This window comes from Equus asinus, chromosome 17 (assembly GCF_041296235.1).
Source record: "Equus asinus isolate D_3611 breed Donkey chromosome 17, EquAss-T2T_v2, whole genome shotgun sequence".
NCBI lineage: Eukaryota > Metazoa > Chordata > Mammalia > Perissodactyla > Equidae > Equus > Equus asinus.
In genome coordinates this window covers 18,539,206-18,611,294 of record NC_091806.1, presented here as the reverse complement: position 1 = coordinate 18,611,294, position 72,089 = coordinate 18,539,206, and the positions used below count along the sequence as shown (strand labels likewise).

The 72,089-nt window shown below is 35.4% G+C and overlaps 3 protein-coding genes and 5 pseudogenes across 3 annotated transcripts; 1 reads left to right on the top strand and 7 right to left on the bottom strand.

Moving 5' to 3' along the window:
• Positions 1–4,720: 4,720 nt before the first annotated feature.
• On the bottom strand, positions 4,721–5,686 carry LOC106821875 (olfactory receptor 5AP2-like; annotated as a pseudogene).
• A 7,967-nt stretch (positions 5,687–13,653) lies between these two features.
• On the bottom strand, positions 13,654–14,589 carry LOC106821833 (olfactory receptor 5L1-like; annotated as a pseudogene).
• Positions 14,590–23,034: 8,445 nt separating this feature from the next.
• LOC106821834 (olfactory receptor 5D18-like) lies at positions 23,035–23,973 on the bottom strand. Its single transcript, XM_014826727.3, has one exon. It carries the CDS (start codon positions 23,971–23,973, stop codon positions 23,035–23,037), a length of 939 nt encoding a protein of 312 aa, XP_014682213.3.
• A 5,757-nt stretch (positions 23,974–29,730) lies between these two features.
• On the bottom strand, positions 29,731–30,726 carry LOC106821835 (olfactory receptor 5D14-like; annotated as a pseudogene).
• A 7,684-nt stretch (positions 30,727–38,410) lies between these two features.
• On the top strand, positions 38,411–39,282 carry LOC123278041 (serine/arginine-rich splicing factor 10 pseudogene; annotated as a pseudogene).
• A 2,432-nt stretch (positions 39,283–41,714) lies between these two features.
• On the bottom strand, positions 41,715–42,662 carry LOC106821836 (olfactory receptor 5D13-like). The gene has a single exon (XM_014826729.3). The coding sequence runs from the start codon at positions 42,660–42,662 to the stop codon at positions 41,715–41,717; it is 948 nt and encodes a 315-aa protein (XP_014682215.3).
• A 12,522-nt stretch (positions 42,663–55,184) lies between these two features.
• LOC106821838 (olfactory receptor 5D13-like) lies at positions 55,185–59,289 on the bottom strand. The gene is made up of 2 exons (XM_070487287.1): positions 59,284–59,289; positions 55,185–56,255 (listed from the first exon to the last, which is right to left on the bottom strand). The coding sequence occupies exons 1-2, from the start codon at positions 59,287–59,289 to the stop codon at positions 55,185–55,187; spliced, it is 1,077 nt and encodes a 358-aa protein (XP_070343388.1).
• Positions 59,290–65,685: 6,396 nt separating this feature from the next.
• On the bottom strand, positions 65,686–67,958 carry LOC106821839 (olfactory receptor 5D13-like; annotated as a pseudogene).
• Positions 67,959–72,089: the final 4,131 nt, after the last annotated feature.

The following is a 72,089-nucleotide window of genomic DNA, read 5'->3' as shown; positions in this document are numbered from 1 at the left end:
TCACTACACACACCTCCCGCTTAGCCACTGTGGCTATATTTTATGGCACACTTCTGTTGATGTATTTGAGACCTAGCTCAAGTTACTCCATGGGCACAGACAAAATGGCCTCCGTTTTCTACACAGTTTTTGTCTCTGTTAAACCCACTGATCTATAGCTTAAGGAATAAGGATGTGAATGGTGCTCTGAAAAAGTAATTAACACTAAATTATGTTCTGGGCGATTTCAGGTGTTCACATAAAAGTATTTATTTAAAGGTTTTGAGACCTAAAGTCCAAGGACTTTGACATGGATTTCTGTAGTCTCACCAGTACAATCTTCTGGATATTTCCTGTTACTTACCTTTGTGCTTAAATTGAATGTAGAAAGAAGTCATGACTTATCTTACTCTTCTCTCCAAACCAAGGATGAGTACTAATAGGTTCACTTTGATTTTGCAAAAAGCATAGTTTTATACCTCTCTTCTTTGTTCATGGGTATGCCTCTGTGATATAAAATGGGCGTAGAAACTATGTCCCCATTTCTAGTCAACTTACCCTCATCAACATTCCAATTTGTCTTTAAACAATGAGTTTAATAAACTTGTTGAGACAGAAGGGAACGTTAGTGGGTTAAATTAGGTTTGGGTGCCTCCTTCCGATGTACTAGTGTCGCTCTGTAAGTGTATCATCATAACACTCAGAAATCTATAATTAGTAAATGAATAAATAAGAATAAAAAAGAAATCTCCTTCCCTCGACTAAAAGTTCCATAACGGCATGGCCCTTGGCTGTCTTGTTAACCATTTTTCTGCTTTGCTATTTACGATGCTCAGCTCTAAGATGCCATTTAAAAATATTTATTGAATGAATGAATGGGAGTAGCCTGAAAAACTGATGGAAAAATGAACTTTTTAAAATTTACCAAGAAAAGAACTACTTTCTTTAATTTTATTCAAGTACGTTCATTTTAGATTATATCCGTCTGCACTTGTTATCTTTTGCCCTTGGCTGAAATAAGAATCTGGGACAGAGATTCTTCAATTTAAAAATCTTCTCAGAGTACTCTGCAACATTCTTCCTCAATTACATCAACAGACATCCCCAGGATCAGCAGCTCTGGATTTGTATTGCACCCCACAGTCTTCACTTCAGCCTGTGGATTTCCCTTCTTGTCCTCACTCAGGAGAACAGATTTGGTGCCATTGACAACTTTACAGAAACTGCTTGAATGGAAGTTAGTGGTAATGTATCTGGACCTTCTTTCTCAAAGGGAACTGGAGAAGAGGAGTCCATTTCTCCTATGTGTTCATAGCATTATACTAGTTAAAATAAAAAAAGAAAACTTAAAGTGCCCAATTGATTATATTTAAGTTGTTAAGGAAGAGTTATTGACATAAATATATGTTCCCAGGAAAAAGAATGAAAAGTATTTTTTTAGAGTTCCATTTGTAATCATTTATATTGGCTTTCTGTGTATCTGTGAAATAAACTGAAATCATATTGCAAACAAAATTTTAATAGTGGTCGTTGCTGAGTGGTTGGATGCTTGGTAATCCTGCAATCTATTCCAAAATCTTCATTAAGTTAATTGAATATGTTGTTCACGCTGTAATCAAGTGGTAATTAATCCAGTTGTGAAAAACATAACACAATTTTAGCTTCTCAAGAGTATTCACCTTATTTTAGGTTGTCGTCATGAAAGGAACATGGGAACACTCTTTCCGGTTCCTGGGAGGAAAGATCAATGGGTTATACAGGTTTTTCATTCAGGTCATCTTCCCTAATTTATATATCTCTTTAGAGTATAAAATGTGCTGAGTGTTATGCAGTCAAAACATAATAGGAATAAAAACACATGTTAGAACATGCAAGTTTTAGCAAGTAATTTGTCTTATATTACAAATTGAACAGTTTTAGACAAAAATATTTCGTTTTCTCATAAACATTTTCTTTTATAACCTTAAATGATTTATTTGTTTTTCATAGAATATGTCACACACCAGGACCTATCATTCACTGTCCAAACCTCTTTCCAACTCAATGTACTTTATTAAAAATACATTAAATATATTCATATCTATAAAAATTAAGCATATTTTATGTAAAATTAACCTCATTGGCCATCTTTCACATAAATGTGTAAGGAAAATATATTCTCCTTTTCCTTTACCTTTTCCCTTGAAAACTTTGACTTAATAGCCTTTACAGATGGTTAGGAAAGCAGAGTGTTTTGTTTTTGTTTTTTATTCATTTTAGGAAAATGATAAAGATGGGAAAGAGTCTACAGTAGGAGCCAGACTTTGAAGTGAGACAGTCCTGAGTTCAAATCTATATAATATCATTTACCTGTTAGCTCTGGGACCATAGCCAACTAATTCCCTATCAGGGACAAAATCTCTGATGCTAAAAGAAAAGAAGGAATCATTCATGGCATCATGTCATGAACTGAAGTCTCCAGGATCCATCTTTGTCCACTTTAGAGCCTGCTCACCTGATCTGTCAGAGTCCAGGTGCAGATCCTAGCCTCTAGTCATGTTTGGAGCTCTCAGCCAACTTACTTTAGGATTTCTTTTTCCTGACCATGCCTTCACTCTTGGTTACAATTGAGCATGTTTCTTCACAGTTACCCATGTTGGCCACACCATTCCAACTTTCAGACCAGATGCTGTTCTGATCTAAGGTTAGGACCCCACATTGCCATGAAATGAGCTTATAAAGTCAACCCCAGAGTTATTCATTTTATGTTATTCTGTATGGTCCTATCTCAAGGGCCATGGCTGAAATGGTACACTTAGCTGCAAAGGAACAAACGTCCTCCTATTGTGATGATCCCGTGCACTTCAGAGAATATTTTCTGCTCAGTACTTAGGAAGAAGTATTTGGTTCTCATCACCCTCAAGCTGCCATTCTGTTCTTCCCTATTGAAAACTCACACTCACCAGAGCCTTAGTTCACCACTGATCTGGATGGACAAAACTCTTCTGGTCAAGTTGGTTCCACTGTGGTAAATGGAACTGTGGCCTAGAGTTAGAACCCAGCATATCTTATTATTGCCAGAGGGTTTTAATCTCTAGTTCATTCTTTTTCTCACTACTCAAACTCACTTTTTTGTGTTAGGACTTTAACTTTAGACTTTCCAACCATACCTTCTCTATGGGTCATGTCCTAGAAGCTGACCAAAGTATCATTTCACCATTTGTTGGTTTCAGTTCCCATCTCTGCCTCTCAGAGGATAGCCTCCCTCTGAAATTTTAGTTGTTTGCCTAAATAAAGAGATTTCAGACTGCATATATTCTTGAGAAAATATCCTAAGAGCTATACTTTTATATAGTTGATATTTGCAAATTGTTTTTTGTTGTTGTTGTTGAGGAAGATTCACTCTGGGCTAACATCCATTGCCAATCTTCCTCTTTTTGTTTGAGGAAGGCCCTAGGCTAACATCTGTGCCAATCTTCCTCTATTTTGTGTGTGGGTCGCCAACACAGCTTGGCTGATGAGTGGTGTAGGTTTGTGCCCGGCATCCAAATCCATGAACTCAGGCCACGGAAGCACAGCATGCCAAACTTAACTACTATGCAATGAGGCTGGCCCCTGAAAATTGTTTTTGAAAAAGTCACTATACTTGAAGATATCTTGTAATACTCATGTATATATATAGTACCCCTTTGGAGATGATCCAAAAATACTAAAAGAGAAAAATATAGTTCCTGTCTATTACTGGCATATAATCTAAATTATACACAAACCATAGTAAACATACTCATGTTTATTTCATAAAAATTTACTCAGTATCTACACTGGGGAAGATAGTATGATAAAGAGGCAAGGAATCAAATCAAGAATAATAGTTAAATAGCAAGCATAGTAAAGGAATAGAACAGACACAACTAACTGCATAATTAGACAGAAAATGCTGAGAGTCTTAAAAGAAGCACAAGAGATTCTAGTGAGGTTTATAATTTGAGATGTTGTCTATAATTGAATCAGCTGTCAGGAAAAAATCACATAGGAGTTGATATTTAAGGAAGGGTTTTTAGAGTGAGTAGAGTTTGAACAGCTAAGGTACAGTGTGCATGTGTTCACATGGAAACAATTAATGGAAAATGAGTCTCAGTGAATTGTATTTATTTCCTTTCACAAAAAGGCAGTTGTGATATATCAATGGTCTAGTCAATATTGGGAGTAATTGTGGTAAAATTTAGGCTAGGGAGAGAGAAGGAGTAAGAATCTGAAATATAGAACATTATGTGCACGGTAAATCTACTTATGGAATAAATATTTAAAAAATCAACTTTATTTTTTAATCAGTTCCCTATTAATAAACATTTAGATTGTTTGAAATAATTTGCTGCTACAAACTGTGATGTAACAAATACTTTTGAAAGTAGTGAATTTTTATAGATTAAATTCCTAGAAGAGAATCTCTAGTTTAAATGGCGCACAGATATTTAATTTTCATGTGTTAGAAAAATTATCCTCATAGAAAATGTTAGAAGTTAATCTCTATAGACAACAATAATTTACACTTCTACCAACAATGAAGGTGTGTTATAAAAATTTCAACTTTAAAATGATGAAGAATTAAACATAATACAGATGATGTGAGCAGGCCTGGTCCAAACATTAGATTCTGACCCTAATCTGTGGTTGAGACCTCATTACCCACAGAATTGGGGAGCATTCACATTAAACTTGTTTTTTTCATCAGTTAGAACCAAAGGCCAAGGAACAGAAAGGTTGTAAAGTTGTCAAGCTTCGTTTCATACTTTAAGAAAGCAACTGTTGGCTAATCAATTTCCTAAAGGCATTTTTGACATCTTTGTTCCTTAGACTGTAAATTAGGGGGTTCAGCATAGGTATAATCAATATATAGAACACAGAGGTCACTTTGTCCATTTCCAGTGAATGACCAGTGCTAGGCCGCAAATAAATGAATGAAGATCAGGGTACCATGGTAAATAGTGACCACAGTCAGGTGGGAAGCACAAGTGGAGAACCCCTTTCTTCTTCCCTCAGCAGAACCTGTTTTAAGAATAGCTGCTATGATGCAGACATAAGAGAGAAGAACCATTAGAAGGCAGATGGTCTCCACCAAACTAGCAAAGACCACCAGAACAATGTCATGTATGTAAGTGTCAGTGCAGGACAGAGATAAGAGTGGGGAGATATCACAAAAGAAATGGTTAATTTCTTTGGAGCAGAAAGACAGATGGAAGGTGTTAGTGGTGTGAATAATTGAGCTCATGGTGCCCCCTAAAAATGCTCCAATTGCAAGCTGGCAGCAAATCCTCTTGGACATAATAACAGTATAAAGCAGGGGGTTGCAGATTGTTATGTAGTGGTCATAAGCCATGGCAGCCAAGAGGAAAGACTCCATGTCAATGAAAGAGCAGCAAAAATAAAACTGTGCGGCACAGCCATTGTAAGAAATGGTCTTCTTATCAGAAAGCAAGTCCACAAGTAATTTGGGAGCAATGACGGAGGAGGAACATGCATCTATGAAGGACAATATGCAGAGGAAAAAGTACATAGGGACGTGCAAGTAGGAACTGATTGTGATTAATAAAATCATCCCAAGGTTCCACATGAGGGTAACAGAGTAGATGAAGAAAAACACAGCAAAAAGAACACTCTGAAGTTCTGGATGGTCACTAAATCCCAAGAGAAAGAACTCAGTCTTTGCCGTGCAGTTCTCCACCTCCATTCTCTGTGGCACTCCTAGACTTTGAAATTGTGGCAGAGTAATCATGGCAATGTTAATAATCATCTCAATATTAACAAAAAATAAAAATAAAATGATCGAAATAAATAGAACAGTAATTCTAAACCCACTTGGGCATCCTGATAGCACCTAGACATATCCAGAGTTAGAGTAATATAATGCGTAGGTTTCACTTTTATTTTGTTAATTTGATAATTTGCTATGTCTGTGCCTTAAAGCTATTGTTTTCACATCAAATGGTACCACCATCAAACCAGTTGCTGAATTCTAGGCCTGGGTTTCACTCTTACTTTCTTCAACTCTCTCATCTTCCACCAATGTCAAGTGATGGTGGTCAACCATACTACTACAGAGCAAAGTCTTAATAAATGGCCTTTTTTCCCATTTGTGTTGTTTTCGTCTATTTCCAAAACAAATAAAACCATTGCTCTTCCAAGTGAAGCCTTGTATAGACAGAGGAGCAGAAGTTCTGAATTTCTTATCTTGAAATGTGGCTTTGCCTCTGAGGAACAAAGGAAGTCCTTAGAGTTTTTTGAAATCCACTAATAAAATAGAAAGAAGAACGATTCTGATTTAGTTATGTAAGTGACTGAATCATAACTCTGTCACTCAGTAGTTGTGAAACCTTGGGCAGGCTAATTAATCACTGAGTTTCACTTTCACCATCTATGATAGGATAATGTAGTACCTTACTCATCAAATTATAATTGTTAAATGACTTTTTTCTTACAGCCTCAATATCATCGCCATCTTGTTATTTCACTGTTCTGATGTTGGAAATATAACAGTTGTGAGTCAATGCAGTCACCTATTTTATTCTATATGGAAATGTGGCTGATATCCAAGGTTTACTCTTTTTCATCACTGCCATTCCGTTACTTAATTTCATCCCTCTTTTTCCTCAGTTGAACCTCATAATTGGCCTCCTTCCCTCCAGTCAATCCTCACTCTACTTTCAAACATGCTAAAAAATCTATCCATAAACCACTGCAAGAGTTATATATATAAAATAGATTTTGTATTATGTTTCCTTCTTGCTTAAACTCTTAAATGATTCCATGTCCTGTACAAGCTCAGCTTTTAAATACCTTCAGATTTGACATGTATTTCCATTTTCTATCCATATCCTCCATCTCAGAACCTGATCTAACAACATTACAAGAGTCTTACCCTCCTGCTCTTTCCTCAATTTGTTCCAGGTTTTCAATAAAACGAAATGTCTTTACTAAAACTTTGCATACATTTAGAGACACAGAGAATGAAATATAAATACCATAGAAATTGGGGATTCTGCATTATTACTCAAAGTTTATTTTCTACCTTTCTTCTGTTTCTAGGTAAATTAATTGAATTCTGGGTAAATGTGAATATCTGGCATTAACATATTTTCATCTTGTAATTTTCAATGGACTTTCATATCTAATTTAATTCTCATAGCCTTTTCAAATATGTTAATAATTCACTATCTCTCAATTATATTGAAAAGAACTTGATTATTTCAGGCCATTTAGCCAGTCCAGGGTTGCATAGCTCGGCAATCAAAGAGCGAGGGCCAGAGATTGGAAATTCTGCATCACTGGGCTAGAGCACTCTTCAATAAACAATTCCTTCTAAGAGATGGAAATGTGTCAGAGATGGTGAAACTTAGGAAGAAGATTGGAGTAAATAATATCATTATTTTCCAAAATCTCAACGTGCCAGATTTGATATAAGGATATCAGTTTAAAACTAACTTCAATTTTCATTTAGTGCATGAGTTAGAACAGGCAGGTTTACTTCTTTCGACACAGTAATAGAGACAGTATGTTGTGATGATTAAAAGCATGGACCCTAGAGTCAGACTGCCTGAGTTTAAATTTGGATCTATCACTTAATATTTGTAGCACTGTAGCAAAATTTCAGTAGTTCTATGGTTTCATTTTCTGATATGTAAATTACATTTTATAGGAACATTGCCTGCAGGTAATTATGAGGATTAAATGAGCAATTACACATAAAATATTTTGAAGAGTGCTCTTCACATAGCAAACATTCAATAAATATTAAGTATTATTATTCAACCATTGAGAAAAGTTTGAGCTTCCTTAGACATTAGTATTTATTATTTTATTATCAACCAGGTTTTCCTTTTTGCTCTAAAAAAGGGTTAATTAAAAAAAGAAAGCATCATTGAGCTACTCCAACTCTTTTGGAGTTCTCTTTTGCTGAAATATATGTGGCTTCCTCCTTCGAAACTATCAATTGTCATTGAGTGACCATTCACCTATACATGTCTACAAATATGAGACATAAGATTGTCAGTTGATCTGGGAGTGGAGCAATGGCCACTGCTGCGAAGGTGAGGGAAAGATAAAATTATATCCAGTGATTACTGTGCCATCATCTCTTTTGATAATTATGAAGATAACTATTAAAAAGTAGGCATCAAAGAAAATCTTATCTTAGGGACTATGCTTAAATAAGCTTGGGATCTGAGTCCTAGGGAACAATCACTTCTTTGTGCAAGCTGTTTTCTGCTAAACCCCTTATTTCCAATCACAGAATTAAAGGTAATAAAGAAATCAAATTATATGAAGAATATTTACCTGTAAGAATCTTTCAAGGATGTTACACACTTCAAGACTGAAAGAAACCTTCAGGATTCAAAAATGAAATATGAAAGCCAAATGGAACAATGGAAGGGGAAAAGAATAGAAGAAACAAAAAATTAAGTGGAGTCCAAAGAGGAGCCAAAGAATCTGTTCTTCTATGTAATTTTCAGGTGAGAATGAAAATTTCTGAAAGAGTTCAGCAAATTTACATATTTCTGCAGTAAGTTCTCTATATTGAGCCCTAGTCACTGCTTTTGAAACTTGTTTTCTATTCCCTTAAAGCCAACCCCCTAGTCGCACCCTAGTCTTTCTATTTGTGTTGATAACTGTTCACTCCAATACATTACCATAAGATAAAATAAATATTATGATATACAAATTGGGTCAGCTTTAATTTATATTTAAACCTACCCAACTTTTAAAAAGAAATAGTAGATAATGAGAATTGTGTTTGTGTTTAGATTCCAAATCAGAATCCAATAATACTGAGGATTGTCTTAAGAAGATCATGTGTTAAATGTGCTTTTTTTTGTTGTTGCTCTTGTTTTTGTTTTTGTTTTTTGAGGAAGATTAGCCCTGAGCTAACATCTGCTGCCAATCCTCCTCTTTTTGCTGAGGAAGACTGGCCCTCAGCTAACATCCATGCCCATCTTCCTCTAGTTTATATGTGGGATGCCTACAACAGCATGGCTTGCCAAGCGGTGCCATGTCCGCACCCGGGATCCGAACTGGCTAACCCTGGGCTGCCAAAGTGGAACATGCACACTTAACCACTGTGCCACGGGCCCAGGCCCATCTTGTTGCTCTTGTTTTTGTTGAAAATACCTTGAGGACAAAAAGTGTCATTCTAGGCATGTTTATTCTCAAAACATCAGTTTCTTATGTGTAAAATAATTGACTATAAGACGATGAACACTTAAAATCCTATCCAGCTCTAATATACTAGGATTATGTTAAGAACACTTACCAGATCACTTTCTTTCATTCACCTTCTTACTACACTGTTCTCAGCATCGGTTCATTGTTCACTGCAAAAATCTATTTTGACAGTTAAAGATTAAAAAATTGACCCATTGCTACCTTTTCTATAATCCATTTGGGCAGCCCTTTTGTGTTCATAGAATAAATTTGTGCCTCCCTTAGAAAGGCCGTCATTCCTTAGAATAATGCAAGATCTTTTATATTTTGCTTTGAGTCTTTTGAGATTAGCTCTCCAATCTCACATCAGATCCCAGGAACACACACACTAACGTCCAAATCCCGGGGGAAAATGTATGTGAGCAATTAAACAGTTCTACTGAGGAGTTAGTTAAACAAAAAATGAAATGACATAATGTATTTTTCTACCTCCTCAGGATGTCTCAAAGAAAAATATGTTTGGGCTTTCAACATACTAGATTATTGCATATAAAATTGGATTATGATATTTGCTATCTAGTTAGATTTAACCAACTCAAAGCAATTTATCAAACTATCAGGATATTCTATGTGATAGAATGGTGGAATAAACTGGAAAGAAGAAAAAATGTATTTATCTAGGTATTGAGGATTAGAAGATCTTGAAAGTCAACATGTAAATGGAAAACCAATTATGAGTGAAGTTAATGACTCTGGTATGTGTTACATGTGCATTTATGTTCAAATGGAATTCTGTTCATAAATGGATCAGAGAATCTTCATTCACTAAATGCATTTACTCTGTAAATATGTTGTGCTAGGCAGTGTTCTAAGTACAAAACAGAGAAAAGGAAGATAAGTTGAACTCGACATTAGGAATTTTATCAAGTATAGAACAGTAAACGAAAGATGGTAGAGGAAAAAAAATAAGCAATTACATGGAGACTGGAAAGTCCCTGGTATGATTGGAGACTCAGAAATGAGATTTATAGAGAATGTGTTGACTAATGAAGAAAGGTAATACTGGAAATATAAACATATTATACAAAAATATGCATTTCCAGTTATATATATATATGAGTGTGTGTTTATATTTACATATATTTATCTTGGCAAAGAGAGATATGAGGAGTTTTGAGATTCCATCTGTCCATAGGATAAATCTCAGCAGAAAGAAACTTCTTTTCCAATAATTCCAGCAAAATCCCCTAGTTAAGTCACTAGCTCACTACTGTCCATCCAGAAACCAATCAGTGGGTCTTTTGATGACTGGCCATGAACACTTCCCCAAATCCCATTAAGTGCAAAGAAAGAGACCCATCAAGCATAGGAAAGGCATGGTCCTCACCCGAAAATTGAGATGCTAATAGTAAGAGAATGAGATAAACATATCAACCCCTATATTTTAAAAGTAAGGGAGTGACCAGATTATATGCGTAAAACAAAACCACTTAAAGAAACACAAAGAAACTTTTATGCGGCTGATTTCAGACCTGCTTTGAGGAGCACCCAGTGCACCTTGATTCCTCCCAGACAACTAGAGGTATTACCTATGAAGTGACATTTGGCGGGAAAGACAGATCTGCTATGTCAAGTTTTTTGTGAAGCTGAATGGAAAGCATCCATCCTTTGTGCTAATAAAACAAAACAATCAGTCTTTAGATATGAAAAGTGTGTCTATCTCTCAGCAGAACATGGGTACTCCTAGTTATCCATGCTAAAGTGGGGGGAATTTTGTGTCGCTGAAGCCCTCAGACCCAAGGTCTGTGAAAGGGACATTGTAGATTCTAGAGAGAGATCAAACTGATAACTGACTAAAATGTGAGCACCTGGATAGCTGAAAATGCTTCTTAAACACAGGAAAATTTAATACTGAAGGCTCCTCTGAGGAGACTAGAGCTCCAGTATATTGATGCTTTCTAGTCCAGTGACTCCACACTCAGGTGAGTTTGCTTTCTATAAGAATTTTGACAGTGTCTGGAGACGTTTTTGCTTCTCACAAATGTGGGGAGGGGTGGTCCTGATATCTAATGGGTAAAGGTCAGGAATGCTACTAAACATCCCATAGTACACAGGAAAGACATCCACAGCACTAAATTGTCTGGCTCAAAATGTCCACAGTGCTAAGGTTGAGAAATCCTGTTCTAGTTGAAGGACCAAAGGTGAAAGACGTTTCTCTTAACTTCACCCTAAAATACAAAGTATCATGGGTGGTCCTGTTCTAGTTGAAGGACCAAAGGTGAAAGATGTTTCTCTTAACTTCACCCTAAAATACAAAGTATCATGGGTGGTATGGTAAATCTCACTCCACTTAAACATTGGAAAACCAATATAGAGCCATAGTTTCATCATAAGCACAATATAATTCCATTCATTTAGTCATTGCTTATTTATCTATTTAAAGAAATAATGAGTAGCTGTCTTCACCAAGGGATACTGGAATATTTCCAAATTATCCTTACCCTCAAAGATTCCTTTTTAAAAAACATTAATAATGGTACTTTTTATGGGACTGGTCCTTGAAGTTTTGTCATTATGTTTAAGTCCAATGATAACTCTCTAAGGCTAGCAGCTTATCCCCAGTTTATATTTCAGAAACTTGAGATTAAGCAAGTTTGTGTCTTCCTCAAAATAACTCATCTGGATATGAACCTGGGGTGAGGTGTGTAATCTCGAGTCCAGAGTTCTTTCTACTTCATTAAAGCAACAAGGACCTAAGTTGCATTAGTGAATTCAGCAAAAATATAGAAAATAGGGGCCGGCCCCGTGGCCGAGTGGTTAAGTTCGCGCGCTCCACTGCAGGCGGCCCAGTGTTTCGTCGGTTCAAATTCTGGGCACGAACATGGCACTGTTCATAGAGCCACTCTGAGGCGGTGTCCCACATGCCACAACTGGAAGGACCCACAACTAAGAATATACAACTATGTACCGGGGGCTTTGGGGAGAAAAAATAAAAATAAAATCTTTAAACAAAAAAAATAGAAAATAACAAATATGAAATTAAATCTTAAGAAAGAAAGAAAAAAATGAAGTGTCAGCATTGTAAGAACATGGGAAAGCTAAATTATGATTTGGCTTTTAAAAGATGGGTGTGTTATGCTTGAAAATGGACCTTATGTGTATCAGGCTCTAATCCGTGGAACCTATAAATGTCATCTTATTTGGAAAAGTATCGCTTGAAGTTGTGATTAGGTTAATGATTTTCAGATGAGCAGATTATCCTGGATGATCAGGGTGTACTCTAAACCACATTAAGTGTCCTTATAAGAGAGAGACAGAAGATTATTTTAAACACACACACACACACACACACACACACACACGAAAATGTAGAAAAGATGGAGAGGAGAGAGGTTTGAAGATGCTAGCCTTGAAGACAGAAGTGATATAACCACAAGACAAGGAATACCTTCAGCCACCAGAAGCTGGAAGAGATAAGGAAAAGATTGTCCCCTACAACCTCTTGAGGGAGTATGGTCCTGTTGACACCTTGAATTTGGCCCAGTTACGTGGATTTCAAATTTATGATCTCCAGAATTGTAAGAGAATAAACGTCTATTGTTTTAAGCCACAGGATGTGTACTAATTATTTTTCAGAAGCTGTGGGAATCTAATTTATAATAGGTTTAGAATATAATAGATTTAGAAAATATAGTGAATGCTTAGAATAATACCAGGCAGAGGAAAAAAATGTTAACAAGAGCACGAAAGCTTAAAAAGGTACAGCATCAAATATATGATCCACTTATTTAACCAAGACAAGGCAAAACAGAGAACAAAAGGTAAAATTACAAACAATAGCAACAACAGCAGATAACTTATTGATCAGTTATAATATACCATATGTAGTGCAAAGAACTTAAGATATAGTATTTAATGTTCATGAAAATGTTAGAAAAGTAGAGTATTATCATCACTATTTTGAGGAATAGAAGATTTTAAAAGTTCTAAAATTATTACCTTGCAATCAAAAAATTAATAAGAAAGAGAAAAACAAAAAAACTAAAAAATGCTCAGAAATACAAATAGGAAATTTAGTTCAAATTTTCATGAAAAAAACAGAATATGAGAGAAAAGTATACTCATACCACGTAAAAAAAATGAAGTCAATTTAATAAGAATGGTTGCACACTTTAAGGATGATGAGAAGACATATCTTTTCATGTGCACTTTGTTAGAAATCTATTGATGTTATCTCAGACCAGGAAATTGAGTCTAACAATATCACTCTAAAAACCCATTCAAGGCAATTAAAGATTGGAGAAGAGCAGCAAAGGTAGCAGATGCCCTTGAACTCTCCAATAAAAGGGATAAGATTTGTCTAAATAAGATAGGCAACTGGAAAACAAAAAAGCATGCATTGTCCTTTAGCTCAAATAATACTTCCTTATTTTACTTTTCATTCACAGCCACCCAAAACAAGCCCCTCACTAAAGATCTCTAATGAAACCCTGAGTCTAGCTAAGAAAATAGCTTTTCAAAAGGCAATTTGGATCCCAACACTTTCTTGAGAGCTTCTTTCACATCCTTGTCCTTCAGGCCATAGATCAAGGGATTCAGCCTGGGAATCACTGCAGTGTAAAACACCATGGCTGCTTTGTCAGTATCCACACTGTTGCAAAAACTGGGCCTGCAATAAATGAAAAGTATGATTCCCTGCAAGACAGCAATCACTGTGTGGTGGGAGGCACAGGTAGAAAAGCCTTCGCACCTTCCCTCTGCAGAGCGTACACTCAGGATGGCGATGAGAATAAACCAGTAGGAAGTGAGGATGATCACGATGGTGACAATTTCACTGAAAGTGGCCCCAATTAATAATGGACATGACATAGCAAGCAAGAGTAAAGAGAGGGGGTAAATCACAAAAGAAGTGGTTGACTACATTTGACCTACAGGATGGGATTTCAAAGGCTAAACACAAGTAAACCAAAGAACACACAGTTCCACAGATGTAGAAGCTAGAGACCAGGACCATACAAAATTTCTGGGACATGGAGAACATGTACAGCAGGGAACTACAGATGGGCAAAAAGCAGTCACAAGCCATCACAGTCAGCAGGAAGACCTCAGTGACTGCACACATGCAAAGCAAGTAGCATTGCACCATGCATCCCAGGAAGGAAACTGATTTTTCCTTGTTTAAGATATTGGACAGCATCTTTGGCACGATGATCATGGAACTGCAAAAATCCACAAAGGACAAGTGGGTGAAGAAAAAGTACTTGTAAGTGTGAAGTCCAGAGCTGACCTGATTCAGTGCAATCATGCCCAGGTTGGCCCAAACTGTGACTCCATATACGAGAAGGAACAGAGGGAGAGAGAGACTCTCAGCTCAGGGGCATCTGATACTCCAGGAAGAACGAACTCTGTCACGGTGGTACCGTTCTCCTCACTCATTTCCACCATATGTCAGGATGGGAAACCAAACGATGTTTTGCGTTTCTTCTAAAACGAGAACAAGAGAGAAAACAACACATTTATATTAACTTTGGAAAAATATAACATTGACAGTGATTTAAGATACAATTGTCAAATAATTCAAAATTTTCAATGTCTCAGTGGATCTCACTGATCAAAATAACTTTAAGTATCAGCAGAACTTAATTCCCAACTGTTATCTGCTATGATAAATTGGGTTGATGAATTAAATTAGGTGTTTTGTTGGAATCTGAAACAGATTCAATGATTTTACAGCCTCATGGAGATAAACTACTGTTCTTTGAAAAATGTAGCAATTTCTGTCCATGTAGGGTGACAGCTATTGTGATCCTATATAGTGTACACTATTTTTTTAGATTAGTTTATCAGTAGCATAAATTTTGCAGGGGGTGAGGAGGTCCTGTACAATTTCCATGCAGGGACTGTGACCAATTTTTTTGAGCTTAGTGGCTCACAATGATTCTTTAACTCTAGAATTATGCAGAATGAAAAATAGAGAATTAAAATATATTCTAAAAGCCATCATCATTTTTACTTATCAAATTAGCAAAGTAATTTAGTTGATTATAATGATAATAATCTATGTCAATAATGACTCAGAAAGATGTAACTGTTGTATACACTTTTCTGGAAAGCCATTAGGCAACGTATGTCCAAAATCTTAACCCTGACGACAGTAAAAGCTATATGATATTTTTTATGAGAGGTTTTCTTCTTTTTTTTAAATCAGAATTTAAGCTTAAGTTTTTTTTATTATTTTTTATTTTTTTAAAGATTGGCACCTGAGATAACATCTGTTGCCAATATCTCTTTTCTCCCCCCCTTTTCCTCCTCCTCTTCTTCTTCTCTTTCTTCTTCTTCTTCTCCTCCTTCTTCTTCTTCTCCTCCTCCTTCTTCTTCTCCCCATAGCCCCTCAGCACATAGTTGTATATTCTAGTTGTAAGTCGCTCTGGCTGTGCTCTGTGGGACGCCACATCAGCATGGCTTGATGAGCTGTGCCACATCCATGCCCAGCATCAGAATCAGCGAAACCCTGGGCCACTGAAATGGAGTGAGTGAGCTTAAACACTGTGCCACGGGGCTGGCCCTGAGATTTTCTTCTTGGTAAGCGATTACAATAAATATTTAATTACATTGATAAAATTGTGAAAAACTGTATCCAGAGCTACATTTCAGCATTGTTTGTAATATTAACAATGGGAAAAATTGTTAAATTAGAGCAATTTTTAAAACATAGTGGATTATATCTAGAGTAGCAAATTATTATGCTATCTGAAATTACATTTTTGAGATGGCTAATTTTTTTAAAGGATATTGAATAGTACCCTTGGTATATACATGTGGATGTAAATGAAGATGCATATGGAGAGGTATGAATAAGTATGATGGATATATTATGTATTATCACTTTTATTTGGCTACAATCCTAGAAAGATAAATCCTGTATCCACATTAAAAAGGAAGGAAGTGAAAACTTTCCCAAGTTCTCTCACATTGCTGGTTGGGGAAGTAGTTATGCTGTACATTCCACATAGGTGGAAACTACCATTTACGTCTGTCTAAAGAAAAGGAAAGGGGCCAGCCCAGCTCTACTCATTAGGCCATGTCGAGGTGCTGTCCCACATAGCACAACCAGAAGGATCTACAACTAAAATATGCATCTATGTACTGGGGGACTTTGGGGAGAAGAAGAAGGAAAAAAAAACAGATTGGCAACAGTTCTTAGCTCACGTGCCGATCTTTAAAAGAAAAAGAAAAGAAAAGTCAAGTAGCTGGCTTACATTAACAAAAAAAGAAAGAAAACGCAAACGGAAGTTGAGGAATTTTATTCTCTTCCCTCCTTCATAGACAGCAGGAGGAATACACCCATGCCTTCAAATACACATATATGATGAAACTGAGAGAAGAGATTTCAGACTGAAAACATAATCTGATATTTTCTCCACATCTTGAGCTAATTTTAAAGTGGAAACATCACTTTCCCAAAGTCATGGTTTTTTCATTACCCCCCCCCAAAAAAAAAAAACTGAGTTATTTGTCATTTGCCTACTTCAAAGTTAAAACAGAAAAGTCAACTTGGAAAATTTTCTTCTTAATATTCCAGGCTGACAATAAGAAACTAATTGATGGTAAACCCAAAACAAATCCCAAAGAATTCACCTCCTCTACTGAGCAGAGATGGTCCACGTGGCCTGATTCCCCATAACCAGCTCAGAGGCATATTAATTCAACTCTCAGAATTAGGGTGACAATTAGGGAGCTCCTCTACAGTCATAAATTCTATATTCCTTGACAAAAATCAGTGTGGAAAATGGCAGAAAGAGAAGGAGAGAGAGACACATACAGTATCATTTTGTTTATTCTGTATTTCATGCATATCAATGTTTGTTACAGAGGAAATTGTTCTAATTTCACCAACAGTTTTAGGACATTGCTTTTGGGAAGTTTAGGAAAAGTCCAGACATTGTGGCCTACAAAGGCATAGAGCTCACACTCACAGATCACACAAAAGCATTCCCATCCATAAGAGTTTATATGATTCCTTAAAGTAGTCCTATACAATTTAGAGCTTGAAAGTGAATCGTTAGAAGGACAGCACATATTCTTTAATTAGCCATATTATTTTACGAAGTTCAAATTTCTTTTTCTCTTTAATCAATACTGGAGATACTGGGATCCCAAGAAATAATTTTTTATAATACATAGTACCCTTTTCTGTTTTCCACTGAAATGAGGAGAAATATGTTTATTTAAAATTGTTAACCCACAAGTGTTAATTTGTTCCAATGTGTTTTAAAAAGGGAAGGTTGTTATTTTTTAATGAGAGAAAGATACATTCAAGGCCTTTGACAAATAGAAAATACCAATAGAGGGTGAGACCACTCTCACTTATTCTCTGACCCTTGGTAGACATATACGTGACTGTAGTTGCACTAGTTGGTTATTCCTGGAGGAAAGAGAATCTGGACTAGAACTCAACAGAGCCAGGTATTTTCCTCATTCTTCAAATTATTTCAAAGAGGTGAAGGATATGTGCATAAAGAAATGCCAGTTTGGGGGCCAGCCCAGTGGTGTAGTAATTTAGTTCATGTGCTTTGCTTCAGCGACCTGGGATTCTCAGGTTCAGATCCTGGACAGGGGCCTAGGCACTGCTTATCAAGCCATGCTGCAGTTGTGTCCCACATACAAAATAGAGGAATATTGGCACAGATGTTAGCTCAAGGACAATCTTCCTCAAGCAAAAAGAGGAAGATTGGTAAAAGATGTTAGCTCAGGGCTAATTATCCTCACCAAAAGAAAAGAAATTAAGAAATCTCAGTTTGAAAACAAATAATTATTCTGATGATATGGTTTCTCTCTTCAACAGCCAGTAAAACTGAGTTGCCTTATTCTGAATTCAAACCTTTTCCTGTTTTCAAGTCTAAGGATGAAAAATCAGGCTGTTGATTACTTATAGAGCAGTGGTTCTTAACCAGGAGTTGTTTTGATCCTCATGAGACATTTGGCAATGCCTGGAGTCATTTTTCATTGTCGCAATACGGAGGAGTGCTACTGACATCTAGTGGGTAGAGACTAGGGATGCTGCTCAACACTATGATGCACATGACAGTCCACCCCCGCCCCCCTATCACCACTGTGAAATATATAAATAGGTCTTATAAACTTTGCCTGTCTTATACTCAAAAGCTCCTTCCTGGAGGGCATAAGGTCTGAAGCCACACCAGAGTTCTACCAAATATCTGAAAGAGGTGGGGATAATGAACTTTGTAACTGAAAATAATAATAATTCCTCACATTTATTGGCCACTTCTGATATGCTAGCTACTGTTATGAATACAACTATTAAACACATTTCATCTTTATAAAAATATGTGAGATTGATACAATTATATAACTTTATGAATGAGGTGACTGAAGCACAGTCAGGTCCAACTTCCTAAAAGTCACACACAGAATCACTGACAGAATCAGACTACATGCTGCTTCTTGGGTTCTGACACACATACGACCCTGTGAAGAAGAGCAGAGCTACTGAATGATGCTGGGATGGCATAGTCCTTACTCAATGCCAGAGACTATTAAAAGGGATTGCCTCAGGGATCTCTCCCAGGTCTGCCCCTTTTCTGACCATGTATTGTCTCCCTAAACCAACAGTGTTCAAATCACTGTCTGTGATTTGTGCTCTTTGATATACCAAACATTTCAAGAATTCCATGGATGTATTTAGTTACAGGTAATCAGTTTCCAAATTCTCAGCAACCTATATATGTTTTCCTAAAATTGATCCATCTGTTAATTTTCTGAATTTGAAGAATGTTTCTGGGTCTTCTTTCCACCTAGCACTCTCATGTTTCTATTTCTCTCATTTTTCAAAAGTGATGATTCCTCTTATTCGTTCTCATTTACTATGTGAATTACCCCAATGAGGAAAACAAAAGCAAACTTCTAAAACATAAGAACAATTTGAAATACTGTTTTTCATGAATCTTGAAGTTTTCTTTAATCAAGACACTTCAATCCCATGGTATGACTTCTTGTCATAATTCTGGCATATAGTACATATTTCTTTCCACAGAAAATGATGGCATTAGGCATGTGTTTTAGCCAACACAGTGATGTTTTGAAATCAGATATTTAGTAGATTGATGACAATATTTTTTAACATCTCTTCTTTTTGTTCTTAGTGCATCCTGAAACTACTGTCACAAAACCTATCTTCCTGAAGGAGAGAGTCTCATGACATAAAAACTAAAAAACTATCTATAAAGAGTACCATTGTCAGTGAAGTTTCATGTCATCTGGGCCACCCACTCACAGGAGAGCTGCTTTGCTTACCTATTTGTCTTAGATTTAAAAACATGGCAGGTTTTTTTAAAAACTAATTTAAAAATAAATATTTTATTGAATTTGATTTCATGGTCATTATCCCTAAATTGAATAACATCAATATGAAGCTCTGAGTTTTGATGAAATGTATTCAAAACACATACGATAGTGCTGTTTTAGTAAAATATTGTATTGGCAAGGTTCAATGCAATCAGCAGTATGTTAAATTTTCTAAACTTTTTAATTCCATCTTTTTTTTGGAAGATTAATCCTGAGCTAACTGCTGCCAATCCTCCTTTATTTGCTGAGGAAGACCGGCCCTGAACCAACATCCGCGCCCATCTTCCTTTACTTTATATGTGGGACGCCTACCACAGCGTGGCTTGCCAAGTGGTGCCATGTCCACACCCGGGATCCGAACTGTCGAACCCATGGCTGGCAAAGCAGAATGTGGGAACTTAACTGCTGCACCGCTGAGCTTGCCCCTAATTCCATTGTTTTAATCAGGGTGTCTCCAAGTGGAATAACAGATATACTTAATTGTTATATGATAAGATGTGGAAGGTCTTTTGGTAACCTTTTCAGAAATTAAGAAAGTGAGTGTTTCTAATGATTGCAGAACAAACCACTCCAAAACATATTAATTAAAATCAACAACTAAAGATTATTGTGAGAAATTGGCATGTAACTTGGATGGAGTTGAAAGAGTTGAGTGATATTCCTATTTTAGCACAATCTCTGACAGTTTCTAGTCCCATTTCCATTTAATATGACCAAGCAGTCTCCGTATTTTCATCTATTAAAAAGTGGAAATAGAAATGATGCTGAACCCTCTTGCTTTCTAACATTGTGATATCTTTCCAAGGATACATTAATTAATTGGAATAAATAATCCAAACATATATTCATAATATTTCTCACACAAAGAATATTTCCAGGGCTCAGCCCCATGGCTGAGTGGTTAAAGTCCTGTGCACTCCACTTCAGCGGCCCAGGTTCACAGCCCAAATCCTGGGCGCAAATGTACTCCAGTCCCCAACCACACAGTGGAGGTAACCCACATACAAAAAAAATAGAGGAAGATTGGCACAGATGTTAGCTCAGGCTTATTCTTCCTCAGCAAAATAAAATATTTCCAAAAATATTTTTTCAATTTTGATTGATTATATTTTATCCAAATTTGCAATGCAATTATATTTTAATTAGTGGTATAATTATTATTGAATCATTACAAGGTTAACTTAATACAGAAAGAAAAACTTTTGATTTTGCTAAAAGCATCATGAAATAAAAAGTATGAATCTGATTAATAACATTGTAGTGATCAATGGGAGGAGTAGGATTGAATGTAAGTTCAGGAGAAGGAAAGGCACAAATATGACTGTTTTGGATGTCATTTATTTATGTATTCTAAATGGATATGCAATGGAAATTACAGTTTTTGTTATTTAAGTTTATGATGAAATATTGTATATGTAAAATTAAATTCTTCAAATATATACCTTTTCAAAACTAATTGAGAAGCATATGACCAAAAGATGTGAAGACTACTGAGTCATGTTGTATATAGAAGCAACAGAATCTACTATAAAGAATCTGAACTGTCACAACCTGATAATGGAAAACATATTGTATGCCAGTGTTTAATGGAAAGTGTGCTTCTGATATGTCTGGAGTCTTGAATGATTTCATGAATTCTATCAACAATTGCTTTTACAATGTTGGCGAGGTCACTTAAGCATCATAGGCCTTGGTTTCTTCAAAGTAAAGGCAAACGGTTTGTGGTAATTCTATCAAAAAATGTGGTCATCCTTGGTGCATGCAGGACAGAAGTAAAATAAACTTCTCTAAAAAAAGGCATTAACCATTACGGATTCAGTTTAAGATTAATATAAATAATTTCTTAATTTCAAAGAAAATTAGAAATTGCATAATTGCTAAATGTATAACAAAGATAAATTAGTAAATAGCTAGAGAAACAGAAGTCAATAGAAGAGAAAAGCATTCCCTCATCAGACATCCAATATCTAAAACGCTATTTTATTTTTCCATATAGAATGGTTATTTAATTGATTCCTTATTATATAATGTATATGAATGGAACATTTCAATAATGAACATAAGGTTAAAATAACATGAACATTCCAAATAACTTTATTGAATCCATATAAAATTGTTACCCACGTTAGATTTTCTTCCTTACTAAAATACCTGGAAATTTATTTCTTCCATTATATTGATGATTAGTTTGGAATTTTATCTAGACATATTGATTAAAGAGAAGGAGAAGGACGTATAATTTATTCAAGCAAAAGTGAGTTATTAATGTTAAAGAAATCTAGAATTTTTAATTTACCAGATCAAATAGGTCTTAATAGTAATGAATGCCTGCTTTTCATTTTATTTTGAATAAAGTTATATAGGTGATTTGTTTCCAACACTTGAGGTGACTCCAGACACTTTTTTTTTTTTTTAAGATGGGAGTTCAGTTGAGAAGGATTCAGAAATTACCCTCATGTTCAGGAAAAAGAATCAAGGAATTGATCATGGTTTTGATGTGTTTATAGGCAGAATGAAAGTATGAAGTACAGATTGGGTTGATACCCTGCTTACTTTTTGCCTATAAGATTTCTTGAGAGCCAATCTACTATTTCTATGCCTCTGGTGGAGTCTATCACAGCTTATCATCCTACCATACTTGAGCTCCTTTGAAACACATTCAGAATAAAGGCCGTGTCTTATCAACTTTCCATTCATGTCAAGTAACCTGTATACACAATAATATACACACACACGTGCATGTCATAAAGTATTCACTCAATAAAAAATTCGGTTCATCATTGACTCAGTATTGCATTTTGACTTTGCCATGCTTCCATCTTCCAAAGAAAACTCCTTGTTGAAATGTGTCTCCTAAAATTCTGACCATTCTGTTATTCAAGGACAAATTCAAACAATACCTGTTTTATGAAGACATCTCTCTAATGTCCCTAAATGGATTTTAACTTTCCTTTCTCTCAAATTCTCAATGATAACTTATTATTTTCTACCTTATACAGTGACTACTTTTTTCACTGCCCTACTGTCAACACTAGATTTTACATTCCTTGAAGGATGAAGACTAGTCTTACTTTAACTGCTATTTGTACTTTTACAAGAGAAATTCACATGTTTATTGAGAGCCTAGTGCACTTCAGGTATGTTATAAGAAGGGGATAAAACTGCTTATTGAGATTACACAAGGTTTTACATATGATATTTATACAGTCTTTTTAAAATATAGTCTTTTTATTCTTCACAATCAGATTAAGAGCTAGTTTACATTATCTCAATTTTATAGATTAAAAATTAAAGATGAGAGAGATGGCTATTTTATTTTCCAGTAAGAGATAGAGCCAAGTTTAGTCTCTTTGAACTAAAATCCATGACTTTTCTATCGTACAACATTAACTCTTCATAATTTTAAATTAATTAATTTAAAATCAACATTTATGGACACACTTTATTTACATATCAGGGACAAACTCTGTTAAAATAATATGCTTAATAAGAATATGCTTAATAATAATAATATGGTTAATAAGAATGCTTAAGAAGAATTATTTTGCTGACAATATCCTTGACATCCTTATTTCTCAAACTGTAGATCAGAGGATTCAACATGGGGATCACCACTGTGTAAAACACAGAGGCCACTTTGACTGTGTGCCTGGAGTTTTTGGAGTTGGGCACACAGTAGAGGAAGAGGATGGTGCCATAGAAGATAGTAACGGTGGTCAGGTGTGAGGCACAGGTGGAGAAGGCTTTGCAGCGCCCACTGGCTGAATGCATCTTGAGGATAGTGACAATGATAAATCCATAAGACGTGAGAATGATGAGTAGTGTGCTAACCGCATTAAAGGTGGCAAAAATGAAAAGTAGCAACTGGTTGACATAAGTATCAGAGCAAGAGAGGGACAGCAACGAGGAGAATTCACAGAAGAAATGATTAATTGTGTTGAAACCTCGAAATGATAATTTGATAACAGAACATGTGAATATCAAGGAACAAGCTACTCCCCATGCATATGATCCGACCACTAGCACGGCACAGAGTTTCTGGGACATGGCAAATGTGTAGAGCAGAGGGTTACAAATGGCCACAAAACGGTCATAGGCCATCACAGCTAATAAAAAGAATTCAGTTACCGCAAAGGTACAAGAGAAAAAGAATTGTACTACACATCCTATAAATGAAATGGTTCTGTCTTCCACAACTAGGTTCACCAGGGTCTTGGGAGTAATGACGGAGGAATAGCAGAAATCCACAAATGAGAGGTGGCTGAGGAAAAAGTACATAGGGGTGTGTAGCTTGGGGTTAATTTTGATTATTACAATCATCCCAATATTCCCTACAACAGTGACAGTGTAAATAGCCAGAAAAATCAAGAAGAGAGGGATTTGCAGTTCTGGGAAATCTGAGAAGCCCAAGAGAGTGAACGTGGCCCCAGTTTTATTTCTCTCTGACAGTAACATGGTTTCTGTTTGTTAGAATCTGAATCAGTCCTGAAAATAAAAATATTAAGGAGAGTGAGGATATAAGAAGCTTGGTTAACTGCCCTTCCCAAGACTGCAAAATGAAGCAAAATATGCCTTTCAGGATTTCTTTTTGTATTTTCTATGCAAGATACACTAAATGTATAAAATTGTAAAACATAACGACCATTTAAAATGTTTCCTTATGTAAAAACAATACAGTTATTGCATTATGTTTGTACTCAATTATAATTTTTAATATTTACAAAAAAGTATGAAATCAAGAGATTTATGGTTATTTTAAAGCAAATCCTCCCATAACACTTTCAGCTCTCCTTGAAAATTATAAGTTCATAAAAGATAAACCTAGCATACTGCAATGACTGATTATGTCAGTACTATAATCAGTAACAAAAATGAGAAATTTCTAAACAAATTAATTTTTGCATCATATATTCATACTTTGACATTAAGAATGAAAACCTCTAATACTTTACATTTGTGCCTTTATTGTTAATTCCTTATAACACTTTAATCTTTGCTTTTCACTCTGACTCAGTAAATCTGTTATCAAAGTTAAGCTTAATTGATTTTTCTCAAAGAGTGTGCTCCTCAGCTTGGGGAATCCCAAATGTCAATCCTTCCTCATTGCTTGAGGAATAATAGAATTGGAACAGATGATAAAGGTAATCTAGTCTACCTCCTTGTTCTGGAGGTGACATAAGGGAAACTGGAGAATCTTGGCTTTCCCAACGAAATGCAAGTAAGTACCAATCTACATGTCTGTGACCAGATCCTACATCTCCAGACTCCCAGCCCCAGATCCATTTTATTACACCAGACCCTGATCTGTATTCTTGTCTAGCTACTAACATATTTCCTTTATGAATTATCATACCTTTTCTGTGTATGTGAGGAAGATTGGCTCTGGGCTAAGATCTGTTGCCAATCTTCCTCTTTTTGCTTGAGGAAGACTATCACTGAGCTAATGTCTGTGCCGGTCTTCCTCTATTTTTATGTGGGATGTTACCACAGCATAGCTTGATGAGCTGTGCTGGGTTTTCTCTGGGGATCCGAACCTGTGAACCCCAGGCTGCCGAAGTGGAGTGCATGAACTTAACCACTATGCAACCAGGCTGACCCCTAATCATCATACTTTTAATTGACAAACTAGAGACTCTAAACCTATGAGAAATAGCCCAATGACAGCATACATGCCACAGAGTTATACTAGAAAGGAACATCGAGATGAAATGAGAAGGGGATTTAGGGACATTTTCTCTCCCAGGAATAACTAAGTATAGTAAAGACTCTGACTTAGAAACTTCTCTTTCAAAGGTCTCTCTCTCTCTCTCTTTCTCTCTTTCTACTCTCCCTTCAAGACATATAGGATATTCCTTCTGTCCTATATTACCTGTGAGGGAGAGAGATTCTAAATTGGAGGTAGTACTGCATTATAAAGACTTTTCATGAGAAAATAGTAATACAAAAGAATTATATTTCTCTAAATGGTTGCCAACACTTTTAAGATCTTACCATTCTGGAAAACTCTTTCTCTATCATTTCTGGTAAGATTACCTCTGGTCCCACAACCCAAGAAATGGATTTCAGATGGCTCATCAATAAAAATGTCAGATCATATGCAAAACTGAGACACTCAAGAGCCCTCTGTCCCTATATTCATAAATTTGAGTATTAACGACAACCTCAAAAGACAATCCATCACAAAGTCAGATGTTCTAATTATCAAACTTTTTTCATAATACAATATTTAATTTAGCTAAAGCATTTAAAAATTCATTTTAAACTAATATTATATTTAATATAATGGCTCCTGTGTCCTGAAAACTATATAGGAAATATAACAGCTGAAATCTTCTTCCGTGTAATTCTTTTCCCAATTTTTTTTTTTTAAAGATTTTATTTTTCTCCTTTTTCTCCCCAAAGCCCCCCGGTACATAGTTGTATATTTCGTTGTGGGTCCTTCTAGTTGTGGCATGTGGGACGCTGCCTCAGCGTGGTCTGATGAGCAGTGCCATGTCCGCGCCCAGGATTCAAACCAACGAAACACTGGGCCGCCTGCAGCGGAGCGCACGAACTTAACCACTCGGCCACGGGGCCAGCCCCTCTTTTCCCAATTTTTTTGTAACTTTTTGCCCACAAGGGACATGTGTATCCTGCTTTATAATCTTAATTAAAGCTGATCACTTTTAATTGTTTTTCAATAGAGGGTCTATTCAATCTCTGCTTGTTTCAATTTATTTAAATATTTGTCTGTTCTACCTGGATCCCTTTCCAAAAATTTGTAGAATCAAGATAATGCACATTCCCTCAAATTCTCAGAGTTCTTCTCTCCCCACAACTCCTGTACCTCGGCTCCTCCCAGCCCCAGTACCAGTTCTTCATGGGCTGTTAGCGAGGAGTTCAGCCAAGCCAGGCCCTCTGACACAAAGCTCTTGAGAATAAATAAATAAATGTATCTTCTTCTTTGCATGTTCACATGTGTAACTTTTGCAGGGGCTAAATATTTTTCAAGAGCTGTCTAGATCTAAAGGATAAGTTCCCCCATCATGTTGTTTTCTACATACCCTACATTGAAATTAGCATCAATCTGTCTCTAGAATCTTAAAACAAACCTGCTGGAGGCAAAGGGAGGACCTCTGCAGATTGGGAGTGATGCATGTGTTCTTATAGCTACAGTCACTACCTTTGGGACATGAACCCTAGAGACCACCCATTGCCCCATTCTCTTGAGGTCATTAAATAAACAATTAAAATTAATCACCTTTCTCTAACATAATTCTTGTATGCTAGAAAACCTGGAGCAGCATAAGGGGTATTTCACATGAAAATTTATAAGGTCACTTCCCCCAGGCCCCTAATTAGTCCCATACCTCATACAACTACCAAAATTATGTAATTATAAAAGTCATCATTATCAAGTATTAACTGAGTGACTACTATATGGCAAGCATAACTGTCTGCTTCCATATCATCCACTCTCACCATATTGGAGATCTTCTAGGTCATCTTGATGCCTTCAGAGTTAAAACAGAAATATTTACAAATTTAATATTAAGTTGGGAAAATTATCCAGTCCCTTTTAAATCTTTGTTCTGTTCTATTACTCTTGCCCCAGCTAGTCTGACCTCTTTCCTTCTGTTCCTTGCCTTCTGTTTCTAGAAAATATTGTACATTCCTTACTTATGGTCTTTTCTGCCAGTTTTTTTCCCCCTTCCTTGGAATGCTTTCCCTTAAGTTTTTGTTCAAATGGACCTTTCAGTGGAAACTTCCGTGAACATACTATTGTACTGCAGGGGCTACTCCACTATCCAGTTTAATGTTTAAAGTACTTAACAAGCTTCAAATATATTTTTAATCTTTATTTATTGCAGTTATTATATATTGTTTGTTTCTCCCTGCTAGAATAAAAGTTCCAGAGAAAAAGAAAAGCAGAGAATGTGTTCACTCATATATTCTAAACTCCTACATCAATTGATTAACATAAAGTAAGTGTACCAAGAATCTTACTGAATAATAAACATGAACTTCCAAGGAACTTGGAATAGAGCCAAACTTTCCAGAACTATGAGGAATTTAAGATCAGACAGGAGATAGTTCACAAAGAACAATAAGGATGTTTTAGAAGTGATTATTGAAACTTGGCGGTCAAAATAAAACAAAATAAGACAAACCAAAACAAGTGTCCACTCTGCTGAATTTTCTATCTCTAGTCAGAAACCAGGGAAATAAGGTTGAGTACATAATGAGGATATGTAATTACTCATTCATTCATTCTTTCAATAAATGTTTATTAGAGGTTTACCCTAAGCTAGGTGCTATCTTAGGTATTGGAGAAGAAGAGCAAGAATGTCCATTTTTCAACAAATTTAATTTAATGGGGAATAAAAAATAAATATGCAATGATTTTCCAGTAATTATAAATGCAAAAAAATATATAATTGAAGGTTTCATTTTAAATAGGGAGGTCAGACAAGACTATAGTGAGGTGGTATTTGAGTGTGGACCATTTCCAAGTGAGAAAGCAAATTATGCAAATAACTGAGGGAAGAGCGTTGAATTTGAGACAAAGGGAATAGCAAATACAATTGATTTTCAAATCGACAGTCAGCTTTTTTCATGCATCTCAATAATTCTGCAGTTTGCAGTAGTGTCCTATGTTTTCTAAACCCCTTTTGCAACAAATGTAACTTGGATATTTCAGCATGATATTATTTATGGCAGAAAGAAAAAAGGAAGCTTATCTGGGTATATCAATTGGTGGTCCTTTAAAGCTGTATTTGTGCCACTGTGTTGGTACTTTTTAGAACAACAACAAAATATGAGATGGCACTAGTTGAGTACTTTTGTAGTACATTTTCTTTAAGAAATTGCCCTTAAATAATTTCAGCTCTACTGAAATAATCTGGGATGATAAAACCAAAAGAGGTTTATCAATGTAGTTTTAAAACTTTAAGTCTTTTAAAGACATTCAAGGAAATAAAAAGTACTTCCACCAATGGTACAAGCGTCAAAACAATCAACTATAAGAACTACATTGCTACACTGCTTCTCTTTCCTGTTCCAAATGCATTTTTGGCCAAAAGTCCTGTGTGCAGCCTGGAAAGCAAGACTATGTGTAGTGTTCTTTGTCCTGAAAAGTAAAGACATTTTAGGGACAGTGAGTCCCTGACTTCCCATCCACTTGCTAACAGTACTAAGTCATTAACAGGAGTTTATAAAAAATGTAACCATCGATAAAATAAGCATTAGAATAAACACTCATGCCAAAATTGCATCTAACAAAATAACATATTGTTATATAATTTAATACCAAACTCACTTTAAATTTCCCCAGCTGTCTCAAAGATATATTTGTACAGTTAGTTTGAATCAAGAATCAAACAAATTTGGTTGTTATAACTAAATTTTTTTATTATGTGACGGTTCCATGTATTCTGTAGCATTATGTTCTGTGTAGTGTGTAACAGTTTTGAGTGTGTGTTCATGTACATGTATGTGCGTTCAGGTAATTTTTTGGAAAAATTGGACCATCTGTATTTTTCTTATTGCTTTATTTGTCATCATTTGACTTGTTCCTGCACCAATTCCTTTAAACTGGTACATCAAGAAGCTTTATTAGTTTAGATTCACTCTTTTAGTTTCCTTTAGGCAAGAATTCTTCATAGGTGGTTGTGACTATTGCCAGTTGCATCAAATTGTGACATACGTGTTAACTAGTTGTCCACTTTTAGTGCTGCTAAGTCTGATCTGTGGATTCAGGCAGTGTCAGGTTGATTACTTCCTTTAAGCATTTCCCACCAACTTTTCACTTGATGACTTTAATAGTCTCCAAGGTACTAGAGTGAAAGGACACTAGATTTAGAGTTAACAGAGTTGAGTTCCTGTCTTAAATTAATCATTTCAGTCAATTCTAGGCTAGTTTCTTGAATCTCTGTGTCATCATCTACACAATAGATGTAACTGTCCTTGCCCAATCTACTTCTCAGCATAAGCTGATTGTTAGAAAGCCCAAGATTGTGGATTCATAGAATTTGCAGAACCCAAGGAATGAAAGTATCAGAAGAGTATCATCCCCCCTTTTATCACATAGCGTATCCATCTGTATCTCCCAAAACATACACAATGCTTCAGTGACATACAACACAAATAACTTCAAGGGAATTCAGTTTACCGATTCAAAATATGGTGACATCGGTCACCAAAAAAACCTCATGCGAATATGTGCTGTAGGTTTTAGAAGACTCTGTTTCCACTGCTTTTAAGATTAAAAACATCTTTTGAGATTGGTTCAGAAAACAGGACTTTTGTGTCAATTAATTTCTGGAAGGCATCCTTCTCATCTTTATTCCTCAAGCTATAGATCGGAGCGTTCAACATGAGGTTGACCATTGTGTAAAATCCAGAGGCCACTTTGACAATTTGCCAAGAGTTTTTGGAGTTGGGCACAGAGTAGAAGGAAACGATGGTCCCATGAAAGATGGTGATGGCGATAAGGTAGGAGGCACAGGTGGAGAAGGCTCACAATGCCCGCTAGCAGAACAGATGTTAAGTACAGTCTTAAAAATAAATACGTATCTAGCAAGGATGACGCATAGTATACTCACCTCATTGAAGGTGGCAAAACCAAAGAGCAGTAGGTGGGGAATTTGTATATTGGAGATTGAGACAGCAATGAGAGCAGTATATTCACAGAAAAAGTGGTTGATTATGTTATGTCCAGAAAAGTTTAACCGAAGAGCATAGCAAAGGAGTACCAAGGGGCCAGCCATACCCCAGAGGTATGACCCAGCCACCAGGAGGGCACAGAGCCTCTGTGACATGGCCACTGTATAAAGCAGAGGATTACAGATGGCCACAAAGTGGTCACAGGCCATCACTGCCAAGATGAATGTTTCTGCCACTGCAGATATACAAGCCAAGAAGAATTGCATGATGCATCCTATGAAAGAAATGGTTCTGTCTTCCACAACCAACTTCTCTAACAGTTTGAGTGTAACTATAATGGAATAACAGAAATCAACAAAGGACAAGTGGCTGAGAAAAAATATATGGGGATGTTGAGTTTAGGACTGATCCTGATGATCATGATCATGCTGAGGTTCCCCACCAAAGTGACTGTGTAGGTGGTCAAGAATGCCAGGAACAGGGCACCTGAACGTCTGGATATTCTGAGAAGCCCAAGAGGGTTAACGTGGCTCCAGTACTCTGATTTCCTTCAGCTAACAACATGATTGTTGTTGAAGAATATCTGAAATAATGATAATAAAAATATTAATGATGATAGTAAATTTTTATAACATTTACCATGTGGCAGGCATTGTGCTAAAAGATTCAAATATATTAATTTCAATCTTCAAATACCACTATGAATTGTAAAACAGGTAGCCCCATATTTTACATAAGGAAACTGAGGCATATGTAAGTTAAGGAACTTGTTAGAGGTTACACAGCTTGTTAGTGATGAGTTGGGTTTTGAAGTCGATCTAAGTGCCAGAATTTGAATTAAGTTTATGATTAGACAGAAAAGTATTCTACATTGTTGTAGAAAAACATCTGTCTTTCACAGTTCCATCGTTCTGAGGACCTGTGTTTTTTTTGAAATAGCGCTAATATAACAATGAATATAATTTAAGCACTAAAATTTATAAAGGAAGGATCAGGAGTAGTAAAGCATTAGAAGTGATCATACTTCTAGAGTTATGATATTCAAATTGAGGATCATAGGAAAGGCAGCATTTATGAGTCACCAAAAGAATTTTCAAGTTTTGAAAAAATATATGGACATTGAAGGAAATATAGCCCTGTATATCTTCAGGCTTTCCATTGATTTACGCTGATGCTACAGTAATTGCCCTAAGGTTCTAAAAACACTGTAGTGACCTGGTGAAATGAGCAAGTTGCATTTATGACATGCTATTCCCTCTCTCCTGTGTTTTCTTTCCTACTAAAGTGTTATCTCACTTAGTGTCACTGATGCTCTCAATATACTCATCTAGATTCCTTGATTTTTATCTTTTAATTTTCTATTATTACATTTTAATCTGTTAGCTTTACTAGGCATATTATAACACTAAATACTTAAAATATCTGATATGGAGAGCAACTTATAATGTGGTTTGCTCAATCCTTCTATATTTTCTACAGCCTTCCATATTCTCTAGCATGTTTTCTATATTCTTGCTAGATAATGTGCTAAACGTCAATGGTTACATAGTCACCCTCCAAATTTCTGGTGATATAAACATTGGTTTTGATTAAAGCTACGTATGTGATTATCTTATTTTGAGTCATGAAATCTTTGTTATATTTATAGATGTTACTTTGAGAAAACAAAAGCATCTGTATTCTACAGTAGTTCATAACCACAGATGTATCTTTAATCATTTAATAATGTTTTAAAAGATAAGTTTATAATAATAACGTATCAATAACAAGCACCTTTCTGAAATGTTCAGGTTAATAAGATGCTGTAAGAACTACTCCCATAGATGAAGACACCATTTTAGTTTTGTCTGATCAAGTCAATGTACAAAGAAACTATTATCTCCTTCACAGCTAAATGCTATTTTTGACACACACGAAAATGTATTTCCTACATGTAGAAAAGAGAACGGGCAGGAAAGTGACAAAGAGCTAATGACAGACCAGGATAATGAAAGAAGCATGGCTTGGAACCATAGATTTAAATTCAATTCCAGGCTTTGTCATTCACTGTGTTATCTTTGGTGAATTAATTGTATTTTCTGAGTCTCAACATTTTTATCAGCAATAATGACATGATAATACATATTTCATTGGTGTGTAAGTTTTAAAATAGGAAACGATGTTAATATACTTAGCATAGAGTCTGACAATTGTAGAGTCTGGGAGATGTAGTTTTCTCCACCCTCACCCTTTTTAATTCTTAGTGCTATGAATAATTGGTATTATTTTTAAACCCTTATATTATTTTAAATATCTAAGAAATAGGGGCCGACCCCGTGGCCGAGTGGTTAAGTTCACACACTCCACTGCTGGCGGCCCAGTGTTTCGTCAGTTCGAATCCTGGGCGCAGACATGGCACTGCTCATCAAGCCACGCTGAGGCAGCGTCCCACATGCCACAACTAGAAGGACCCACAACTAAGAATATACAACTATGTACTGGGGGGCTTTGGGAGAAAAAGGAAAAAAATTTTAAAAATCTGAAAAAAAAAATCTAAGAAATAGATCAAAGGCCAAAGTGGGCAGTAATGAAGAAGTGGGTACAGTCTGGGACATTAAAGGGTATCTCAGCTCTTTCCTGGATCTCCTCTTGGCCCTGTTTGTCTTAATTCACCCCTTACTGTCCTTCAATAAATTGTCTTTTTTCCCTTGCTTTCTCATTATTATATGACTCTCTTGTCCTCCTTTTCTCATCTCAGGCTGGTGCCTGTGGGATATTTAGCAAGCTGCAATCACACTCCGGTGGATTACGGTAGCTGAGGAACAGCCACCTTCCCTGCAGTGCTGCTAGCTTGCCCTGTGAGAACATCAGCTTCTTCTCTTGATTTCTGTGGTTATTATGACAGTCATTGGTTCTGAAAACTTTGGCTTCTGCATATCAGCTAATTCTAAATGTCTCTGCTAAGTTTCACCTAAACCCTCACACTAGCTGTTCCCTAGTGCTCAAGCTTCTTCAACCATGCCCGTATTCTCAGCTTATAATGAGCAACACTTGCTCATTTATTCCTTGGCTTATTTGATTTTTCTCTTCTTTTATCAGGAGCATCCTCCTTTTCTAGTATACTGATGCAGCAGTTACAATATCTAAAGCTTTAAATGAAAATCACTATTGTGAAGAAACTTTCTCTTCACTCCAGCAATATTTTCCACTTTCTTGGTATACCTACAGACATTACTCAGGAAATCAAAATTTCATGATCTATTATGTTCACCATTACTTTACACATATTATTTTATCTCCTTTCTACAAGATTTTGAGATGTTAAGGACATTCTCAGATTTAACACTGTTCCTTTAAAAACTTTCAGTGTGACTGTGCTATGCTAGGCACGTGGTGAATATCCTCAAAGCAAAAATCAGGATGATACCACAGGGAAGGGGGAAGAGATCAAAACTCATTGATATGAGACTTTAGGAAGATGGACTCAGGAGACGTTATGGCATTTAGACTAACAGTCTTCCCTGCCTCAAAAGTTGCAGGACTTCAATGTCCCCCATGTAAGTGCAAGATAACACAAGACGGGTCACCCAACCTGAAACCAACTCACCTGAAGATCCTGTTCCTAGTGTTAATAGTCACCGAGAAGGTTCCCACTCAGAATTCAAACGTTATTGAAAATATTAAGAAGTTTGTAAATATAGCAGGAGTCTACAATAAATTGTATTTAATGTGATGTGAATATATTTCTTAAAATCCAGAAAAACTCAGAAAAAGGCAGAGAGGTAGAGAGAGAGAGAGAGAGAGAGAGAGAGATTTGGAAGCTAAATCTGACTCCTAGGAGCAAACTGTTGGGTTTATGTATGCCTCCATGACCTCAGGGATTTAGACCCTGGAGAATCTTTGCTGAACTATTTCTTTTTATATCACAAACTTAGAAATTAGATTGAATGTGCTCCTATCTTGGATTTTACAAGAAGGTAATTTCTTCTAAATTGCTGGAGACAATACTTCATCAAGGCCACCTCAAGAATTTCTTCTAAAATATTAATTGTAGGCAATATACAAATTGACTTAGAAAGCATGGTGATTACAGTAAACAGCAAAGGTAAAGATGAATCAGCTAAAATACAACCATTCAGAGAGAACCACTGTTAATATTTGCTGTTTCATTTGTCTGTCTTTTTCTTTGCATAATATATGTGTCCTGAAATGTATAAACAACATAACTTGGATTCTGTCTTTTTCATTTAACATAAAATGATCACTATTTTCCTTGGAAACATTGATTCGCTTCCTTGGAACTAATTTGCATTTATTCCAAATATGGGTAGTCGACTTTTCCAAGCTTATATTAACAGAATTAATCTATACCATCTTAAAAATGACAAATGTATTTTAGAAGCACATTTAACTCTCTAAAATCACTGGGTGTCAAACAACCTATTCGTCCCACCATGCCCAGATATCACCCAGTTAGATCCACTTATGCATTCCCTGGTCCCAGACAACATGATTAACCCTTTCCAGACTCTAGCAGAAACCCTTAACACAACAGTGGCTAATTATCACAAGGCACAAAATTATTTTTTGTAGATAACATGGCTTTGCTCCAGAAACTGATGGATCTGTATTACTACACTGTGAGTGGCGTGAGTTTCACGCTGCATCTGCTTCCTATCACTGACCTCTGCACCCTGGACCAGGTCTAGAGCCAATTTCTGACCCAGAGTCACTCAAAGCTAGCAACCTTCTGTGTCACCTGCTATATGAGTTTTCTATGCTCCATAATAAATTACCACCTACCGAGTGCCTTAAACGAATGCACATTTTTATATCACAGTTTCTAGAAGGCAGCAGTCCAGGCACCACTTAACTAGGTTTCTGGACTCTCCAGTGTGTCATCAGGTTGCAATTCAGGTGTCAGTCAGAGTTGTGCTTTGATAAGAAGCTCAACAGGGAAAAAACTTCAGGGAGGGCCCTGTCTTTCTTTTAGTGGCTTTCACTAGTTAAACCAAGCCCACCCAGGATAAACTGCCATTTGATTAACTAAAAATGAACAGATTTTGGAATTTAATTACAAGTGCACAATTCTTCATCTTGCTATATAACATCACTTAACCAAGGGAGTGACATCCCATTACCTTTGACGTATTGTATTACTTAGAAGCACGTCACAGGCCTCACCTGCACACAAAGGGAGGAGATTATACAACATTATATACACCAGGAAGTGGTAATCAATTACCTTCAGGGTTGTTTATCAAGCTCAGTATAAGAGTCAGAGCAGTATTTAGAGGAATGTGTTGCCTCTAAAATTTTCAAAGACGTCTTCTAAGAGCTGTGCTTTCTCACTTCTGGTAGGGGACAGAAGATGCAATAACTTGTTTTTTATTTTGGGGAGGGTACCCTGGAATGTTTCTGATTACTGTAAGACTAAACACATCATCCAAGTGGCAGTTCCCTGAATCTCAACTTTCCTTTGTTTCTTACTAAAGCCTTCAGCATGTTAGCCCCCTCTTGTTTATCTTGTTGGTTAGTATGATGCTATCAATGTAATGTACTGGTGTGCTGTTCTGTGGCTTGTTCCGGTGGTAGAGATTTCTTCAAACTATACCATGACAGACAGCTGTAGAGTTAACATGGCCCTAAGAAAAACTTTAAAGAAATACTTTTATCCATCCCATGGAAATGTGAATTGTTTATTTTTTTTAATTAAAAAGTAAACTAAAATAATACACTTGCCAAATAAATGATAGAATACTATATTCCATAAGCCACATGCATCTCTTCAAGGGCTACTATTTGGTTGAGTTTTCCGTAGTCTACAGTCATTCTCCAAGATCCATCTGGTTTCCTTCTGCATGAAGAAGTCTTCTTAAGATTTTTTTTTTTACTGTAAATGTACTGAAGATATTCCTTTAACTTTTTTTGTCTGAAAATACTTTGTTCCCTCTATATCTTTAAAGAATAATTCTTAGGCACAGGATCATAGTTCTACAGTTATTTCCTTCACTCGTTGTCTTCTGCCTTCCATTGTTCATTGGAGAGTCTGTCATGGTCTTCTGCTTCAGGTAGGTTAGGGAAGATCACTGCAGACCAACAATTCCATGAAATAACTTTGTTTAAAAAATTAATTGCAAAAATTATTTTTTACAGAGAAAAATAGAAGCAATTAGGACTAGATTATTAAAATTTCAGAGTGGAAAGAGGCCTTCCTTGGTGAGCTGGCAGTCACCAGCTGTTTCCTTCACTGTACACATTGTCTGATTCTGGGAACAGGCTGAGTTTCAGGTTTGGCACTTGCAGAGGGACATTACTGAGAAAACAAAGAATCCAGCAGTGCTTTGTGGACACACAAGAATTTATTGATAAATTGAAAACTAAAGAAACCAAAAAGACATGACCAGTTTTTCCACCAGGGCATTTGCTTTATTCTAGGAAGCATGGGGGGTTGGGAATCTGAACCAGAAAGGCAGAATCAAATGTCCTACAGAAATGTCATGGTGCTTAGGAAAAAAAAATCTAAATAGAGAATCAAGACCTTCCGAAAAAGCTTGACCATCTCTCCCTCACGATATTCATCTAGCTATTAAGCTGCATGGGGTAGCAGGAGAGCGCGTTAAACTCAAACTTCAGAGGGTAGAGCTCAATCATTAACAACCTTTCAGATCTGAGGGAGACACACATCTGTCAGGTCTCAATCAAAACCCCAGCCAAGTCAAGGACCACAGAAGACCATAGGATGGCTGAGTCATGAGAAAACGTTTTCCTCTAGCCTGCTGATTTTAATGGCTTCTTTACTAATCTCTGGAAGACCTATTTCCTCCTTTTTATCCCAGCAATCCTTCCAGTACATTTAAGACAAGTCACTGTTCTAATTTCTCTCTTTTAAAAACCAAGAATAGCTGTTTTCTTTTCCTGACCAGACAATGACTCACATATACAGGGTCTGTTTTTCTCAGAATTAACAGCAATTTGAAATCCATTTTTTTATGGACAAACTGAATTCTCACCTTGAATCTCAAAGGGACAATTACATAAGAGGACAATTATACCTCATTACTACAATTCTCAAAGGCTTAGTAACATAAATATTATGAGAATGTCATCAGTCACAATGCAGGAGAATATCTGCATGCATTAACAAGTATATGTATATTGTACTATAATTTATTTAGCTATGTGTAAGTTTATATAAGCTTGTGTGTATATATAAATACTTCTCTATGTTAAGAGACAAGATCTTTCCATATCACTTCTGCCATTTCCTATTTATCCTTGATAGGTCTATGGAAACAGCTCTTCATGGATGAGAATCCACCTCTTCTAGGAAAATCACTTTTTGTTTTTTTTTGTTTGTTGGTTTGTTTCAGTTTTTTTTGAGGAAGACTGGCCCTGAGCTAACATCCATGCCCATCTTCCTCCACTTTATATGTGGGACACCTCCCACAGTATGGCGGGCCAAGTGGTGCCGTGTCCGCACCCAAGATCCAAACCAGCGAACCCCGGGCTGCCAAAGCAGAATGTGTGAACTTAACCACTGCTCCACCAGGCCAGCCCTTAGGACAATCACTTTTTAAAGGAACAAAGTCCAAAAAGCTCATACAAGGACAAAAATACCCACACGCATCACTCTCCTTACACTTTTCTCTTTCCTATATTACTGCATATGCCAGAAGAACAATTTTCTCCTAAGTTAAAATATTGGATTTCATTTCTCATGGGTGAACATCTAGGAAAGGAATTGTTGAGTTGTATAGGAAATGTTTGTACAACTTCATAAAATATAGCTAAACTGTTTTCAAAGTCATTTTACCTTTTACTACCATCTGAAATGTATGAGCATTCTGCTTGCTCCACATTTTCACCAGTATTTGGTATTTCAGTCGTATTCATTTTAGCGATTTAGCTAGTATGCAATGGTGTCTTACTGTGGTTTTAAAAAGAACTTCATTGATGACTAATGATGTTTAGTATCTTTTTATGTGTTTATAGATGATTTGTATATCTCGTTTTGTCAAGTGCTAAAATATTTCACTGATTCTTTAAGGAGATTGTTTGTCTTCTTGTTTTGAGTATAAACAGTTTTTCATGTGTTCTACAGACAAATTTTCTGTCAAACACAAATACTGCAAATATTTACCAACAGTCTGTGGCTTACATTTTCATTTTCTTAATGGTGTCTTTCACCATTAGGAAACTTTTACCATGAGTTTTTAACATTAATGAAGTTTCTTTTATCATTTAAAAAATAATTTTCTTGCTCGCGAGAAGAGGCGGTTGCCGTAGCGGAGCTCTCAGGCTGTCTGTCTGAGGATCCGCCGCCCGAGCCACGGACAGTTTACGGAGCCCGTTAGCGCCCCGGTCGAGACCCCCGCCGCCGTCATGTCCCGCTACCTGCGCCCCCCCAACACATCTCTGTTCGTAAGGAACGTGGCCGACGACACGAGGTCCGAACATTTACGGCGCGAATTTGGTCGTTATAGTCCTATAGTTGATGTGTATGTGCCACTTGATTTCTACACTCGCCGTCCAAGAGGATTTGCTTATGTTCAATTTGAGGATGTTCGTGATGCTGAAGATGCTTTACATAATTTGGACAGAAAATGGATTTGCGGACGCCAGATTGAAATACAGTTTGCACAGGGTGATCGGAAGACTCCAAATCAGATGAAAGCCAAGGAAGGAAGGAATGTGTACAGTTCTTCACGCTATGATGATTATGACAGATACAGACGTTCTAGAAGCCGAAGTTATGAAAGAAGGAGATCAAGAAGTCGGTCCTTTGATTACAACTACAGAAGATCTTATAGTCCGAGAAACAGTAGACCGACTGGAAGACCACGGCATAGCAGAAGCCATTCCGACAATGATAGACCAAACTGCAGCTGGAATACCCAGTACAGTTCTGCTTACGACACTTCAAGAAAGATCTGAGAAAGCGGATAAAGAACCAAAGAAGGGCAGTTCAAGCGACCAAAGGGTGGGTGGAAGGTGCTGCAGTATGAATACTGTACGAATATTTTGACTCTGGTCTGAAAAGATAAAAGAATGTTATCGAAACTACATGGAATAATTGAAGTCCCTTCAAGTTTGAAAGTAAGCATTTTAGGACAAATCAAAGGAAATTCAACTTTGTACTTGTGGAAACTAATCCCTAAATCTGAATAGGTTTATATTGATTCTTGGGTAACAGGTCCATAATAAATTATTGAAAACTAGGATGTCTGAATATCAAGGAAGAGAGCCATAGTCTCTTACAGTACCTGTATTGGTCTGTCTCAAATGGAATTGAGTGAGAAAAGGTATGGTCCACTATAAACTTTTTCTTGGTTCTCTCTTAGAGTCAGTTGCATTTTCGCTATTGGCAAATCTTGCCTTTGTTTATTCCAGTGCCAGTGTTTTCTGCTTAACGGTTTGCTTTGTTGGCATCTGAGTTTATTTACTTGTGTGCCATGTGCAGTTTACATCTTCCTTAAACACTCTTTCCCAGGTAAATTCCAATTACAATATTTGACAGCCAGCTAAGAGGGTCCATTTCGTCTCACCTCTTTCCTAGTCAGTATATTCAGCAAACATTTACTGAGCCCTTAGTGTGGGCAAAAAAATGTACTGGGTGATTGGGGAGAAAAATAGATAAAATTCACTTATTCAATAAATGTCTACTGAGCACAATCCAGTGAATCATTACAGTATGGCCTCATTGTTTTGTTTGAGGTGTATTATTCGTAACAATATTTTACACCATTCATATCCTAATGTAATTATAAAACCCAATATACTATCAAAGATAAGTAATTTTGTGGTTATCTGCCATTTAAAAGTATCCAGTATTTCTGTTTGCATCCCATTAATACAAATAATGAAAAAATGATTTGTTTTAATCTGTAATAAACTGATTTATTGTGCAGTGGCTGTAATATACTAGAGTTATATTAAATTGTTAACTCTGCCTCCTCAAACACATATTAGGAAATAATCCCCAAAATAAGTATTTAACTTTGCGTTAGATATAAAGGAGACTCTGGGTGCTATAATTAGACTATTTTGAGGCAGATAGCTGTTATCCCAGTTGATTTGGTGTGTTCTGTAATTGAGAAAATGTTCACCAAGTTATACTTTTTAGTGATTTACATGTACATTTTATAGGGACATGTTCTGTGTATAGTGAATAAATAACTTTTATAGCATCACAAAAAAAAATAAAAAAAAAATAATAATTTTCTTGAAGAAGATTAGCCCTGAGCTGGCATCTGTGCCAATCTTCCTCTTTTTCTGTATGTGGGACAGCTCCACAGCGTGACTGGTAAGTGGAGTAGGTCCATGACTGGGATCTGAACCAGCAAACCCAGGCTGCCTAAGCGGCATACATGGAACTGTAACCACTCAGCCACAGGGGCAGGCCCTTATCAATTTTTGGATGGTCCATCCTTTCTGTGTTTCATCTAAAAAAATTCCTGCCACAAACTCCAGAATATTGTTCTGTTTTGTACTAAAATTTTGTAGTTTGATTTTTATGTTTAGGACTATGATCCAGTTCCTCTAATTCAAGTTAATAGTTGTGTATGATGTGCGGTAAAAGTTAAGGCTCATTTATCCATATGGATATCCAATTATCTCAGCACTATTTGCTGAAAATCATCTCTCCATTGAACTATATTGGCACTGATTATAATGGAAATTTAGATGACCACATATGCTTGAGCCCTTTTTGGGACTCTATTACTCTAATATCCTACTGCCTTTATTACTTTTTTTTTTTGGAATAAAGTATGAATTTAGGGAACATAGAGCAATATTTAATTTTACTTACTATTCAGCAAGCTATAATTTTCATGAATAAAAGTGAGCTTCTGCCATTCCATACGATAAAAAACAAGCGATTGGTGGGGGCTGGCCCGGCCGAGCGGTTAAGTTCGCGCGCTCCGCTGCAGGCGGCCCAGTGTTTCGTTGGTTCGAATCCTGGGCGCGGACATGACACTGCTCATCTAAACCACGCTGAGGCAGCGTCCCACATGCCACAACTAGAAGGACCCACAACGAAGAATATACAACTATGTACCTGGGGGCTTTGGGGAGAAAAAGGAAAAAATAAAATCTTTAAAAAAAAAACAAAAAACAAAAAAAAAAAACAAGCGATTGGTTACTGTACAAGATACAGTGAGCTTAAGTATTTATTAAAGCCATCTCTGAAGTATGAGCTTCCTGATTACAATTCAAAGGAACTATTCTAGATCTGCACATACTTGATGAACTGAGAATTAGTTGTACTTAGGAAACACACATATATAATTACACTATATGATAAAGCATTGAAAAATATTTTATAAATATTACAAAATATAGTCCACAAATTTTATTTTCTAAAATTTTGGTTTGCACATGGTTTAGAGCTATTTCACTAATAATTAATGAATGCAAAAATTCATACTCATAAAATGTGCTGCCACAGATATATTAACTAATAGCTTGTTGAATAAATAGTTGGAATTATCAATTGCAGTATAAGAGTTGAACAATCTATAGCATAGCAAATCAAATTTTTCAGAAATAAAATAATGAATCTAACAATATTATATTGAGTGACAAAGCAATTTTGTGACCACTAATTTTCTGAATGTGTCTTTCACATCTTTGTTCCTAAGGCTGTAGATCAAAGGATTCAGCATAGGAATCACCACTGTGTAAAACACAGAAGCCACTTTAACTATGAGCCAAGAAGTTTTAGGATTAGGGACACAGTAAAGGAAAAGAATGGTTCCATGGAAGATGGTGATGGCTGTCAGATGGGAGGCACAGGTGGAGAAAGTTTTCTGGCGCCCACTTGCAGAAGGCATCCTCATAACAGTGATAAAAATGAGTATATAGGACAGCAGAATAATCATCAGGCTGCTCCCCTCATTAAATATGGCAATAATAAAACACAGCATCTGGCTGATATGGGGATCTGAGCAGGAGACAGAAACAATTACAGAGTAGTCACAGATAAAATTATTTATGATGCTAGACTCACAATAGGATAATGCAAGAAGAAAATATGTGAGTGTCAGGGCACACACTATACCCCATGAGTAAGACCCAGCCACCAGAAGCACACAAAGCTTCTGGGACATAATAGTGGTATAGAGTAAGGGGTTACAAACTGCCACAAAACGATCATAGGCCATCGCTGCTAACATGAAAGTTTCTGTTACAGCAAATATGCAAGCAAAACAAAATTGTAGAATGCAACCAGAGAAGGGGATGGTTCTGTCTTCTGCAATCAAGTTCTCCAACAGTTTAGGTGTAACTATGGTAGAATAACAGAAATCTACAAAGGACAAGTGACTAAGAAAAAAGTACATGATCGTGTGGAGTTTTGGATTGATCTTGATGATTATTATCATGCCTAAATTCCCCACGACAGTGACTGTGTAGGTAGACAAGAAAACCAGGAAGAGTGGAATCTGGAGTTCTGGATATTCTGAAAAGCCCAGGAGAATAAAAGTAGGTATGATACTTTGATTTCCTTTGGATAACATCACGATTCCTGTTGAGTAAAGAATCAAAAGTCATTCCTAAAAATACAACTGAATACAGGAAGAAACAGAGAGAAGAAAGAGGCTTCCTATTTGTCTGTGAAGTTTGTACAGAACAGTGATTCTCAAAGTATAGTTCCCAACCAGCAGCAAGAACACCTGACAATTTGTTAGGGGTGCAAATTCTCTAGCCGCATCACCAACTTCCTGAATCATGGGGACCACAGTTTGTGATTTAACCACCCCTCGAGGTGATTTTGGATTTTGATGCATGCTAAATTATGAGAATCATTGTTATAGAAAATGCATAGTAATAATCCTATTGTTTAAAATTCAGCTCTTGTTAGTATTATTAATATAGAATTGAAATATAAATTTAGAGCATGAAAGAAATTATTAAAAAACCCAAAACTTAGAGAGGCAGAACAGAAGCACAGAGCACCTTGTTATGGTTCTAAGAATCACACTAAGGATCAAGGAGATCACTTGGTATTGCAAGTGGTGCCACATAAATCTTAGTATTAATTATTTTTATGTGTTTGACATTTTCTTGACATAATACAGAATGAAATACCCATAGAATTTAGGAGTTGGAATAAATCTTAAAATGCATCCTGTTTGTGCCTTCCACATGATGCTTGAGAATTGAAGATAATTTCATCCATGAAATGTTTATGTGGCCTCCATCAAAACCTCCATTAATGATACACTGCCTCCTGGGGTAATTTTGTGGCTCTTTTATTGACATTTTGCATAACATTTATTATTTTATTAATTAAAGTTATTTAATTATATTTTCATTAACTATTTATTAATGTGCTTTTAGGTCATCTATTTTGATATATGTTTTAAAAATTATATGCATATATTTAAATATATAAACTGTATATATTTTTTTGAGAAGTGTCTTATATTCACCAACAATAGTTCCATACAAAATATGTTCTACAATTCAATGAAAGTAACACATTTTCTTAACCAATGAGAGGTAAGCCCTCTCTTATGAGGAGGCAAACTTGGAGACGATAAGGAAGTGAGAGCAGTGAGACCATAAAATGAAGGGCCCCAAGATATAGACATGAGGCTGCAGTGGAATTAGATGAATGATCTGTCCCATCCTCTTAGCTTTGTCTGGAGCAAGTGTCAGACTCCAGACTTAGCTCCATGATCACCTACTTTTACATGTGCTACAAGCAACCCCGGATATAAAGCATCTATCATCAGCATCTTTTTTCCAGTAGCAAATGGGACTTGTCGGATATACTGTAAATATCCATTATTGTTCAGTCTATTTTAATAAATGAGTCTCCTTCAACATTTGAATGTATTAGGAAAATCCTTGCATATTAAAGAGATTACTATTCCTGCTCCGGCTTATTGGCAAACTTCCTAGGTCAATAACAAAAAGATACTCAGGAAAAGACTTGGTCCTCGAACTCTAGCAATTTCAAATAATTTTGGTGAAAATCGATAGATTAGGATTAGGTTTGTACTCAAATTGAAACTAGGCCTATAACATTTCAAAGATCAACCTATATCCCATAAATTTTCTGTGACTTCACTATTGCTCACTGCTGCCAGTTTCTGTAATACAAAATTTAATTATCAGAAACACTTCATTGCCCTGTTAGTGACAATTAAAATGTCTCTGACCATGGGGCCAGCCCAGTGGCATAGTGGTTAAGTTTGTACACTCTGCTTCAGCAGCCCAAGGTTTGTGGGTTTGGATCCTGGGTGAAGACCTAAGTGTCACTTATTAAGCAAGGCTGCGGCAGCATCTCACATACTAAATAGAGGAAGATTGGCATGCATGTTAGGTCAGCGACAATCTTCCTCAAGCAAAAAGAAGATTGGCAACAGATGTTAGCTCAGGGCCAATCTTCCTCACCAAAAAATAAGTATCTGAGCATAAGAAGAGTCATTTATAATTTTTGGAATAATCTACATGAGCTGTAGCTCCATATTTTCCACCTAAAGGGAAAGATACCAAAAGAGAAATGAACTGACCTGAAACCAGAGATCTTGATATCTTTTGATCATTAATGAACCTCAGGCATTTTTCTTCTCAGTAATCAAACATTCTGTAAGATAGCAACAGGCTTGAAGTTCGTAACAAAAGTGGCAGTATATTTTAATGAGTATGCCAGTAAAATGGCATTGTACTTTCAAGACATAAGAAATCTCAGAGAATACACAGAAAAAGCTGAAATCATAGTACAAACTCTGCAACTTATGTATGTCTCTATGACAGTGGAGTTATAACCTATAGAAAATTATAACTGAAGTAATCCTCAGTGGGCCATGAATCATACAATTAGTAGAAACACTGTCTCTTGTGTCATTATGGTAGATGCATTTTCTTCTAAATCATTAGGGATAATTACGTCTTCACATCTATTCCATTAATTGCTTGTAGATATTAAATTATTGAAATAATACAAATTGATTAAAGAAAACGTAAATGGTTTGAGTTTTAACTGAGAAAAAAAGGGACAATCCAGAAATAGCTGTTATTAACTCAACTACCTTTCAAATTCCACATTCAAGTTTAGAGTGGAGAAGCTTGGCCAATGCTGCCTTAAGCAAAGGACGAATATGACCATCACCAATGATACAATGTAGATATCATTTACCTCCTGTGGTACGATGTGATGAGAAAGACCTGACCTGTGTGATATTCTTCCCACACAATCCATAATCTCAGTTTAATGTGAGAAAATCATCAGGTAAACCCATATTTGGAAGTATTCTACAGGCTTACTAGCCAGCACACCTTAGGACTGTCAAAGTCAAGAGAAGAGTGAAAAATTGTCAAATACTGGAGGAGGTTGGGGAGACAGGACAACTAAATACAATGTGGTAGCCTGGATAGGGTCCCAGGAAAGAATAAGGGCAATGGAAAAAACTCATGGAATACAAATAAAGTTTGGATTTTAGTGATCGTAGTGTACTAATGTTTCTTTTTAAAATTTTACTTTATTGTGGTAAGAACACTTAACATGAGTCCTACCCTCTTAAGAGATTTTTAAGTGTACAATGCAGTATTGTTGACTACAGACACAATTTTTTACAGCAGATCTCTAGAACTTATTCATCTTGCTTAACTGAAATTTTATGACCATTGATTTGTAATTCTCCATTTCTCCCTCTCCGAGCCCCTGGCCACTATCATTTCACTCTTTGATTGTGTGAATTTGATTATTTTAGATACCTCATGTAAGTGGAGTCGTGAAATTTGTCTTTCTGTGACTGGCCTATTTCACTTAGGATAAGGTCGTTAAGGTTCATCAATGTGGTCACGTGTTGTAGAATTTCCTTCTTTTTTAAAGCTAAACTTTATTCTATTGTATGTATATACCACATTTTCTTTATCCATTTATATATCCATGGACACTTAGGTTCTTTTCACATCTTGACTATTGTGAATAGTTCTGCAAGGAACATTGGAATGCTAATACCTTTTTGAAATCTTGATTTCAATTCTTTTGCATAAATATTCTAAAGCAGGATTAGTGGATCATATACTGGTTCAATTTTTAATTTTGTGAAGAACCTCCATGCTGTTTTCATAGCAGCCGCACCATTTAGCATTCCCAGCGACAATGCACAAAGGTTCTGAATTGTCCATATCCTAGACAACGCTTGTCTTTTGATTTTTGATAGTAGCCATCCTGACACTTGTGCGATGATATCTCGTTGTGATTTTGATTTGCAATCCCCTGAGGATTGGTGTGGCATCGCACAATTTTTTCATATACCTATTAGCCATTAGCACATCTTCTCCAAAGAAATATCTAAACGAAGTCCTTAGTCCACTTTTTAATTGGCTCATTAGGTTTTTTTTGCTACTGTGTTGCATAAGTTTCTTACATATGTATTGGATATTAATCTTTTACCAGACACATAGTTTGCAAATGTTTTCTCCCATTCTATATGTTACCTTTTCAATACTGAGAAGATATTACAGTGAAAAATAAAAAATAATTGATAAGCCAACAACAAAGATAATAATGTTAATATTTTGGTTTTTATTTTGTCCATTTTTAAATTTTACATGTTTTTATCAATAAATAGATTTATAAGTATATTTATCTATCCTCCATCCATCTATGAAGTGGTAAAGAAAGAGCGGACTTTTTATTCAATATATTAAAATCTATATATCTTTGTTGCCTCTCCCCTCCATTATAAACTAGATCAAAAAGAGTAATCATAATGAAGGAATAAATCAAATAACAAAGTCACTCTAATAAAGACAATGGTAAAATAAACACCAACTGATATGATTTTCCCATAATTTCGGAAATGTATAAAGTGGATGGAATATAGACTAATGTAGCAGAGAAGGCATAGCTACAGGTAAGAATGCTTTAAAGTGTGGATCTAAAGAATAAACATAATTTTTACAGCCCATGAGGGGCTCAGGCTTCAAAAGTATGTAGTAAATGAACAAAATAAATCCTGAAGTTTGTATGAAAATGTAAAGGGCCAAGGACGATCAATATCCACCCATGAAGAAGTAAAAGATGAAACAATTTCTCTAATGGATATCAAGATTTATTTCAAACTATAATAATTAAGAATATGTGGTAATGGAAAATGCTTCAATAAAATACAATAGAGAGATAAGAAGCTGCCTGAAGTAGATTGAATAATTGGGTTCAATTATTCACCATCTCCTTGCATCCATAAATTCAACATACTTTGTTATTGATGGGGTGTATTTCTTCACCTTTGGATTATGAATCCAGTCCTGTGACATGTTTAATGATCTGTTAGCAGGAAAAAAATTTGGCAGTGCTTAGCTTAGGCTTTAAGAAACCTTGAATATTTTCACCTGGTCTACTGCTTTTCTGACATTTCCATAATGCAAATATCCAAATAGTCTAAAGATGATAAAAGACATGCAGAGCAATCCACACTCACGGAACTGTGGTGTGAAGCAAAACATTCCTAGTCTCATAGTCCAGGGCAGAACCACCTCAGATGACCTCCTGATCTTTGAAAACAAATAATCGTACTTTTAAGCCATTGATTTTTGATGTGTTTTTCAAGAGTTATTGTGACAACAGCTGATAATTATACTGATAAGCACACATATGGATACTTCATTTATGACAAGATTGGTATTAAATGGCAACAAGGCAGGAATGGATTTTTTTTCCAGTAAACAGCATGTGACAATGATATATTCATCTGGTTAGAAATTAAGTAGTATCATGAATGTTGGTGATTGATTACAGCTCTGAGATGCTGTGTTTGGTTAAGTTTGACTCAATTCCCTTGTTTTCTCATTCCCGGACCAGGCTGAAGGAACACTCTCGCTTTGTGGTATGCTCTTTTCCAAGTTTAATGCATAAGCTCAAGGAAGGAAGATTCAAACCATGTACGGACATGTCAAGCTTTTTCTATGAGATAACTTATGACACACTCGTTCACTTTGCATTGTCCCAAGCAAGCCACATGGGAATTGTTCTCCTTCTGCCTACAGAGAAGCATGACAAAGATGAAGAGAGAACGAATAATGCTGAAAAAGTAAACAATCTGTCAAAGACCCAAACCTCATATCATCCACAAAAAACGAATTTTAGGTGACTCATACAGCAAAATATGAAGAACAAACATTCTTGAATATTATATAGACAAATGTCTTCTTGACCTCAAGGGTAGATAAATATCTTCAACAATTACAAAAACATTACAAAAGTAATACGCTTGACTAAGTTAAAATTCAAGCTTGCTCTTTATTTGAGGACATTGAGTGAAAAGTAAAGCCAAAATGCAAAAAAGCTTTCAAGATACGTAACGGCCAAGGAGATTATATTCATAATATAAAATAAATTTTTGAGTAAATTAGAACTATCACATAATAATTTAAATGAAGATTGGTAAATGCCCTAAGAATCCACTTTAAAAAGAAAAAGAAAAGGGCTGACCCAGTGGCGCAGCGGTTAAGTGTGCACATTCATGCTTCAGCGCCCCGGGTTTGCCAGTTTGAATCCCGAGTGCAGACATGGCACTGCTTGGCACGCCATGCTGTAGTAGGCATCCCACATATAAAGTAGAGGAAGATGGGCACGGATGTTAGCTCAGGGCCAGTCTTCCTCAGCGAAAAGAGGAGGATTGGCAGATGTTAGCTCAAGGCTAGTACTCCTCAAAAAAAAAAAAAATACATGAACATATTGAAATGTGCCTAACTTCAATAATCATAAATATCCAAATTAAAACTACAAATGAAATATTCTAAATCAAATAAATGGGTAAAAACCATAATATCTAATAATACTGAACACTGGCAAAGAGGTGAATTATAACTTTAGAGCTTTCAAACATTGCTTTTAGGAGTCTAAATTGATAAAAATCACTTTGAAAAATTAAGAACCAAATAAATGCATAATACTTCTGGGTATAAATCTCAATCGAATAAATACTTATGTGCAGTGTAATGGTACACATGCCCCCAAATTGAAATTTCCCAAATGTCCATCATAGTAGACTGGAATAAAGAAAAATTCTGAAATATTTATAATATAAAATATGTAATAGAAACAAATGGAATAAGGTATAAATATATGTAACATGAATACTTTGTAAAATGTAATATTCATCTATATAAGTCAGATATTTGAGATAAATAATGCATGATTTCCTTTAAATAAAGTTGCAAAAAAGGAATACGAATTTATATTTTTTGAGAGGCATAGTTAGATATTGAATCTATATAGACAAGTAATTGCATCATTTTGATAAAAATCATCCTTTTGACTCTTGCTGAGAGTAGGAGGAAAGGGCCAGTGATTGTCCTATGTATTGATCTACTTGAGAGTTACATGGATGTTTGTTTAAAAAATATGTTTTGGTATGTTTTAAATTTAAAATGAACAAGTCAGAGAATTAAGCAGATGCTAGATTTTACAAAGAGTTATATTATAATCATAAATGTAATAAAAACTATTGCACAATACTAGGTTGGGGAGTAAAATACATTGATTCTATAGTTTTAAAATATCACTATGGATGATCTGAGATTCATGCCTTATATAAAGTTAAAAAAATATGAGAAATATATTAATTTGATACTAACCGCTAAAAACCCACTTAATGCCAATGGGGACACAGGAAGCAGAGACATGAAGACAGTGTTTCATTTTAGAGCCAGAAATAACATAACTGACTGACGTATTTGAGAGAGGCTGCAGAATAATAAATCAAAATAAATAATGCCTTCTCCTTTGCTTATTTAAGCAACTGAGTAGATATGGATGGCATTTACTGATATAAAGAAAATTGATAGGTGGGAAAAGTTTATCATTGAGAATGGATGATTCAAAAGTATACTTTATTACTCTCAGTCTTTTTATCAATAAGTAATGGATATAAGTTTTGTTAGAAATAAATTGAACTTTTCTTTAGTATTCAGTATTATTTCCAGTAACTTTTATTGAACTATAAAATATCACATTGATGTTCAAAAGATGAGTGATACATATAGAGAGTGGTTAATATTTTCAGCATCTGCTCACTCAAACTCAGATAATATTTCTCACAATGCAAACTCACAGATCCTCATTTTACTTCGAATGAAGTGAAGTTTTAAGAGGAAGAAAAAGTTCTGTTTTATAGAACTTTCTGAGTCAAAAGAATTGGTTGTGTGAACCTGAGTGCGGATCCAGTAAAGACAGTTATCATCTGTGTCTTTGCAGCACTTTTATAAAGGAGAACTTAAACTATGACATAAGTAATGAGTCTCTAAATATACATCCCTTCTTTGTCATTCTGACTTCCATAATGTCTAACTGGGAGATGCTGAAATATATTTCTTCCTTGAACCCAGGTGAGATGAAGTGCATCAGAATGAATTATTTCTGTATTGAGTCAGAGTGTCCTGACCACCAAAAAACAGGGAAAGTGCAACATTTAATTGATTTAAAACATAATCATATATGTACTTAAAATAAAGGTAAACTAGCATCAACAATATATATGAAAAATTATTGGATGTAAGTACTACAAAATACATATATTTATTTGAATTATATTGGTTGAGAAAGTAGTTTGGAGTTGATTAAACCCCTGACAGCCTCTTTCACATCTTTGTTCCTAAGGCTGTAGATAATGGGGTTCAGCAGGGAGATCACAACTGTAAAAAACACAGTGGCCACTTTGATCGGGAGCCATGAGCTCCTGGAGGTGGGCACGCAGTAGATAAAAAGGATGATCCCATGGAAAATGGTGATGGCAGTCAGGTGGGGAGCACAGGTGGAGAAGGATTTTGGAGTCCATTAGTAGAAGGCATCTGGATGATTGTGACAATCATGACAAGATAGGAGGAGAGGATAATCAGGAGGCTACAAGCCTCACTGAATACAGAAATGACTAAACATATCAACTGACTGAAATAGCTGTCAGAACAGGATAAAGAGATAACGGCAGAATACTCACAGCCAAAGTGATTTATGGTATTAGAACCACAAAAGGATAGTTCCAAAAGAGAGTATGTGATTGTCAGGGAACATATTCAAATCATATGTAGGTTCCAGCTGCTAGGAGGGTACAGAGTTTATGAGACATAGCGACTGTGTAGAAAAGAGGATTAGTAAGAGCCACAAACCAGTCACAGGCCATCACTGCTAACATGAACATTTCTGTAATCGCAAATGCACAGCCAAAGAAAAATTGTACCATGCATGCTTTGAAGGAGACAGCTGTGTCTTCCACAACTAAGATTTCTGGCAGCGTGGGTGTAAATACGCTGGAATAACAAAAACCCAAAAAGGATAAATGGCTGAGAAAAAAGTACAGGGGTGTGTTGAGTTTGGGATTGATCCTTATAACCACAATTATGCTTAAATTTTGTTTACTCTTACTTAGCCTGGAATGCAATACTGTCGGGGTTTGGGAAGGCATTTTATACTGAATGAATCAAATTAAAACTCATTAGCCTGGATTTGTATAATATGTCCATGAGCTATATAACCACATCTTTTTTTCACTACAATACAACTTCATTCACAACAGTATTTTAAATTTTTATTGTACAAAAACAATTCATTTATATTTTCTAATATAATATGTTTACACCTCTGAAACAGCACATCTACCCTGGTTCTTTTACACTGTGTCATTACTACACATGTTACTACATAACTCTTCCAAGAAAACATTGCTGGTTAATCTAAATGTCTTTTCTCTTACTCTATTTTCTTTCCACTCATATCTTCACAATATTTATGCAATGCCTGGCATATTTTGCTATTCTTATGGATATATGTGTGTCAATGTCCTTCACTTCAGATTGAAAAGATGATCCTAGGTAGAATCAACTCACCAAAAGCCAGATCTTGATATATTTTTTTTATTCAAGACTTCCTTGTTAGTGTTTAAAAATCCATACATATTCTGTCTCAAAATTGAAATTTTTGTTTAATTTTTTCCAATGCCTTAGTCAGAAAGTTGATGATTCTTGCTAAATATAACTTAATAAAGATACCAAGAAATGCCATTTTTGCAACTGTCAAGAAATTTTGGAGGAAACATAGACACGTCCTTGAGGAATAAACAGATTTTATACTGAATGAATCAAATTAAAACTCATTAGCCTGGATTTGTATAATATGTCCATGAGCTATAAACAGGTCTGGAAACTATACTCCATGATCACGTTGTTTGTTTTATGTCTAACTAACTGACTTTGGGGACACAGGCCTTGGAGCATCCTGACAAAATTTATTTTTATGAGCTAAAAACAAAATAATTAGAGGAAACTTCCTCTTCTGCAATTTAGAATATAATTTCTTCTAAACCATTAACATGTGGATCTTTATGTCTCAAAAATAATTTACCTCTGTATAAAGGCTATAATTCTTAAAATCATGAAAAAATTATAGTCACATCTATCCAATGACTCCAACATAATTATAGTTGATATGATGTGCTTTTTAGTCTATTTTGCTTAAGTGTTGGCACGTGTTTTTTTATAGAAACACATTTAACATGACGCTGTACAAATTTTTACTTTCAATAATTTGGGCTTATTGTTTGTTATATCCTAAATATGCATTCCTTTAGCTGGGAGTTGGGGGGGGGGAAGGTATTTATCCCTATCTAGGCTGTAGATCCACTATATTCTTCAGTTCAGCCATAGGGGTTAACGTGCTGATATTTTAAATCCGGCTATGTGATTCCTACACGTACTCCTCTAGGACACAAATCAGGAAATAAAGAAAGTAATGTTAAATATTGATCTGTCTTGGCATAGGCCTTCGAGGAAAAACAGTCACATTTATACCTACTACAGCCAAAATTTTAAAAGAAGAGCAGCATATGAATCCATTGGCAGAAAAAAATTAACCTGTAAGCATCACTTAACACAACCATTAGTGAACTAAGATATTATCTAACATACACTTTTGCCTTACATTTGTGTAAGTTAACTGCTCATTCAAGAGTATTTACCAAAGTAAAACAACATCCTGTTCTAAAAGGATTTTGCAACTATTCACTCTTTTTTGCTTTTGTTTTATTTTCTACTAAGAGACAGAAAACTAAAGTGCAAAAATTAAAAGTTACATAACTTCAAAATCAATATTTAAGAATAAGATATTCTAGTTTTTAGCTTAGAGTCCTTAATGAATATATCAAATGTTCCATGATGCATGCTCAAACTTTCTAAATCTTTTTTCTCTTCTTAAAGATGTTTATTAAACTACACACACACACACAGGTTTTTATAGTATCTGATAGGAACAGTTACTTATATCCCCTTGTTGACAAACATTTAAAAATTAAAGTAAATCCTTTGTTACTACTGTGATACACTATGAGTATTGAGAATGTTGTTGTATATCCCTAAAGAGTAGTCACACAAGACATGATTTGATGTAAAGCATTCTGGTAAAGAAATTCAACTTCCATATGGAAATAAATCTCTTAATCATGACAGAAACAAGTAACATTTAATGGGTTAAATTAGAACAACAACATGTGGATATCGCTCTATTCTTTGCTTGTAAACCTTAATCATGATTACTAAGACACAAGTAGAAAAGGCAAGCTCTTATATTTAATCTCGACCAGTCTTTTCGCTTAAAGTAACCCAATGACCCATCAATTATTAGAAAACTTTGGTAAAACGTGTCTCAGTCATGAGTTATCTGTTATCTGCCATAGAGTTATCTGGCATTATCAAGAAATAATGTGTTTCTTGAGGTAAATGTTTTAATCAATCTTTGGTAGAGTTTGAACCAAACTTTACATTTCTCCCTACACCCCTAACCACTGACTTGCAATTTTACTGTTCTATAAGAGGTAGATAACTTTCTCACACTTTGACTTTGGGCTTATCCATGTGTTTTGCTTTGATTCATAAAATAACAGCAGGTGATACCCTAACAGGAGTTTGAATTACGCTTTTGTGTTTGGGCATACATTATTGTGACTCAGCATTCAACATAGACCATTAGCCAAATGGTCCAACAAGGATGGCCTACAAACAGGTCTGTAGATTGAAGTTCATCTGATTAGCTCAGTCTTGACACTAAAGTGACCCAGTTGGTATCAGCTGAGCTAGCTTAATCAAGTCGCTGATTCAAAAGGATTGTTATTATTACATCCCACTGGAGTTCACGATTGTTTGCAAAAAGCAATTTTTGTCAATTTCAGTGATTTTGTCAATAAATCACTGGTGCCTGAATAAGATGTATGCATTGTATTATCAACATCCTGGTTGCTGTATTGTACTGTCATGGGGGAACCTGGGTAAAAGACATTGGGATCTCTCTATATTACTTACTACAAACAACTTAAAATAAATCTAAAATTATGTCAATAAAATTTCCAATAAATACATAAATGATATACAACTACTTTGACATAAATGGAAAAACTAGAGTGATGGGTACATATTTCCAAAATGTGTACCATTTTCTTGTGCTACTACATAGAAAGAAAATATTGTATATTTCGTTATACTACCAATTATAATTTAACTAAACCATATTCTGGAGTGTGCCAAACTTAAACACAACACCAAGGGGCTGGTCCAGGAACTTTTTAAGGGACATATATTTCCTATTTATTTTTGCTTGTCTGTGAATCTTCCGATGCTAAAGTGGTTTGTATGGAATTAAATATATATTTTTTTAGATATTTATGGTTTTATGTTGAACAGCTCTTAATGTACTACTTTTATATTAAGAAATAAACTTCCTCCTTGCAAGATATAACACTTCAGATCAACTCAAAAATTCCACATGACTTCTATTGAACACAAATTTGTCCTGGGCAATCACACAGTCATGTATGCTAACACAGAGACTTTTGCGTTTCAATTTCTGAATCAAAAACTTAGTTTAAGTAGTCTAAGTTTTTATCCCTAACATTATTTGTAACATTAAAATTATTCACTAAACATTAGAGTGAATGGATATTGAACTGCCAGTTAAAAGGTTACCATATTCATGTACTGCTTTGCTATTGGACAATTCTTACCAGACTCTCAAAAAGAAATAATGGATATTTCTATCTTTATATTTTATCACAGAACAATCTAATATTGATTAACTTCTTGAGTGTATCTTTCACATCTTTGTTTCTGAGGCTGTAGATCAGTGGGTTCAGCATGGGGATGACCACTGTGTAAAAGACGGATGCTACCTTGACCATGAGCCATGAACTTTTGGAGTTAGGAACACAGTAGAGAAAAAGGATGCTCCCATGGAAAATGGTAATGGTGGTTAAGTGGGAGGCACATGTGGAGAAGGCTTTGTGGCGTCCCCTAGTTGAAGGCATCTTCATGACAGTAATAAAAATGAAAACATACGAAGTAAGAATGATCATCAGACTGCATATTTCATTGAACGTGGCAGACACAAACATGATCTTCTGGTTAATGTATGTATCTGAGCAGGAAACAGCAACAATGGCACCATGCTCACAGCCAAAATTATTTATGAAGTTATTCCCACAAAAGGATAAGGTCAACAAAAAACATGTGAATATTAAAGAACAGGCTATACCCCAAGAGTATGATGTGCCCACCAACAAGGAACAAAGCTTCTGAGACATTACAACTGTGTAGACAAGAGGATTACAAACTGCTACAAATCGGTCATATGCCATCGCTGCCAACATGAACATTTCTGTCACGACAAATATGCCTGCAAAGAACAACTGCATGATGCATCCTGTGAAGGAGATGGTTCTGTCTTCCACAACCAAGTTTTCTAAGAGTTTAGGTGTAACTACTGTAGAGTAACAGAAATCAACAAAGGATAAGTGGCTGAGAAAAAAGTACATGGGGGTGTGGAGTTTGGGATTGATCTTGATAATCACAATCATGCCCAGGTTCCCCACCACTGTGATTGCGTAGATGGTCAGGAATACCAAGAACAGGGGCAACTGGAGTTCTGGATATTCTGAGAAGCCCAAAAGAACAAAGGTGACTCTGCCACTCTGGTTTTCTTCGTTCCTGTGGACAAAATATGAAAGTTTATCCACAGAAGTAAGAACCAAAATTTGAAATAAGTAAAAGAATAGAAGCACTGAGAAGTTCGATGGGTCTCTATTAAGAGTGTTGCTGAAAATGCTACACTTCCACTGTTATATTATTTCAAAAGTTAGTCTTCACTTATGTGATGATTACATAGTAAATAATAATTTTGTGTAAGTGGAATAATCAAAAACAAAGTTGAGACAGGAAGGATGAAAAACAGAGTAGACATCGTTATGTTTCAAATAATAAAATTCGATTTCCTCATAGACAGCTAATGCCAGTCATGAGGGGTAGATCAACTCTGCTGAATCTCAGCTTAGTAAAACTAATTGTATTAGAGGAAATACCTATCATGAGTTTCTACAGTTTCTTCCTTCTCACCTCTTAAGCTGTGAGATAATTAACTTATATGTTAAAAAAATTTTGAAATGCTAACATTCCTACAAAATGATCAATTTAATAGCTTCTTTGTTGTTCTGTGTTCTTTCCAGTGCCCTTCTGACTCCTAGTAACACAGTAGTCTCGGGACGTTCTGGAGCTGTGCTGTAGATGTGTTATAATCTTTTCACTTGTGTAGAACCAATTTTGAAAATGTTTAAATATTATTGATTGCATATTACATTATGCATCAGGAGGCATTCACAATGAAATGTATACTGTGTCTTCAGTGATAACAGTTGAAACAATATTGAACAAAAAGCTCTTCATTTTCCAATGTAGCAAATTTTTTAAGTTGGGTAAGTGACAAACAATAAGAACTATGAAGTACTTGAAAATGCATATAAATTTCAGAGTGCAGGAAAAATTAAATTTAAAGCTTTTCCAAGGATCAGTGTCAGGATAGAGAACTACCTCAACATGGCACCATAGTATTTCTTGAATATTCCTTGATGTCAGTAGGTATTTCCTCAGGAGTAAAATGAGCATAGTAATAGTATAAAATTTAAGTCACTAGAAAGGAAATAGGTACTTTGATAACGAATTGAAATGCTATATGATATGACATCATGCACAGCAGATATTTAGCTTTCTTGTTTATTGGATTTATGAGTAATTGGTATGACATCAAAAACCTTATTCGGTTATGCAAATCAGGCCAAGCATGTACAAGTGTCAACAGGTGGGGACACTTTGGAATAGAATGTAGAATTTTTTCCCTACAGAACCCACACAACGGAAATACTATAGGATTTCTTTGGGTACTTCATCTACGATGCATAATAAATGTTCCCCATTCTCCTACAGGTTTTTTTCACCACAATAGAATATTCTCAGATCCCCACATTCTTCTGCCTGTAGGAAAGATATCTTCCAAAACCCAACTCCATGACAGATACTTCCTCTGTAAAAATCCTTCATAAGGTCTTAGCTGTGGAAAGATGGAGTATGGCAATTTTTCCCAGCCACATTCCTTCAATTTAAAATACTTTATGAAACATCGAAGGAACAATTTTCCATGATTACTTTAACCTAACTGCCAATGACATTTAAGATTTCAAATACTTTTTATTAGTTAACACATGAAGTTTACATAATTCAGCCTGGCTTTTCCAAAAATTCTTGTATCTATAAATTCAATCTCATTATCACTTAAATTCTTTTTTAGTCATGATGAATTTATCAAGCTCTGTTATGTAACACATGCTCATTTACTTATAGTTTATTTTCCCATTTTATCCTCATTCTTATAATGTTTTATTTTGCCACCTACCATTATTGGCATAGCTCACTGTTTCTTCTCTTTTGTATACATACAAACAATATTTATATCTCACAATTACCACGTGCTATATCCTATCATTCACAAATGTGATAGCTTTGTCACTTTCTTCCTCAGAGATCATAGGAAGTGTGAAGACAAGGCCCATTTTTTATTATTCTCTTTTGCCAAAATGTTTATTTCGTTGCCGAGTACATTGTGGCCACCCAATGAGAAAACCAGGATGAATATCATTTGAAAGAAAGGAATTAGAATGTGATAATGTAAACCCTCTCCTAGTCAAACTAAGTGGATTTGTGGGCTCTTTGTTCTACGCATGTGTTTGTGTACTGCAAAGATCACTAAAACTCCATATTTACCTTTAAAGTAAAAGAAAAGAGACTGAATCGACTCACCTAAATACAAAAGCACTTGAATGAGTCATTTACTGAAGAATTCTTTGTTAAGATTAATGAACTCCAGGAGTGCTCCTGCTTGATATTTAATTAAGGGAAATAGATTTGAAAACACTAGTAGGAGTCCAGAGAATATTTCATTAAATACTTCCTATAAGTTACTTTTTTCCCCCAACCTATTAGGAAAACTCAGAGATACCAAAGATAAGATCACATCTGAAAACAGAATTCTAACACCAAACTGTGTTACAAATATATGAATCAAGACCTCAGGGACATGGAGCCTAGAGAATACCACTGAAGTATTGTTTGAAGCCTGCAATTCAAGTAATTAGATGTAACACTGTCCCATATGATATCTTCGCTTTATATTTTGTTCCTAAAGCCCTCCTGGGGGCATTTGTATTATCAACTTTACTCAATTAATCTTAAGAAAAATAAATAACCCTGTATATGTCTTTAACTTTACATGGACATAAAAAACAGAAATGTACAAAGGGAGAAAGCATCTATAAGACAATAGCTAGGAGAGTGACTATTAATTCATATTGATTTATTTTTCTATTTTCTCATAAAGGTATATTTATGTTCCTATGTTTCTAAATATAGAGCTGCCTAAACAATGTCACATTTTTATTTTTTCTTTGTTAATTAGTAATGTGTTATAAACCATTTTCTATTTACACTCTCAGTTTTACTAAAAGAAAACAATTTGTGTTGGCCTTTTAAGTGTAAGTACAGAGGCCTCAAATGTTCATATTTACTATTGAATCTGAAAAACAATTGGGGATTATACATTTCCTAAATATACGAGTTTATGAAAAGGATGATATATTCACTGATTTTGGTAACTCTATCCATCATGCCTTTAAAGACACAAATTAAATTTACCAGTGACTTGATGCAGTAGAGGATTATTTCTTACTAAAGCAAGATAAAGCATGCATTTCTGAACATTGACAACTCTGTTCCTTGTAGTATTATAGGGGCTGAGGTTTCTTCCAACTTGTAGCTTACCATCATTATGGGGCTTCTGAAGTTATGTTTCTCTTTTGTAAGTGAATAAGAGGCAATCATGGAACAACTCTGTGAGTACAGCTTTAGAAAAGATCAATCTCATTGAAGCTGACCTCACATACCACAGAGGGGAATCAAGGTCAAGAGATAGTCAAAAGTCTCAGAAACACTAAACCTGAGGAAGTACAGATACAAAGTGATATGGAGGGCTGGACTGGTAACATAGCAGTTAAGTGTGCACATTCTGCTTCAGTGGTCCAGGGTTTGCTGGTTCAGATCCTGGGCACAGACCTAGGCACCACTTATCAAGCCATGCTGTGGCAGGCATCCCACCTATAAAATAGAGGAAGATGGCCATGGATGTTAGCTCAGGGCAATCTTCCTCAGCAAAAAGAAGAGGATTAGCAGAGGATGTTAGCTCAGGGCTGACCTTCCTCAAAAAGAAAAAAAGTGATATGGATCTGTACTCATCAAGGATATTGGTCTGTACTTTTCTTGTAGTGTCTTTGTCTAGCTTTGATATGATGGTAATGCTGGGCTCACAAAATTAATTTAGAAGTTTTCCCTCTACTTTTGGAAGAATTTAAGAAGGATTGATGTTAACGCTTCTTTAAATGTTTGTAGAATCCTCAACAAAAGACTAGTAAATTGAACCTAACAACATATTAAAGGGATTATATAATATGACCTAGTGAGATTTTTTCCAGGAATACAAGTGTGGTCCAACATAAGACAACCAATCAGTGCAATATACAACGTGAATAGAACAGAGGAATAAAACAACATGGTCAGTTCAATCAAAACAGGAAAAGCATGTGACAAATTGAAACACTCTCCCATGATAAAAACACTCAGAAAACTATGACTAGTAGGGAACTTTCTCAACCTAATAAAGGCTATTATGAAACTAATAAAGGCCACTTATGAAAAATCCACAGGCAGTATAACAAATGATTAAAGACACCATGTGTGGACCTATACACGGTTCATCAGACCATGTTGTGGCGGTGTCCCACATGCAAAATAGAGAAAGATTGGCAAAGATGGTAGCTCAGGGCCTATCTTCCTCACCAAAAAAAAAAAAAGAAGTATAAGCAAGAAAATAAGAAATAAGTGAATTGGACTTCACAAAATTTAAACCATTTGTGCGTCAAAAAACATTGTCAATAAGGTCAATAAAAAACCTACAGAATAGGATAAAAGATTTACTAATCATATATCTGATACTAGCCTAATATCCAGAATATGTATAGGACTCTTACAACCCACCAATAAAAAGTCAAACAAGGGGGCCGGCCCCATGGCAGAGTGATTAATTTCATTAGCTCTGCTTTGGTGGCACAGGGTTTCACTGGTTCAGATCCCGGGCACTGATGTGGCACTGTTCATCAAGCCATGCTGATGTGGCGTCACACATCACACAACCAGAGGCACTCACAACTAGAATTGGGACTCTGGGGAGAAGAAGAAGGAAAAACAAATGAAGAAGATTGGCAACAGATGTTAGCTCAGGTGCCGATCTTAAAAGAAAAAAGGTCAAACAAGATATAAAACAAGATTTATAAATGTCTAACGAGCACATGAAAAGACACTCAATATCTTTAGATTTTAGGAAATTGGAAATCAATACCATAATGAGATATCACTTCACACCCACTGGGCGGACTCTAATTAAAAACTGTATATATATATACAGTAGCAAGTGTTGGCAAGGTTTTGGAGCAACTGAAACTGTCATACATTATTAGTGGGAATATAAAATGACTCAGACACTCTGGAAATCAGTTTGGTGATTCCTCATATAAACAAATATAGAATTACTATCGACCAAATGCATAGTAAAAATATTTGCCTTCCACAAAGAGAAGTTGCCCTTTGCCCTCAGTTTCTGGGAGGTAATCTATGTCTTACCTGACAAAAATGTCTGTTTAGGGAGGGTGGATGGCCACACCTGATATCAAGGTGGGGCTGACCATATTACACAATCTTCAAGTAGGGATTGCCCATACCAGAAAGATTAACCATGAGATTTAGTGTGGAGGCTTTTAGATATGGAGTATCAGTCAACCTGGAGGCTGAGACCAACATTTGGACAATCAATCAATTAATCAAGCCTCTGTAATAGAGTCCTAATAAAAACTGAACACTGAGGTTTGTGTGGATTTCCCTGGTTGGGAATAACTCATGTGTATTGTACAATGTTAATTCTGGGATGATAACATGTCCTGAGGGCAATGGAAGTTTCCTTTTTGGACCCCTCCTCGACTCTGTCCAATACATTTCTACCTTTGAGTTATTTGTCTGTGTCCTTATCTTGTGATGACCATAACTGTGAGTATAGTTCTCTGTAAGATGTTTGAAATTTCTGGGAAATTAGGGTACCTAAATGCGTTTTTGGGAATTCCTCAGACTTGTAATTTGTGCCAGAATTGAGTGCTGGATTATATGTTGTGACCTCAAACCTTACAGTCTGGCTAACTCCACGGTACCAGCAATTCCACTCCTAGGTATATACAAAACAGAATTGACAACAGGCACTCAAGCAAATACTTACACATGAATGTTCTTATCAGCATTATTCACAACCGCCAAAAGGTGAAACAACACAAATGTCCTTCAATAAATAGATGGACACACTAAATGTGGTGTGCATATATGTATGATGGAATATTACTTAGTGATAAAAAGGAATAAAGTACTGATACATTTTATAATGTGAATGAACCTTGAAAACAGTGTGCTAAATGAAAGAGGTCAGACACAAAGGTCACATACTTCATGCTTCCCTTTGTATGAAATGTATAATATGGGTAAATACATAGAGATAGAAAGCAGATTTCTCATTATTAGGACCAAGGAGGAGGGGGAAATGGGGAAAAACTGTTTAATGGGTATGATTATTTTTTGAGATGGTGAAAATATTTTGGAACTAAGTAGAGGTGTGGGTGTACAATATGGTGAACCTTTTAGTGTCAATGAATTTTTACTTGAAAAAGATTAATATATTATGAGAATTTCACTTCAATAGAAAAGAAACCAGTTATGAAAAGGAAATAAGATTTGATTCTATTTTTTATCTCAGTCTCTGCAGCAGTTGATTCAAATTTTTCAAAGGTAAAAATCCTGTTATTCGCCTAACTAAAATTCTATTGCTTCAGTCTTCCATATTATCAATAATTCATTATCCAGAAAGAAGAAAGTAAATAAGTTTTTCTTGTTCTAATACTCTATCCTTTCTGTTCCAGTTTGCTGAAAATTTTTATCATGAATAGTTGCTTAATTTTATTAACTATTTTTCACATCTTTTGAGGTGACTGTATGTTATATTTTATTTTGTTAATGTGGTGAATCACATTGATGGACTAGTAATGATATAGCAAGCTTGCATTCCTGGATTAAACCTCTCCTGAATATGATTTATTATCCATTGCATATATCAATGAATTGATTTGCTATTTTAAGCACTTGTCCATATATATTTATGATATATTGTTCTGGAACTTACCTATCTAGTGATGCAGGTATCATAAAATGAACAGGAAAATGTTGCTTGCTTATTCTATTGTTGGTGTAAATTTATGTAAGATTGGAATTAAACCTCTCTAATGTGCCATATACATTAGGGATAAGGCTATAATTTTTGTAAGGTATTCCTGAAATTTTGTTGATACCAGTAGGGAAATAAACATCAAATATAACCAGAAAATCACTCATACATGTTGCTTCTCTGAGACCCACAAGGTCAGAACTATTTTCATACTCTTTCTATTGGGCTTTATCCTTGTGCTTAGAATGCAACATTTTCATCAACAAGACAGTCTTTGAGCTTGAATGAACTATGAATCTAAGCAGCAATATTCAGGAAAGAAAGAGCCTTGATGTAGGAGCTCCACAATCCCTTCCCCTAACTGCCCGTCTGAATTTCCTTATTTCTCTTTCAGAGTCAATCTTTTTCTAAGAAGATAAAGAGTAAGGAAGATCAGTTATGCAGTAAAAATGTCACCTAACACCCCTGGAATCCTCATATCATAAAAAAATTGTCCAGCATTGCAAATTTCCTGAAGTTTTATTACAAAACATTATATGAAAAGTAATATTTACATAATATGGTCTACATTCAACTTATAACATTTTCTCCATTAAGTGACTATTAATTCTGTACATTCTTCCTTTAATCTTGTGAATACCTTCACCAAAAATCTTGACACAGCTCCTCAGAAATGAAACAAAGGAACTGCAGCTATCCAAAGCACTATTAAGAATATAAAGTAAGAAGAGTATAATTCATATATAGAAATGAAGAGCCCATCTAAAAGTGCACAGATTAAAATTATAACTTTGAAATGCTTGGAGAATATCTGCATTATATTTGTGTAAGTAAATGTCCATTTAAAAGCATTTTCCAGAATAACTAAAATCTATTCTAAAGGAACTTACAGCTATTCAGATGTTTTTCTTTATAATTTGTTTTATTTTCTCCTTAGGATCTTAAATCCAAAGACCTATAGCATATGTCAAATACAGCTCACCCTATACTGTGTTCACATCCTTTAAATACATGTTTTCTGTCATTAAAATATTTTTATTAACATACACACAGCCTATCAAACTACTTGTTGACTCGAGCACTTAGTTGAGTGTGTATGACATCTGGCTGACAGAGAGTTAAAAGTTAAATAAATCACATAACTCTATACATTATATATCTTGAATTGTTGAATATATTGTTACATATTGTTCCACAATCAAATAAATAGGTTAGGTTACAAAGTTTGACATCAATCTTCATTAAAATGGAAATTAGAATTTTTTATTTGCAGATAAAAAGTCCATGATTTGGGTGAAGTCAATAACATGATTCACAGTCTGCAGTTGGACTGAAACCATGATAACTTGGAAATTTACCAAAATTTTGTCTATCCTGTGAGACATCAACCATGATCAGCCATGGAAAAGTCTGTCAAGCTACAACAGTTATTTTTATTTATTTATTTATTTTCAAAAAAAGATTCACTCTGAGCTAACATCTGTTACCAATCTTCCTTTTTTCTTCTTCTCCCCACCAGAACCTCAGTACATAGTTGTATATTCTACTTGTAGGTCCTTTTGGTTCTTATATATGAGTCACCACCACAGCATGGCTACTGACAGACAAGTGATGTGGTTCCATGCAAAGGAACTGAATCCAGGCCACCAAAGTGGAGCAATTATATTTATCTGAAATACAACAAGAACAGTTTCCATTAAACAAAATTGACCATAAACTTTAGGTATATTGAAGTGTTAGGCCCAAATCTTCATTGTATTCTGTATCCATGCTCATTGTCATGTAGCTTTTCAGTTCTACAAGGCAGATACAATTTCTTAACCATTGACTTTGTGCTCAGCTATATGATTTGCATTGGCTAATAGAATGTTAACAAACATAATACACATAGGAGCTTGAATCGGCTTTTGTTATAGCGCATTCTGTCTTCTGACTCAGTCATTGACAATCCAAGAAGATACTCTAACTAGCCCAATGGTACGCAGAGCAGAGCTATTGAATCACCAAGCAGATCCATAGACTAGAGATGATTTTGCTAGTTATGCAAGACTATATCAGGTTAATGAAGATGCTCTAGCTGATATTAACAGGGCTGCTCCAATAAATCCCCCGATAAAAAGCAAAAATTGCTTAATGTTACATGTCACCGAATTTTATATTCCTTATTATGCATCAACAGCTATATTATACACAACTCAAGATTGGCATGAATGACAATTTTAGATTTAGCAATAGCTACTTCTGAAGTGTGCAGTTTTTAATTTTAATTTTTGATGTTTTATATACAAATAGCAAATTAAATTTATATTAACAAACATAATTTAAGCAAACAAGATTCTGGAATTTGTTGGGGGCAGAGGTATGACTTCTTTGCACTTAAATTGTACCAATGCTTCCTGTGTGGAATTAAATAAATATTTGTTTTAAATTTAGAGTCTGAGTGCTGAATAACTGCTAGTTTACTATATTGCACTTGATGTATTCTCCCTGATAACAAGCTGTAAATATTTACAGTAACTCTATAAACCCATTCTGTGATGACAAAAAAAGAATGAAAGATTCACTGGGCAAACGGCAATGTGTACTAACTCAGAAATCTTTGCATGACAAACTCTGTGAGCAGATTCTTCATTTAAGTGGCCTCAACCTTAATTAGTGTGTTATTTATTATTTTATAGCTAATTTGCTAAAGTTTAAATTTAACAGATGCTAAATAATCTGTCAACTAGGGAGTTACATTGAACGCTGCTTTGCTTTATGAAAAAAAGGAATTTGAAGTATTAAAAATGCTAAAAGTCTTGGGCAATCCTCCACAATACTGTTTAAAATGAAAAAGTAAATCTTACCATCTTACATTAATGACATAACAATTTGCTGTTGATTGACTTCCTGACTGTCTCCTTCACATCTTTGTTCCTGAGGCTGTAGATCAGTGAGTCCAGCACGGGGATGACCACTGTGTAAAACACAGAGGCTAACTTGACCATGAGCCATGAACTTTTGGAGTCAGGAACACAGTAGAGAAATAGGATGGTCCCATGGAAAATGGTAATGGCTGTCAGTGGGAGGCACATGTGGAGAAGGCTTTGTGGCACCCCTCAGTTGAAGACAATTTCATGACAGTGATAAAACTAAAAAAATAGGAAGTAAGAATGATCATCAGGCTGTTTGTTTCATTGAATGTGGCAGAGACTAAAATGATTTTCTGGCTAATGTAGGGGTCAGAGCAAGACAGAGAGACATTGGCGGCATGCTCACAAAGTTATTTATTGTATTATTCCCTACAAAGGATAATTCCAATAGAAAGTAGGTAAGTGTCAGGGAACAGACTGCACCGCAAGAGTATGATACAGCCACCAAATGGAACAAAGCTTCTGGGACATTACAAATGTGTAGAGAAGACGGTTACAAACTGCCACAAATCGGTCATATGCCATCACTGCCAACACGAATGGTTCTGTCACCACAAATATGCATGCAAACAATAGTATGATGCATCCTGTGAAGGAGATGGTTCTGTCTTCCACGACCAAGTTTTCTAGTAGTTTAGGTGTAACTACAGTAGAATAACAGAAATCAACAAAGGATAAGTGGCTGAGAAAAAAGTACATGGGGGTGTGGAGTTTGGGATTGATCTTGATAATCACAATCATGCCCAGGTTCCCCAGCACAGTGACTGTGTAGATGGTTAAGAATAACAGGAACAGAGGCACCTGGAGTCCTGGAGATTCTCAGAATCCCAAGAGAATCAAAGTGACTTCAGCACTCTGGTTTTCTTCATTCCTGTGGACAAAATAGGGAAGTCAATTCAGAGAAATGAGAAGCTAATTTTGGATAAGGGAGGTTAAAATGAGGAAATGTTGAGAGACTTTGTGATTATCTATAAATAGTGCTGTGGAAAACTCTTTGTTTCAACTGTTACATTATTTAAGAGCTAGAATTTAATAATACCACAGTTTTAGAGTGAGTATGAAATCTGTGAAAATGGAATACAAAAGAAGGCGGTTGAGAGAAGAAGGACAAAAATAGAGTTGACCCTGTTACATTTCAAGTGATCAAATTCAGCATCCTCAGAGGCTGTTAGCATAATGAGAAAGACCAGTCTAGCTTTTTGCATAAATCTGAGTTTAGTTAAAATCCTCATCTTGGGAAAAATATACATGATGTTTCTATGATTTCTTCCCTGAAAACTTGTTTAACTATGAGACCTTAGAACTCAAAAGAAAATTAATGAGCCAGTAAAATGGTCGAGTTACAATATTTTTATTTACTATTGTGCTATAACTATTTCTAAATTTCTCTTTCCAGTAGCTTTCTTACACTCAGTAATACACTTCTTTTCCCGTATTTAAAATATTTCCTTCAGAAGATTAATGCATTTGATCAACCACATTTACCTAATTGTTGCAAATTATAAAAATCTGTTACCCTTCCTTGGTGTATTGTAACATCAAGTATTTAGAGAGATTTGTGGTAGAAATAAAATTAACTGTAATATGTCCAGACCATTTTTATTATGCTGGAGACTTTTCTACAACATCATTATCAGATGGTCATTTTAGTGTACTTCAAAACCTCCAATTATGGGCCATTGCTTCCTGAGGTATTACAGTGTGGTTTTTATTTGGTTAAGGACCTTCTTTCATCAAATTGCTTTCAATAGACATAAAGATAATCCTTCCAATGCCCTGTTTTCTTAATTTCTGGATCTCTCCCAATAAGTTTACCTACACTTGAATCACTCCTCATTGACCATCGTCATAGTCTCAACTATGCATCTATCAATGATTATACGACCTCAAAAATGCCAATTTCATCCACATCTGTAACATAGTATGTATTGTACTTATATTTTATCATTTACCTTTTTAACATTGTGTGTTCACAGTAAAATAAAAGTCATGAAAGCTAGGATGGGGCACTAGAAGAGAGTAAGTATTCAATAACACATTGAATAAATGAGTATATGAATACATGAATGAGTGAACTTTAGGTATATAATATACATGTACTGGATAAAAGCTTATAATAATACTAAAGAAGTTAGACTTACCTATAGAGTCAGCACCACACTGTGAACTCACAATGCACTGAGACACATCTTGAGTCCTGCAAAACAGGTAGCCATAGTGAAACCCCATGGGACCTAAGCTTACTGAATTAGCATAAAATAAGGATATTTACAGGGGGGAAATAGGCTGAATTATTTTTTTTTAAATGTCCTGTGTTCCTCCAAAATGGCTCAACTGCTTTTGTCTCCCTTTATAATCCATTATTCTCAAAGCCACTTCCTGACTGCTTACTGAAACCTAAAATGGCACTAGGCATAAAAGCAAGTCCATTCTACGTAGAATTATGTAAAAATTCTGTCTTATTAGGAGCTGAAGTTAAGAGGCTATAGTTTTCCTTTGGTTGTTCTGACTTTATCCTCCAAGACCGTTTGCAGCACTTAAAGCTTCCCTGCATAAATATAAAGATATCATTGACATATCCCTGCTCTTTTTCTTCTTCAATTGCTCCTTAAATTCCCTTGATTCAATACTTGTGATTTAATCTTATACCACATTTATTATTATTTCCTGAAAGTATTTTTCAATTTTACATAAAACTCATTGAGTGCAAATTCCATAACAGAACATATTCCTTCCAAAATCTATACTCGTCTCCTATGGCTGTTATAACAAAGTCTCAGCAGCCCCGGATTGAAAGGGAATGCAAAGCCATCAAAGAGAAATAAAATTTTGATATATATTCAGCTCATTATTACCCATACATCTTTTCCACACAGGTAGCTTTTCACTCCACCTCCTGCACTCTGTATTTGTACCAAGAGACTTAGGGTAAAGTTCACAGTCCCCCATTTAGCCCCAGGAATCATCAACTATGTTGAGCTGGCTGATAGCACAAGGTGCTGGGCGCACTCTTTCCCTCCTTTCTGATGCCTACCATCATGACTGTCTCACTGCATATCCACTGTGTATTCAGCAGTATAACAGGCATTTAGAAACCACGATATTGTAAAATATGGTCCTTATCCTCAATTTTTTTTCTTATGAGTATTATTCCAGAGAATAATGCATATAGTTACCAATGATACGTTGCTACCAATAATTCTTGTTTGTTATTGAAGACAAAGTTTGTGTGTATAAAGAGAGGAAAAGAATATTGTAATCAAGAAAAACTGAAAATATTTCCTAGTGTTGTAAGTCAGTGAATAATAATAAATGTGGTGAAAGATAAGGAATCAGATCTTCTAGTTGGCTGAACTAAGTAGGTATCATGGCAGTTAGAGTTACACAGATGTTTGCCTCCTGCAAAGATTATTGGAACACATTATTTTCCTTTTAAAGTTAAATAAAATAAGGATTGAATCAACTCACTTGAGTGCAGAAGAATTTGACTTATTCATTTAGTGAAGCTTCTTTGCTAAGATTAATGGATTCCAAGCAAGTTCCTGTTCAGAATTCAGCTTTTTAAAAAAAATATAGTAACAAACCTGAAAAAGTAGTGACAGGAATCTACAACATATTGCAATAGCTATTCCAGGGAAATGACTTTTTCTTTTAACCTGTCAAAAATAAATTCAGAGATGACAGAGAGAAAAGCAGATCAAAAAGATAAATCCTAACACCAAATGGTGTCACATGTATATGCCACCAAGACCTTAGGGACGTTAATCCTGGAGAACATCACTGAAGTCTTGCCCCGGAGGCCACAAATAGAGCAATTAGATGAGGTAATGCCCCATGTGATATTTTGTTCATATATAATTTCTTCTAAAGATTGGGGAATGATTTCATTGTGAAATTTAATCCATTGATCTTTTAAAAATGTTGAAGCAGACACTATATTTTTGTCTTTAAATACCTGTAAAATATAGAAATGTACCCAAAAAATCAGTTATTGGGCAACAATCCAGAGATAACTAATCTCAATCTTTGTTGTATTTCTGGTTTTCCCTTTCTATATAGATATACATTTATCAGTGTGTATCTGGATATAAAATTACTCAATAAGCATTATATTATAGGTACATTGATTATTATCTTTTCTTTTATTTTATATAGTACTTTGAGTTTCATTTTCTATGAAAACCATTGATTTTCTTAAAATAATACAGTCTGCATTACTCTTCCAAATTTGTGCACGTTATTCAATTCTTACATTAATTATTGAAATTGTGAAAAGCTCATACTCTACTTTTCAATTTATAATCTAGGTATGTATATAAGATTATATAAATTATATAAATACAACTAAATGTTTATTATTTAGGTATATAAGATTATATAAATTATATAAATAAAATTATATGTTTATTATTTAAGAAGCTGCCATATCTTAACAAATAAACATCTCAATCTCAGTGACTTGACTTAAAAGAACAGGTCAGTGAACTTTTTCTGTAAAGAGTCACATAGTAAGTACTTTAGATTTTGTGAGTTATATAGTTTTAACCCCAACTGTTCAATTCTGCATGTTGTAGCATGGATGCAGCCATAAGCAATACTTAAATCAATAGGTCTTGCTTTTCTCAAATAAAATTTTATTTATAAAAAGGCAGTGAACAAGGTTTGGTTTGTGGGACATAATTTGTCGACTCATGCAATAAAAATTTATTTCTTGATTGTGCAAGGTCCAAAGTTATTTCGAGATCAGTAGGCAGATGTCCTCTGAGTAGCGATACAGGACCTAGCCTCCTTCCAAATTGTGACTTATAATAGTCTGATTATTATAATGAAATTACAATATAGTGGGAGAAACAACAATTTACTTTAAAGGATACCGCACTTTTCTGCATTGTCACTATGCATAAAGCTTTTTTCTTTGTTTAGTTTTTACTTTACGATTTGTTGAGCTGAGCACATTAGGGGTACTCTCCACAAGTGGGGATAACTGAATAATGTCCACGATTTTTTCTGATTGGTAAAATCATAAAAAGATTTTGAATTTTGGGCTGAACTGTAATGTTAACATAGGATTGCAGGGACAGGAAAGAAAAACAAAAGAATCTTTAAGCAGATAAGACAGTCTGAGCCAAGGTGGGAATTTGGATGTTCATGTTCCTATCAATTAGAAGTAGAGTTTATGCAGGTAGCAGTAAGAGAGAAGATTTGAGGATCAGAGGAGCCAAATTGTGTACAAAATTGCAATTGGGATCTGTGTAGGTTGTTCAACCTGGTAATAAGGTTCAATGCCAATAGGAAAAAGATGGAATAACGAATAGGTTGTGGTTGTAAAAAGGTATAGGCGTTGTGAACGAAGTTGATTCAGTTCTAATATTATAATCATGACATTCAATTTGGATGCATTAATACATTATGTAGATGGAGGTAGCTCCCATTTTCATTTTAGTTTGGAAGGGAGCATTATGTTCTTGACAGCTTGTCATTGCCGGTAAGCTAATAGTTCCCAATAACTATTAATAATTTTATAGGTACCCTGTGATGTCAAGTGATTAACAGTGAGATGTATATATTGGAATTAGAGCATTTAATAAACCAACCAAGGGTCTGAAGATGTGTGGAACATAGAAGAAAAACAAAAAGAGATCCTGACTAATGTCTTCAAATATTTCAAGACTAAAATGTGAATGAAAGGCTGTCCTTGTTTCCTGTGTCTTCAAGAGAATTAATTCCATTAATTCAAAAACCACAAGAACACTAATTTCAGAACCAAAAAAGGATTTTCTTTCCGTAATGTCCAAAAACAGAATAGTATAAAAACCTCTCAGTCTCCCTGGGTTGCTGAATTGACAAATAGCAGATAAGAAGGGACTATAAAGATATGCAGATTAATGTGAGTAAAAGGAAGGGGGTGGCTCTTTGGGAAGAATGTCAAAAAAACAATAAAACCCCACAATGTGTCTCTACTTATGGCATGTTCTGTGACTAATCCTTATATTGGTACGGAGCTCTCACTAAGATCACTTCATATTTGGTGTTCTCAAAATACTCTATTGTTTTCAAATCATTTTTTATGCTTCTCAAATGCTGGAACTTACACATATCTAACAAGTTGGTTTAATTGCCCATGCAATAGAAGTATCTAATAGTAATTGAATAGCACACTCTAACTTTCCTAACCAATAAGGATTTGCTTCAATACAAGATTTATTAATTCTTGCCTATAAGTGAGGAGACAAGTCTTGTAAGCAGATAAGTAATGCATACTATAAGAAGAAATTCAATTCAGAATAGCCAAAAAAATCTAGTATGATATATAGATAGTTATATATAGAGATAGAGATATTTGATAT

What these genes read in the sequence shown, in the direction of transcription:
- LOC106821834 (XM_014826727.3), bottom strand. Translation starts at nt 23,973, where the DNA reads ATGTTACTGTCAGAGAGAAATAAAACTGGGGCCACGTTCACTCTCTTG.
- LOC106821836 (XM_014826729.3), bottom strand. Translation starts at nt 42,662, where the DNA reads ATGTTATCCAAAGGAAATCAAAGTATCATACCTACTTTTATTCTCCTG.